This window comes from Triticum urartu, chromosome 5A, assembly GCF_056163025.1.
Source record: "Triticum urartu cultivar PI428250 chromosome 5A, HENAU_Tu73, whole genome shotgun sequence".
Classification (NCBI taxonomy): Eukaryota; Viridiplantae; Streptophyta; class Magnoliopsida; order Poales; family Poaceae; genus Triticum; species Triticum urartu.
Window position 1 is genome coordinate 374089777 of NC_141877.1, and position 72089 is coordinate 374161865.

General features: G+C 45.5%; 2 protein-coding genes across 2 annotated transcripts; both read left to right on the plus strand.

Annotated features, from left to right (window-relative positions):
• The first annotated feature begins 11811 nt into the window (after positions 1–11811).
• Positions 11812–24934, plus strand: LOC125509065 (polycomb group protein EMF2B). The gene is made up of 22 exons (XM_048673943.2): positions 11812–12026; positions 12116–12240; positions 12815–12983; positions 13098–13153; positions 14908–15022; positions 15108–15264; positions 15339–15416; positions 16204–16340; positions 17328–17387; positions 17540–17664; positions 18830–18894; positions 19889–19941; positions 20205–20258; positions 20346–20405; positions 21625–21671; positions 21745–21893; positions 22185–22311; positions 22410–22458; positions 23348–23431; positions 23584–23663; positions 24211–24300; positions 24512–24934. Exons 2-22 carry the CDS (start codon positions 12206–12208, stop codon positions 24636–24638), a joined length of 1917 nt encoding a protein of 638 aa, XP_048529900.2. The 5' UTR covers positions 11812–12026; positions 12116–12205; the 3' UTR covers positions 24639–24934.
• A 10917-nt stretch (positions 24935–35851) lies between these two features.
• On the plus strand, positions 35852–38387 carry LOC125556012 (TPX2 (targeting protein for Xklp2) protein family). Its single transcript, XM_048718815.1, has 7 exons — positions 35852–36007; positions 36563–36640; positions 36879–36983; positions 37095–37181; positions 37269–37328; positions 37409–37503; positions 37876–38387. The coding sequence occupies exons 1-7, from the start codon at positions 35963–35965 to the stop codon at positions 37997–37999; spliced, it is 594 nt and encodes a 197-aa protein (XP_048574772.1). The 5' UTR covers positions 35852–35962; the 3' UTR covers positions 38000–38387.
• The last annotated feature ends 33702 nt before the right edge of the window (positions 38388–72089 follow it).

Genomic DNA, 72089 nt, shown 5'->3' on the forward strand with positions numbered 1-72089 from the left:
AAGGTAGTAGCAGCGCGTTTTATCTAAACCGCTACAGCTAGTGAAGGTAGTAGCATCGCGTTTTATCTAAACCGCTACAGCTAGTGAAGGTAGTAGTAGCGCATTTTGTCTAAACGCGCTACTGCTACGTCCACTTAACCCAAAATTCTCACTCTCCCTGCTTCATCCCGCCTCTTTTCCCCCCAAATCCCCACTCTCTCTTCCCCTGTCGCACCGCCGCGCCCCGGCGCTCGCCCCGACCCCGGCCGGCGCTCGCCCCCGACCCGGCCCTCGCCCCCGACCCCGGCGCGCTCGCCCCCGACCCGTCGGCCCTCGCCTCCCTCCTCTGCTTCCTCCCCTCCCAACCTCGGCCGTCGTCAGGCCTGCCTCCTCGCCCCTGCACCCTCTGTAAACCCCCCCTCTCTCTTTACTAGCTAGGGTTCTTCGGTTAATTTACTTAGATATTAGTTAGGGCAGTATGTTAATTAGGTTATCTATTTAGTTATGAACTTAGCTAGGTTTTAAAATAGGACAGAAATTTAGGGTTAAGCAATTGTAGTTAAAAGAAAAGGCAGCATTTAAGCAATTGTCCAAATCAACATCCCTTGTTAAAGCAAATTTAGGTAGGCTAAATTTATATGCAAATTTGAACTGGACATGTGATATGTGGATATGTCATGTTTGGAATTTGAACATGTCATTTGGACATGTGATGTTTTGGTTCAATTTTGGTAAATGATCCGAGTGGCCTATATTACGTCGGAATGTTGATTCATTTTCGTTCCGGTGAATTTCAGGCGCTTGATATGTCCATTTTTTAGCAAAGGTCATGCCGAAATTTGCCGTGAATAAAGGCATGATTTGTGCTACATAGTTGGCATATTGAGTGCTGGCACATAGATTTCTTTTTTATGTCATTTCTCATTTAGTCATACTTTTAGAAATAAACGAGGACACTTAATCATAGGAAACATGTCGAACAACAAAGAAACTGGGCCTTCTGACCAAGATGCAGACGAGATGGATTATGAGGGTGAACAAGAGTTCCTCGACTATTTGACTGCTAAGAAGGTTTGCAGGTCGGCCTCGATGATGGTACTGATGCTGGCATCGACACCGACGGCGCCGGCACCGATGGCGGCGCCGAGACCGGCGGGGAAGGTACCGGCGGGGAAGGTACCGGCGCCGATGCCGATGCCGCTACCGAAAATAGGAAGCATAAGAAGCAGAGGATACGAAAACCTAACAAACTAGGGATTGGACGACTTGTGATCACAATGATGGCACCTAGCAAGTTTGAGCCATTAGAGCCGGAAGAACCTCGCAAGTGCTATGGGAACCAATTAGGATGCATCCTACGGGAATGCATGAGCATCAACGATGATGACTTAAGGAGTAAAGAACATTTGACGCAGTTGCTCCTAACGAAGTTGCACAAGAGATTCAAGTTCCCCGACCGGGATGATAACATAGAACAACCGTGGGATGATCCTAAGATGAAAAAGATTAACAATCACGCCATGGGCATGTTTAGCAATGATTTGGCCTCCTGGAAAGGGAGGGTGAAACGAGCTATTGAGGCTGACGAACCCCTGTCCAAGATTCTGGAGGAAAATCCAACACTTATGGAAGAGGAGTTCAAAAAGTTTAAGGACACTTGCGCTACCGAGGCAGCCAAGGCTAAGGCTGCGAAATTCAAGAGCCTTCAGCAAAGGAACACGGGGAAGCATCGCCTCGGAAGCCATGGCTACCTCGGTAAAAGGCCCATATGGGATAAGGAGGACGCGGAACGTGAAGCCGTGGGTCTCCCAGACCCCTTCGCGAAGTTCACCAACCCCTTGGAGCGTGACTTCATCAGGGCCCGCTACAAGTGGGACAAGGAGAAAAAGGTTTTTTACATGGACCAGGTCACGAGGAAATTGATTAGACTACTAGAGAAGCATCACCAGCTTGCAGCCGAAAGCCCTACTTCTTCGACGAGGCCCAAGTGGGACACCCCTCTCAACCGGGCCTTGAACGAACTTAAGGGACTCCCTTTGGGCCAGCGGCCGCAATATGGTCGTGTGCACGGCGCTGGAAACGGCGCCACGTGGAAGGTGTTTTACAACGAGGGCTCGGAGGCCAAGAAGCAGAAAAAGAAGTTTAGTCAGGCAGACATCGACGCAAAGGTAAAGCTTGCGGTCGAGAAAAAAGCAGCTGAGGACGCGGAAAAAACAGCCGAGGAGAAAAATGAGTTGCTACAGCAGGCAGTCAATGCAGCTATAACTGCCTGTAGAAATGATTTCGCTACTAACTTGGTTCCAGCTATCATCAACTGGACGAAGGAAAATCCAGACAAGACGGTACATGATTTCCCGATGCCCGGTTTCGTCGGGAGCAACTCCATGAACAACAACAACACCGCACCATCACTTGCTCACGCAACCGGGCCTCCTCTCGCGGTCGCTCCCGCTCATAGCAGCCCGTCCTTAGTCTCTGGCGCGCTAGGTGGGCCTTCGTCTTTGGCTGAGCTCGACGCCGTCACGGTAATTACATGTCGCACCAACATATATATATATATATAATATTCCATTTTCGTTGCCTTTCGGATGTTTTACGCCACAGACATATGTGTTTGCAGGGTGAAGAAACCCCGTGCACCATACTCTACTTGATCAAAGGCCAGAAGGTGGACGTGGGAAAGGGGATGATAATGAACCCCATGCAACCCACGTTCCACAACCAGCCGATCCCCGCTGGGCACTTCAGGGTTAGCTTGTCCAGTGTGAAATCGGGGCACGAGCATTTGCCTCCTCCGGTATATCCCATGGGAGAGGACGACGAGACCCCGCCACGGATTGGAAACTGCAAGGGTTGGGTGCTGCTATGGCCGAAGAATCTTATTCGTCTGGAGCCGGCCGAGAGCACACCAATAACCACACATCAACAAGCATGTGCGGAGACCACCACCCCTCCTACGCAATTACCAGCTCCTGTAGTGCCGAGTGAGAGCGACGGACGACGTGATGAAGGGGGTGCAATAGTACTGGCTAATGTAATTAGTCCTGTAGAACAGAGAATGGATGATGAGACAGAGGTCGACCCTATGGGTTTCCTCAATACAAACGCGTATGACTGTGACATAGATATGATGATTCAACCATATGACGAATCGGGCTATCAGCATGCTAATGAGGATATGGATGATATGCCCGGGCAGGAAGGTCGTTGGAAGGATTGCAAAAAAGTCTCTCTTCATGAATTCCTCACAGGACACGCCTGAAGATGTCGCCTCAACACAGGCTCAACTAGCCGGGGGTCGTACAGTGCTTAGCCCGGGAACCCTGGGGCAGGGGTTAAGGAAGGGTCTGGAAGGTGTGCCTAAGAAAAAGGAGAGGAAGAGATTGGGGAAGATAACTGCCTCCAAACAAGCCAGAGCACAAAGCAGCCAGACGATGCATTCTGAAGAGCGTGTACCCGTGAAAGGTGCGGCCATGTTCCATCTCACGGGTGAGCCGATGCTACCGCCGAAACCGCTGGAGGCACTATCAGGGGATCTCAGGAGACTGCACGACCATGTGCTGTCGACTGAGAAAAGCCTACTAGCGGAGGTGTTCTTCCTGCGGTTTGACCATATCTTTGAGATGTTTCTGACAAGGCGGCTCGATTTTACAATCGTCCGCCTTTTTGCGCTACATATGAGCTCTGTCATGAAGAGTGAAGAAGTCTCGCAAATCTGTGTGGCGGATCTGTACTACATGCACGAGTCTTTCTTGAGTCTCAGCGACTTTGAGCGTGAAACTGCTAGGGAGTACCTCCAAAACTTCATGGTACAGAATAAGGACCGGGAAATTGTCCTCGTGCCTTATCATCCAAAGTAAGTCAATTCCGAACAACCCTTTCGTACATTTCAATCATTCCTTCTCTCTCATATGGGGAATAATTTGAGGTGTCTTTTCCCCGCAGCAACGGGCGCGCCGTCCTTATCGTTCTTTGCCCGCAAGTCTCCCACGCCGTGTATTTTGACCCTTCCAGAGACTACGAGAAAAAAGACTACACCCACATAATGAATATTCTAGATGATGCTCTCCAAGGCTTCATCATTAGAGGTGGCCACATGCAGATTAGGAAACAAAGGAACAAGAAGATGGGTTTCGCGCATAAAACTAACTTCTCCTGCATCCATGTCCCAAAACCAAGCAAGAAGGATGGATTCTACATCGTCCATCTCATGATTCAGTTCAACACGGATCACCAAAAGCTTCGCATGAGAAGCAGAAATGATGATCATATCCACAAGTGGCTAGAATCTCATGGAGAAGCGGATTATAAACTTAGAGATGACTTCTTTCGCATCCAAAGCGACATTGCGATGATCATCATGAAAGAAGTCGTCGATGAGAAGGGGATGTTCCACCACGGCCCTATATCGCGAGCTGACGTCTGAACTCGCATAGGCATGCAACGTCTAGACCTCACGCCGTTCAAGAAGCTAGGGTCCATCCTCGATGATATGGAAGGATGGAACTTCTAGTGATTTATGATGCCGATGATGATGATATGTGTCGGTTGAACTTGTATACTTTTTGTAGCAATGAAACTTTGTGATGTCCATTGTCCCTGCCAAACTTGCGTAACGCTACTTTGTTAGTTTGCGTATGATGACCTGCGTACCTCTAGTTAATTAATTTGCGTACTGTATGTTGCATCTAGTTGCTAACCCTTTCTTTTTCGGTGTTGCTCTAGTATATTTTGTTGCATATATATGATTGTACATCCTATTCATGAACATGCATCTCTAACAGGTACCTAGTTTCTTGATGGCGAGATGAAAGTGCTATGTCGTGTACAAAGGGAAGGTTCTGGGGGTGTACGACGAGTGGCATGAGTGTCAGGCGCAAGTGAATGGGTTCTCGGGCGCCAGCCATGAAGGCTTCAAAAGCAGACAAGAAGGAGAAGCTAGTTACTTGAGGTTCACGCTAGCGCGAGAGAGGACTCGTAACCGCCACCTCATGTTCTGCATAGTTCCGCTCTCACTCATAGTGATAGCTCTTCTTGCGTATACCTTTGTTTAGATGGATGACGTTGTAGTTGCAAGTATTCGAGACTTGCATGTATCGCTATTTTCGAGATGATGACAAGATACCACTTTGTGTTGGATGATGATTATGATGAGACTATTTGTATGTATATGCTATGATTACATTTGTGGTCTCGCAGGCATTTGTATGTGTATTATGATGACATTTGTATGTGCTAAAGATTCTTCAATAAAGCCTGTTCAAATACAAAACAAATATGCCGGAAAAAAACAAAAAACTACTAAAATTAGCAGTAGCGAGTGGAGAAAAGTTAGTAGCAGCGCGGTAGTAGCAGTAGCGCGCACAGGAGAAGCGCGCTATAGCTATTAGCAGTAACGAGCTTCCATTAAGCCCGCTGCTGCTACACTTGTGTAGCAGTAGCGCTGGTGAGCACGTGCTACTGCTACGTGTTAGCTGTAGCGCCTTATTAGTAGCGCCGGTCCCCGCGCTACTGATACACCTAAAACCCGCGCTGCTGCTAGCCTTTTCCCTAGTAGTGTACATTCGACCACGACTCGCTTCTACACCACCTTTCTTACAACTTCGGCAATGTGAAGAATGCACAAGCACACGCCTTCAAGGTGACATCTTTCTTGAGCATGGATATTGCGGATCATACTAGTGTTGCTTGCACCATGAGACTTATTGTTCATCTTGGACCACTTGATCACACACTTGTTAGAGATCTTGCTTCGACTTGTCATTTTCACAATTCCATGCATCATGATATATATGTCTTGTGTGTTGCATCCAATTCTTGGATTACTTGCTCCTATCACATGTTTGGTTGCAACAATGTCGTTTCTTCACATATGTCATGTCCCATTGATTGCTAAATGCCTGCCTTGATTGCCTCACACATGATGCACAATTGCTCTTTCTATTGTGTTGAGTTCCACACTATATTCACTACACCCCATGCACATTATGCTTGGATTGTCTTGGACTTGACCCATGTGTTTAGACACTTCATTTTATTGGTGTTGTGAATGATTCTTATGCCTACCATAGACCTTTCATTGAGCAATTTGTGAATGCTTACTATGAACTTGAGGTAGATGCTTCTTCTCTTGTCACACATATTTGCATCACTACCTCACATTCACATGCTTGTCCCCATGATTTCTTTGCTTGTGCTAGATTGATATGCTTACATGCCACATCACAATCCTTTGTCACACCATATGATTTGCATGATGACGACACTTGTTTGGTGAATCACCTCTTGAATGCTTGGTTTTGCAATAACACTAACCACATTTATTTTCCCAAGTGTTTGTTGTCCTTGCTCATTTTGAAGGAATCACTAGACGGTGCGACATTGGAGAGTGCCCACTCCAAGCTTGAAGATGATGACTACTTGGTGAACGTCCGCTTCTACACGGCGAAGCCATCTCTTTCCCATGGTGATTTGGTTTCGATCCAAGGTCGGATCTTTCCCAAGGGGGAGGGGATGATGCGGAGCATCCTATGGACATCACCATGTCAAGAGTCCATTCGGCAAGCGACACATGTGACATCTACTTCACATACACAAAGGTGAATCATCTCCTTTACGCGTGTTCACTTGACCCCTTCGAGGATGGTATACTACTTGACACTCCTCTCGTGTGCATACATAGGTATTGTCGGAACACCATGGACGAGGAGGAGGAGGGCGAGCACAAGTGTACAACTACACCATCCGCGAGAGAAGCATGGAAGAGAAGGAAGAAGAGGATCCGCCTAGTCCAGGACGAGCGGTACTACCGCCCACACCAAGCGGTACTACCGCTGAAGGCCCACAAGCCGTACTACCGGCCAACTTCCGCGCTACTGCCGCTCAACCCGACAAACTCCTGTGGTCGAGCGGCACAAGTTCGGTACTACCGCCCGTACAAGTGGTACTACCACTGAAGCGGTACTACCGCCCGAGGGACCGGTACTACCGCCCTGCCTGTGCGCAGCCGGGCCGTTGGCCTTGTATCTCCCTCCCACTTACCCCTTCGTGGCTTAGACTATATATAGACCACCCCACCTCCTTTCTAGGGTTAGCAAAGTAGTAGCTCATTTATAGATAGAGCTTTGCTCATCCATTACGGATCTACTCCGCGAGAGAGACCGCGACCCCTCTTCGGAGAAGATCCACCTTGGATTCAAGACCCCCTCTTGGGTGGCCCCTTCAAGACCTCCTCATAGAGATGAACCTTACCTTGTATCTTTCCCTTTGTTGTTCATGTACCTTGTGGATCTTGTGTGTTTGATTGTCTAGTGGATGTGTGATTGGACTTGTTCTTGAGTGTTTCCCCTTGTGATTTCTCTTCGTTCTTCCCCGTGTTCTTCGTGTTCTTCATGGGATCCGATCCTTTCGTGAAAGATCGGCCCCTAGGGTTCCTACCCTACATCAGCATGTGTGCATCATATATTTAAGCCTCCCCCAAGCTTGAGCGATCCTTTCTCCTTCAGAGGCTGATCACGATGAACCAAATGCATAGGATTAAATTTCTGGTGAAATTCCAATTTCAAACGTTTGCAATCCCATGTTCCAGTATCATCCAATAGCCTATACCGTGTCAATGCATTTCCTTCCAAAGATAAAGGGAACACCCTTCTTCTTAACTCCATCCTCAGATAAACTTGCAAGCTTAAACAATCTACAAATTTCATCCACATAGATTAAGTGCATTAGGATGTACTATTCCATCTCCTGCATAAGGATTAGCTAGCAGTTTCTCCAACATACCTGAAGGAATCTCATAATAAATATTTTTAGTAGGTTCAATAGGTTGAGGGGAAACTCTTATTGCTTTCGGTCGAGGTGAAGATACCCCGAACAAACCCCTCAAAGGATGATTTTGCATAGTGACAAGTGACAGTAAATTTCAACACGTAATAAAAATGTTTCCTTACCAAATTCCACCTACCAAATGCGCTTCACTCTCCGGCAACGACGCCAGAAAAGAGTCTTGATGACCCACAAGTATAGGGTATCATTCGTAGTCATTTTGATAAGTAACAGTGTCTAACCCAACGAGGAGCGGAAGGAAATGATAAGCGGTTTTCAGCAAGGTATTCTCTGCAAGTACTGAAAGTAGCGGTAACAAATAGTTTTGTAGCAAGATAATTCGTAACGAATAACAAGTAGCAATAGTAACAAAGGTGCAACACAGTGGGCCCAATCCTTTTTATAGCAAAGGACAAGTTGGAACGTTCTCTTATAATAAGCAAAACGTTCTCGATGACACAAGGGGATTATCGTCTAGTCACTTTCATCATGTTTAGTTGATTCATGTTCGCTACTTTGGTAATTTGATATGTGGGTGGATCGGTGCTTGGGTGTTGTTCTTATTTGAACATGTAACCCACTTATGATTACCCACTCTCGCAAGCATCCACAACTATGAAATAAGAATTAAGATAAATCTAACCATAGTATGAAACATATGGATCCAAATCAGCCCCTTACGGAATAACACATAAACTAGGATTTAAGCTTCTATCACTCTAGCAACCCATCATCTACTTATTACTCCACAATGCCTTCCCTTAGGCCCAAGTATGGTGAAGTTACATGTAGTCGACGTTCACATGACACCACTAAAGGAAGCAAGAACATACATATCATCACAATATCGAATGAATACCAACTTCACATGATTACTTATAACAAGACTTCTCCCATGTCCTCGAGAACAAAAGTAACTACTCACAAATCATATTCATGTTCAAGATCAGAGGTGTATTGAATATGTTTGAGGATCTGGACATTTAATCTTCCACCAAATAAACCAAATAGCATCAGCTACAAGATGTAATCAACACTACTAGCAACCCACAGGTGCCAATCTGAGGTTTTGGGACAAAGATTGAATACAAGAGATGAACTAGGGTTTGAGATGAGATGGTGCTGGTGAGATGAAGATGGGTCCTCCCACGATGAGAGGATCGTTGGTGATGCCGATGGCTTCGATTTCCCCCTCACGGAGGGAAGTATCCCCAGGGGAATCGCTCCGCCGGAGGACAAAAATGCTCCTGCCCAAGTTCTGCCTCGAGATAGCGACGCTTCTTCCCGAACGTCGTTCTCTTAATTTTTTTTAGGGCAAATGACTTCATATAGCAAAAAGAGGGGGCCAGAGGCAACTGTGGGCCCCACAAGGCATTAGGGCGCGCCCAGGGGTGGCTGTGCCTTGTTGCCTTATGGGCAACTGGTGGCCCCCCTCTGTTATTTCTTTGTTCCAGTATTTTTCATATATTCAATAAAAAATCCTCGTGAAGTTTCTGGTCATTTGGAGCTCCCTAGAATAGGTATCTTTGCTTTGGCTTTTTAATTAGGTCCAGAATTCCAGCTGCTGATAATTTCCCTCTTCGTGTAAATCTTGCAAATTAAGAGAGAAAAGGCATTAGGTGTGTCATAACATGAAATAATGGCCAAAAACATTATAAACACCAGTAGGAAAACATAATGCAAAATGGACGTATCAAAGACTCTTATTCTTTTTTAAGTGATCAAAGATCACATTGACTCCATATGTATGCAAAAGGGGATGAGGTTGAGAAGATGAGTTCTTTGCTCAAGTGTTTAAAGATCAAACTCCAAAAGCCTCAGACAATTTCCCAAGTCCCACTATATCAAACCCTAAAGTTACCCTAGACTCACCGAACCAATACACATAGGAGTCACCGAGCTATTCTAATATAGCCGTTGTCCTAAACCCTAGTTTCATCGGTCTCACCAAAGAGCACTTTCCAACCTTCTGTATCCGTCTGTAATTCAATCAGAGTTTTCAAATGAATTCACTCAGGGCCATCGAATTGCTTAGATAAGCATCTCTTGGAGCCATCGATCAGTTTCACCCGTTGTGACCGAACGATCCAAAGTTCATACCTTTTGTACACATCGGTCTAACAGAGTCATTTGAGCCGGTCTCACTAATGTGTGCAAAAGTGTTTTAACGGTCAGATTTTTGGTCCTACCTATATATACCCCCACACACTCTGCCATTGTCTCTCGAAGCAAATGCCACTCATATCCATTTTGAGAGAGAGCTCCCACTCCCTGTGCTGATTTCAAAGGGATTCCACTCCAACCATTGATCCTTTGATTTCTAGTCACCTCATTGCTTTCCACCCAAGCCTCTCCTACCAAAAGTCAAAATACGTGAGAGAGTGTTTGGGCGTCGAGGAGATTATCTTTTGAAGCACAAGAGCAAGGAGTTCATCATCAACTACATCATCTATTACATTTTGAAGAGTGGTGCCTCCCAGATTGGTAGGTGTGCTTGAGAGTCTCCAAATCTCGTGGAGAAACCAGGAAGTTTGTGAGGTCTTGGAGATCGCCTACTTCATGAAGATCTACCCGAGCGAGGCTAGTCCTTCGTGCTCATAAGCCATGGTGGGATATAAAAAGTTGCGTCTTCGTGGACCCTTTGTGGGTGCGAGGCATCTGTGGACCCGATTCCTCCATAGAATCTCGCAACCGCAATTCTTGTGATCTTGTATCCTTGATTGAAGTCTCCATCAACGTGGACGTACGATATCACCATCTATCGGAACCACGAGCCAAAATCTTTTGTCAACATAGCGTTTGCGAATCTCCTAAACTCTACTCCTTACTTACCTGCACGTGTATGTTTTTTATATTCCGCTGCCCATACTCTAGATATGCACGTGTAGGGTGTGCTTATACTACTCTAGCCTTTGCCAAAATCTTCCTAAATGTTAAACATGTTAAAATTGCTCATTGGCTCTGGTCGAACGTGGACTGGTTGGAGTAGAGTGTTCCATGGGGCACTATTGGCGAAATCAAGAAAAACCCCAGGGGATAGGAAGATGCACGATGAAAACTCTTCTCTTTATCCTCCAAGCCGTCATAGGCCCATCCCCTCATCGATGTGTGCCATGCTGGCCTCGACCCTTAACGCTTCTCGGCCAGTGATGGAATGTGGAACGGGCGGTGCAACGACACCTTTGCGAGAAAGTCGCCCACGTGTGTGGATCTTGCCACCTATAGATGCTGTCACATCTCCTCTTCACGTGGCGGTGGATGAAAGACAAGGCAATGTGGACCGATAGGAGGGAAAAACGAACACGAAACCATTATGGGATGACCAAAAGGCTATACAGATAGATGAAGCAAATCAAAAGGTATAGTTAACGCACACGACACATCCACTACCATCTTACATTAATGGTGGCAAAAGAAGGAAGTAAATGCATGAACTAGGAGCCCCATCACTATGGATACAACGCTGCTAGCAGATGATGCGGTTCGGTGCGGAAACACCGCCGTGGGCGCTTATCGGGCCGGGAGAATCTTAGAAGCGGTCACAGGGCTGTGTCACTTTGCGGCTATGTGGTGTGAGGCCCACGACGTGTTGGACCGGTTCGCTATAGGGCCTCTGGATCAGTTTGTGGAGTAACGACGATGATAAGTTGGACCAGTCAGCTAACGTCTAATGTGAAATGATGCGAACAAGGAAAGAAACCCTTGCGGAAAAGCAGATGCTTCTGGTACGCTCACGATTACGATCGGACGGCTCAAAGTCTCGCATCGACGTGGAGGCTCGGAAAAGCGGAACCTTCGGATGCGTTCACGATTGTGATCGGATGGCTCAAAACCTCGAATCGACGTGGAGGTTCGGAAAAGCAAATGCTTCCGATATGTTCACGATTATGATCGGACGGCTCAAAACCTCGAATCGATGTGGAGGTTCGGAAAAGCAAATGCTTCCGATATGTTCACGATTATGATCGGACGGCTCAAAGTCTCGAATCGACGCGGAGGCTGGGAGGTAGTTGATAAATTAAAGAGGAAAAGGGAAAACTAATTTCTTCTTCATCTGGTTGCTCCCTTCCGGCCCAATGCGGCTCTAAATCTCTCTCCGCCGCCGCGCCGTCGCCGACGCCTCACGACCGGAACGTCGCCGCCACTGACGCGCCTCGACGCCGCCGCCATCGCCGTCCCTGCTCTCTCCACCCCGTCCGCGAGCTTCGACATCGGTCTTTGAGGTACGACCGCGATTTCTGTCATCCAGTGATTATTATCACTCAAATCGAACCCTAACTAATTTTAACCTGCACAAATTTCTGGTGTGCAGGCGCGCCACCTAGACCAGTCCCCGCCGGTTGATGCCCCTTGTTAAATCCGCCCGTCCGCGACCCTGAGGAGCTCGGCGGCAGCGAGGAGGATGCCTGGCCTACCTTTACCTGCCCGGGACGCAGCGTACGCCTCTCCCCCCTAACCTATTTTACTGTTGCTGTGCTTATGCTATACTCGTGCTACTTGTTACTTGAGCTGTGTCGAATTTGCCTGGTCATGTCTGTGTGGGCAATGCAGGAGAATTTTTTTTTAGTACAATGTTAGAATCGCAGTTGGATACTGCACTGTGGTCTCTGTGTGTGTAGGATGCTTTGTGGGATAGTGAAGTTCTTTTCACTGTAAGTGGCTACTTCCAAGAATTAATGTGTGAGTATATTCAGAGCTTACCTTGTTGCATTTGGAAATTAATAAATGAGTATTGTCTATTGACTCATCCCTGGTTGGTAACCTATGTCGGCTGGTTGCACCTGGAAACTAGTAAATGGCCATTTTTATTTCTAAGAATTAATCACTGGAAATCTGTGTGGCCCACCTTGGTTGTATCCAGATTCTGAGAAGTAGCTTAGTTGTTCTGTAACTGTTCAGCTGCTTTGCAGATATGCACTCATGTATATATGGTAGATGGTTTTCTTGATCTTAATAGTGAGATGAGATGAATGTATCTTCTTCTTTTGATGTTGGTGCTGCATACATGCAGGGACGCTGGGTGTGAATTCAGTTACCCTCAGTCTGCAGACCAGATGCGCCAGCAACAGCTTAGAGCTCGATTATCTCCAGATGAGCAGCTTGCTGCTGAAGAAAGTTTCGCGTTGTACTGCAAGCCAGTTGAGCTATACAATATCATTCAGCGGCGGGCCATTAGAAATGTAAGTTCCATCTTAACTTTGCAGCTTCATTTGACATGAATCACATGTGTTTATCACATAACCATCATGTGCAAGTGATTTGAGATACCAATGATCTCTCACTGACTTTTGCAGCCCGCTTTTCTGCAAAGATGCCTTCATTACAAGATACATGCAAGCCGAAAAAAGAGGTACACACTTTGACTCTACTGCAGAACATGCTGACACTCAGAATTGTTGTGATCCAAATCCAATATGTCGAGAAAAAGAAAGGACTGTCCTGTTTCAAAACGTATTTTCTTTTTTACATAGCGGACACTTCACTATTTTTTATTTGCGAATTGCAGAGACTTCACTATTATGTAGTTTGCTGATTCCTTTAGCTGTCTTGGAACGGCGTACATAAGGTTGTTATGATTAGAGTTGAATTAAATTGGAAATGCTTTGAACATAGTAGTAGTATCAAACCGTAGATCCTACTCCACCCAATAATTTGAAGAACGTAGCAGGATTTTTTCATTATTCTTAATGCTTATTTATTAGTCATTTGGAAACTAATTGGATTGATAATTTCCCTTCCGAATGCCATTGCCTAGGTTGGCTATGCAACAGTTAGCACATACATGATCATAAAAAGTAGGAGAGAAATGCATCAGATGTCGATAAACTTGGCAAGTGGAAACACTTAGGCACGCCGCCTTGCGAATCATGCATCTGCCTCCCTTAATTTGGCAAAGCGGATCAATTTTAGTCCAATCGAGCCGGGGTATGGCAGGCAAAAGAACGGCATGCTGGTGGTGACATGGCATGACTGGGATCTTGCCAGGGGTTTTCCTACATGCGGTACACATGAGTGAGGCGCTCTGTGTTGGGGTTAGGATATTTTTCCAGATAGGTCATGTCGGAGGGGTCACACACTCACGCACAGTGTGATCCTAGCATGAGCATTACATTAGACCCATCTTCTAAAGTACAATTAAAGCACAAATTTGTGGTTATGTGTTTCTAGCACAATTGTTACATAGTAATAGTTTAATTCCTGGTCAAATGTTTGTTCTACTGAAACTTAGTACGCCTGGTATTTGAAACAGAGGTGGTACTATATATTGTATTACACATTTGGTACATTTGTGATCTATGGAACTTTAGTGTGTGTACTATACACATGATGTTTATTCAAGTATGGCTCTTGGTATTCGCAAAAAAAGTATGGTTCTTCGTAGAGCAAAGTGTACTTTAGTTTACAGTGTGCCTGGGCTTTAACAATTCGCTAGCTTTTCTCATGGCTCTCGACAAATTCGTCCGCCCAACAGCTCGAGACCACCACCGTCCCGCTCTGGTGAGCCGTCAAGAGAGTTTTGATAGTCGCCTGTGATGGCAAGCACTACTCCTAGGCCCGCCTCAGCTCTCTGTGTAGGAATCTGAGAGCGATGGTGGCCTCAGGCTCCGTTCGAGATTCTCAGCGGCTTGTGCCTCCTCCCGCCGGAGAATGACTGCGGCCTGCCGCTGTGGCCCTGGGTGGTGCTCCTCCACAGATCGAGGGGGTGAGATGTGAGGGTGCGAGAGACATGGCAGTGAGACGAGCTCATTTTATTTGTATTTTTATCGCTAATAGACGAGGAACCATGTGATTCCACCGATTTGGAGGAATCTGTTGGTTTGGCATCGGAGGGGTATATCCACTTGTGGGGAATCAGTCTGTTCCAGTTTCTTCTCAAACCAAACACAAGAACCAGTGCCAGGTGCAGAACCAACCTGTGACATTCCATCCCATGCCCCAAACCAAACACACCCTAGTAGAAGCTGAAACGGTAGCTTGGCCAAACAAGGCCCAAGTGATTAAGTTCTCAGGTGTAATGTCTGTTAAACTATGTACTAACCACTTTTGGATTTTATTGTCTATTCATCGTGCAAATGCTGATCAATGTTTGTGCTATGGATGTAGGATTCAGATAACGGTATCACTATCTCGAGGTACAAATACCGAGTTGCCAGAACAGAATATCTTTCCTCTTTATGTTCTGTTGGCTACACCTACCAGTAATATTTCGCTTGAAGGGGTAAGTCTGCCTATTTTTTAGTTCCACACATGCAACATTTTGTACCAAATGATCTCTTATCTCATTAATGCATAATGTTTTGCAGCATTCTCCAATATATCGATTCAGTCGGGCTTGTTTGCTTACGGCTTTTAGTGAATTTGGTAATAAAGGTCGCACCAAAGCTACGTTCATAATTCCAGACATCAAGAATTTATCAACCTCCCGAGCTTGCAACCTTAACATTATCCTTATCAGCTGCGGTATGATGTGCTTCATATGTGATGTTTATGGTTTTACATTTCTTCACCACAATCACATTTGGTTCCCTTTTTAGTTTCGGAAGGGCAAGTTGGGGAAAATCGTGGTGAACATAACTGCTCTGTGGACCATGTGGAAGGCTCTGCTCTCCAAAGTAAGCTTGTGGTTGTTATTTTGTGAAAAAAATACTTAGTTACTAGAATAAGCGCATGCTTACCGTTGTTTAACACAGTATGTTAAAACTTAGCAAGTAAGACATTTAGATAGCCACACAAAAATGTGTGCCACACAAAATGTGTGGCACACAAAATGTGTGCCACACAGGTTGAGCTACCACTAGCCAGTTACTGTTGCTTATCATGTGGTGGAAGATATAATTGTATTCTCAAATGCCCAATTCTTGACAAGAATGAAGACCAGTGATCAAACTATGTTTATCTCCCAGTATGCTAAGCTAGTTCACGCTCAATATTCTTGGCCAAACCAATCCAACCCTTGCAACCACCTATCTCACAGCTAACAGCAACTTACCAGACCTTCTCTTGCATGGAAGATCAGTATTACAGTCGTTGGAAATAAAAAATAGTTAACAAACATTCCTTTAATCCATGGATAACTACTTAACAAAGTGTAGGTGAGCAAGATCTGGCTATGTTTACGGACTTTACTGTGGTTAGGAGAATCAAATGAAAAGTATCCTTAAACATTGCATTATCGGTTTTTGACAAGGGGCTACTAGGCCATGTATGCCATTAGTTTAGATTATTTTATCTCCTTTTAGGGTATAGTTATTGTCAGTCACCCATACTGGCTAGTATAGCTAGCACATGTGCCTTCTGAAATAAAGTGTAAAGAATACATTGAATCTCAGAAACCACTTATGATTTGTAGTGTTGTTGAGTGCAGTTATTTACTATCATCTATGTGATGCATTTTGTCAGAGCTTGAAGGGAAATGTTTCTGGGGTAAAATACCAATTGATCTACTTGGTTCGTCTTTGGAGAACTGTGTAACTTTAAATTTGGGACATACAGTGGAGTTGGCTTCTGCAGTTAGTATGAGCCCAAGTTTCTTAGAGGTATGCCAATTCAACTTGCTCATGGTTTTAAGCTTTAATGTTCCTATTGTATGCACTGCAAATTTTCTGTAGTATTTAACCATAGGATGGACGAAGCAAAATCCTTTTGCAGCACCTGAAGCATGTTTCAACTACATAAATTACCTTAGCCACCTGTACGTTAAATTTTGACGATCTACCCCATGTACCTTCTGCTATCTAGAAGGCTGTAGTGCTTGCAATTAATTAGCACATCCCATTACAGAAGTTCAGATGGAAAATCGTCAAATTAGTAGTGCAATTTGCATCAAGATAACTGAACATATTATAAGATGAACATTAACAGTAAAGGTTGAAATTGTAGTTTATGGATATTCCAGTGATTCTGCAAATGTGTTCCATTCAGTTCTTTCTCAGGATCCGCTATCTTTTTTGTTTTTAATAGAAAATTGTTAAATCAAGAGAGATAATATGCAGTGTAGTGGCAACTACTTGCCAATCTTAGGGGTTGTTTGGTTCCCAGTCACAACTTGCCACGCTTAACCATAGGCAAGCCACAGTTTTTTGAGGTACATACTTGTTTTTCGCCACACTTATAGCTACCTATATGGCCTATGTGTCATAGACACAAATCTTTTGCACAACTTGCCATGCTTAACCATAGGCAAGCCACAGTTTTTTGAGGTACATACTCTTTTTTTGCCACACACTTAACTACCTATATGGCCCATGTGTCATAGACACAATCTTTTGCACAACTTGCCACGCTTAACCATAGGCAAGCCACAGTTTTTTGAGGTACATACCCGTTTTTACCACACACTTAACTACATATATGGCCCATGTGTCATAGACACAATCTTTTGCCACACTTGTGGCTTTAATTTTGTTAGCCACTCTTTTGCGGTAAGCCACACATTGCTTAAGCAAAATTAGCCTTGAACCAAAGATGCCCGTACTTGACTCTATATGTTGACCTACTTGCCTTTCCTTTTGTTATATATGCAGCCGAAATTTATGGAGCAGGACAGTTGCTTGACATTTTGCTCTCATAAGGTTGATGCTACGGTAAGTTTATCCCTGTTACTTTATTTTTTATCTAATAATTGTTTCCGCATTTAAGTGGGTAAGTATTTTTTATATAGGATGTCAGCACCTTACTGCAGTATGTTCTGTTATTTACTTCCGTAGCTTCTCTGAGATTTGTATTATTGTTGCAGGGTTCATATCAACTCCAAGTAGGCATATCTGCTCAAGAAGCTGGTGCAAAAGACATGTCTGAATCTCCATATAGTAGTTACTCATACAGTGGTGTCCCACCTTCTTCATTACCACATATCATAAGGTAACACTACTACATGTATATGCATATCTATAGCTCTATTTATCGTAATAGAGTCGTGAGTAACTGCATTCGCTTGCTTGGAGAGCTTAGCTCGAAGATATCTATTTTGAGTTTTTGACAGGGTTTAGTAGATGGCCACTGTTTTGCAGTCAGCGCAGCTGAGCTTGCTGCCTGCTGAAAACATTTTATGTGTGTGTGGGTGGCATGTACCAAATGTGGCAAAACCAACATGGACAGGCTGTTAAATGTTCTGTTTCATAGTTGAGGGTGAAAACTGGACGTCTGTGACAGTTGAGCGGGCTAAGATGGACCTGTTCATTGTTAGGTGTTGTTTTAGAATGCACGGAGTCTATCTTTTAAATTGGCTGCTAATATACACAAATATATACTGATTTGTCATGTTCAAATAATAGTTCTAGATTTTCCATAGAAAATACCTTCAGATCATTATACTACTTTTAGTTGCTTTCCTGAAATATAGTTGAAGAAAGTGATGGCATTGGTCATAGGGACATAATGCAAAATGAAATGAACATATTGCAAACACAAAGAAGTTCTCAGCGCCACACAATAGATAGCGCAGTGGGGGGCGATTGGCAGGCGAGCGGCAAAGGTGGCAGATATCGAGAGGGAAGTGGGCATGTGTGCGTGGGGAGAAGAGGGGGGAAATATGTCACCTTGAGAGAAGAGGACGCAGAGTGAGTGCACACAAGAGAAATCAGAGAAGGGATTAGGATTTCACTTACAATTAAGGTAGGAGGAAAATAAATAAGATGGAGGTTTATTAAGAGGATTATTGTGCAATTAAAGCCGAATCTGAGAAAGTCCAACTAAAATTCTGAATCATTCGGTGAAAGTTGGATGGATGGTTCAAATTGTGTGGATTCCACAAACATGTATTGGTACCTTCTATATAGATTTAGATGTCTGAAAGGGCAGGTAAAGGAATGGAGTCAGTATATCAAATTTCTGTTAGTGCCTAGTGGTGGGGTTTTGGCTACCGGCTCAGGTTTGTTGTGCTCTTGTGTGACCTTAGCCTAACCGAAGCACTTGTTGTCTGGCCAGGTCTTAGTGTGACACTTTGCTTTTACTTTCATCTCTACAAATGCATTTGCGTTTCAATATGACCAATTGAGCAGATATAATTTTTTTGTTTTCCACACAGGTTGAGAGCTGGTAATGTGCTTTTCAACTTCAAGTACTACAACAATACTATGCAAAAGACTGAAGGTTATCCCTTACACAAACATTTGGGTTCATGTGTTTTTTCAGTTCCACACTTCCACTCACACTTGTTTGTATCATGTATTTGACATTTTTTCTAGGTGTTCTACATTTTCTCCTTATACCTGACTGTGAAAAGTAATGAACTAGATATGTTAAATATCTGAATAAATGATCCACCAGCATTGAACTATTAAAAGATATTCTGCTAAGACCCTTTCTTGGTACACATGTTGGAATAATAGCTACTTCTGTTTGATGGTGGTAATCTTATTTACTTTGTCACACTAATTGTGGTGCCATAGCTAGTAACCTAGTGGAGAACTTTACGCTGTTACGCTTTAGGTTAGCATATGATCCTGGAACTAAAGCTGGCGAGCTAAGTTCGGTAATGGTAAGTATAATGGTTTTAATGTACTGATATGTTTTTAACTTAAGAAATGGCTTATAAATTTCTCTCTGAATTAATTATGAATTATGCATTTTTTTGTTCTGAAAATCAAGTTCCGTGTCATTACCACAAACGCAAAAGTCAGATATGCTCCGTTAAAAAAGATGCAATTACTGAAAATGCTGGTGCATAAGACAGAAAGCACACACCTCATATGATCTGTAGCGCTTCAGAATGATAGTGTAACATTGAAATTGGAAGAATAGATTTTACGAATGTGTAAAGCATGGGAGACCAAAGTATCTTAATAATCATAAAAGGAGTGCTATGTGCTGTATTTGGTGGCGTAGTTTAAGGTATATGTTTGCCCATGAACTGATGTACGTATTGCTGATTGAGTGCCGTATAGCTCCAGCCGTGTTTTTTAGTCCTTTGTTGTGAATGCTGATCATGACAAAGATCCAGTGTTAGATTCGAGCAATTACCTATGTTCACTTTACGCCACTTATTGACATTTGTTGGTAAAAAGCCCGAATAATTCTGGTTGGTTCGTGATTCTTTGCTCTTCTTGTTTTCTTTTTGTTTCTTATATTGGTCTTTTCTTACCAGTCACTGAAGATTTTGCTTGCCCCTTCTGCTTGGTAAAATGTGGAAGCTACAAGGTAAAGTTTGATGCAAAGTTCCATTTGCACTGTATTTATTCAAATGTCACTTTGCTGCTATTGGCTGGTGGATCATTTCACCTGCTACAGTTAGGTAAAACCAAATATTTTATTCTCACTGCACCACTAATGTCTAGATGTTCTTTGTGATGAAATTTGGATTGTGTTTGCTTTCTGCACGACCTTTCTATTTTTTTTGGGAACAATCTTTGTGCCCACTTTCTCAGGGCAAATCTCTAATGTTGTGATCCTGGTGGTACTAGGGTTTGGGGTGTCACTTGAACTCATCACATGACCTATTCCACTTTGAGTTTTGGGTTGGTAAACCTCCGAAATTTCCATCACTAAATCTTATTTGCTTGTTGTCATACTTTGATCGTAATTTGTTCATTATGCTCAAACAGATATCTGAAGAATGCCAGGCTGTTAATGTTAGTCTGAAGACTGATGTCTGGAGAACTGAGGTAAATCAGAGATCTAGAACTTCCAAGTTAGCTGTTTGAACCGAGTGTTCTAAGTTTAGCATGTTATATGGCTTGATTTCATGGAATGGATTTTGTAGGAGAGTATTATCTCGTGAGTGTGAGGTTCGTGTTTGAAGGGGAGCCTTGGTGCAGTGGTAAAGCTGCTGCCTTGTGACCATGAGGTCACGGGTTCCGAGTCCTGGAAACAGCCTCTTGCAGAAATGTAGGGAAAGGCTGCGAACAATAGACCCAAAGTGGTCGGAACACTTCCCTGGACCCTGCGCAAGCAGGAGCTACATGCACCGGGCTGCCCTTTAGTGTGAGGTTGGTTTTTGGGGTACTGTTTGTGGGTTTGGCTAGGTCTTGGGCTGGAAGCGCTAGGCGCAGCTGCGCAAGGATAGGAGAGAGGGTGAGGCAGAGAGCAGGAAAGACTTGTTTTCCTTAGCTCTTTGTTTGACTTGACTCAGTAGATTACAATTTACATCTCGCGGTTTTATGCAGTATCCACTCATCCTATCTATAGCACCCCTAATGGAGCACCATTCATTTAGATAATCCTTGAATCTAGGATTCCTAACGAGTACAACTAATTTGAATAAAACTCTAGGATTCCTAACAAGTACAACTAATTTGAATAAAACTGGTTAATCCTGACTAACCGAGGGACTAACCGAACCAAACAATTAGCTTGGGTGGACTCATTGAATCAGTATGACTTGGGGTACAACTAATTTGAATAAAAAGGGTTAATCCTGACTAATCGAGGGACTAACCGCACCAAACAATTAGCTTGGGTGGATTGACTGAATCAATATGACTTGGGCCTGAGTCGTGTAAGTCCGACTCTAGCACCGAGACCGGCTGTGGTGTATCCGTCTTGTGACCTTTGCTGGTGCTCCATTGATAAGCGATAGCTTATTCCCCACATAACAAGAATATCCCTTGGTTTTCTGCTAATTAAATTCTCAGTTTTGTTCTTAGCTTTTCATCCTACTTTCTTGTATGCAAAGGCCATGAGCTGCACATATTATGCCTCTTGGTGATGATCAACCCATGCTTTCTGCAAAATTCTTTGACGAATGTGCAGGATACCTCGCAGAATCTGCTTTGCATAAGTTTTACGTGCTTGGCATAGTAAATCCATGGATCGTTAGTAATTGATTTGAATTGAAGCATTTTGTTTCTAATATTTGGAACTAATAATCCCAATTATTTTCAGCTTGTGGCTGAGGGAGTTGATCCAAGACATCAAACATTTTCCTACTCGTAAGCTATTCATCACTTTCCAAGGTGTTACTGCTGTGTTCTCTGTTTGATTTTCCAAACTGTGTTGCATCAGCTCAAGGTTTAAGAAGCGTAGAAGGTTGGGAATGTTGGGAACCACAGCTGAGAAAATAAGCCATGTACATCCACATATCATGGATTCAGATTCACCTGAAGACGCCCAGGCAGTGTCTGAAGACGACTTTGTGCAGAGGGAGGAAGATGGTACATTCTTATCTTGTGATTTCCTTTTCCTTTTTTCTTAGTCAACCAAATATTTTTCTTGACTTACTCATACAGTTTGGCAAACGAGTAAAATTTCCGGTGAATTTGGATTTTTGGTAAATTTAGAATGAGCTAGTTCTTTTTTGTTTCATGCACATGGAATTTCAGCATTGAGAAGTTCTGCATGCTGTTTTGAATATAACACACCTGAAACATTTTGATCCTTACCTTAGGTGAAGATTTATTTCTTACACGTGCTCATATCCCATTTCCGTTGTCTAAAATTTCCAGATATTTCTGCACCACGTGCTTCTGTTGATCCTGCTCAATCATTACATGGTAGCAATCTTTCACCACCCACAGTACTACAGTTTGGGAAGACAAGGAAACTATCTGCGGAGCGAGCTGATCCCAGAAAGTAGCCCTTCTGTTTACATTGCCGGTATCACATTATGCATTGTAAGATTTAAAATGTTAAGTTAAACTAACTGTTTTATTTTGTATACTGTCTGGCAGCCGGCAACTCCTGCAGAAACGCCAGTTTTTCCATTCTCACAGGGCACAGGTGTGTGGAAAATAAAAACCCTCTCATTGTATTGTTCTATGTTCTTTAAACTTTATTGTTCTATTTCTGTTGCCTGTTTGCATAGTTGATAGTTCCATAATTCTTGTATAGCCTTAGGATTTTGTATCCACATTTTGTTTTCTGGGTGCCTGGTCTTTAGTTATTTTCTACGGGGGAATAATCAGTGCAACCTCTAACTTAGCATTTGAATTTGATGCTGATTTATAGTCGAGGTCTAAAATGTTACTCCCTCCATCCTTTGAAGAGTGTACTTCCAACATTGTTGGAAAGTCAAACATTTATATGTTTGACTGTATTTATACAGTAATACACCAATATTTATGTCATGAAATCAGTAGCATTAGATTCATAATAAATTATGTTTTCATCATATACCTATTTATTTTCACAAACATTGATATATTTTTGCACAAACCCGGTCAAACTTTGAGATAGTTTGACCCTCCAACAAAGTTGGAAGTACACTCTTTAAAGGACGGAGGGAGTAGGTTATTTCTCCTCAGAGGTTGGTGTGCAGTAATACTCTTCTCCATTCATGATTAGCTTCTCTTGAAATAAAATATGGTGATCTGGAAGAGCTTGCGTGTTTATTTTACACAAATACCAGACTGCCAGTCTTGCTAGCGTAATGTCTGGTTTGAGTGTCAGACTATATGGTTGCACTTGGCTGTACGCCAGTCTTCGTTGTCTTGCTTTTAATGCAGATGCTCATCCTTTGGTTATTGCACTGCCCATAATTATTTTTGTTTATTGGATTTTAAGTATTATATACTATTTATTTGGTATTATGACTTTGGACTTTGGATTATCTACAGTTTATTTCTACATTTGAAATCTAACTTGACTGCATTTACTACGTTTCTTGTAGCCAATGGCACTGGAACAAGTTTTCTCGGACCGTGATAGTGAAGATGAAGTTGATGATGACATCGCCGATTTTGAAGATAAACGGGTCAGATACAATCATATTTTTTTCATCCTCTTTGTTCAGAAACATAAAATTTATATTCATGCTGTTGCCTACACATGAGCTCAAGTCAGTCTCCGTCTAAAAATTTATTTCTACTATTCCCCCTTTTAAGTTATTACATTTCTGTGTTGCAGATGCTTGAGGATTTTGTTGACGTCACAGACGATGAGAAACTTATTATGCATATGTGGAACTCATTTGTTCGGAAACAAAGGTCAGGACTATTTTTGCGTTCTTCCTGAATTGGAAATCTCTTTTTATGATTTTAGTTGTTGTGAAATTTTGGATATGAAAATTCTTCAAGTACCAAGTCCTCATCATTTTATATTGTTTTAAAAGGTGTTTTCTGATGCGTTAAGCTGGGGGTGTTTCCAGTGAGAAGGGGGTACCATTTTGTCTTCGTCTTGCACAGAATGCTTTGTTCTTCAGTCATTCTCATTTTGATGATTGTCGGAAGGCTGTTTGTTCCGTGTTGGGCATGGGTTATTTCTATATGCTTCTTTTTTGAACTTTTTCATATGACATGATACTCCATTGAAAGTTTTCATTCCGTTTTTTCTGTTGTTGCCTTCAGAACAAAATATGTTCGTTTGAGTTTGATTCGACTATGTGTATCCATCATATATGATATTTTTTCCTGCAGAGGATATCACAACTTTGTTTTGACAAGTTGTGTTCATCCTGTGTGGTACAAATTTTGGTCTAGTGATACCCACGGAACCCTCCATGTCCGTTTCTCTTACTGAATTGCTAAATTACAGGGTGCTAGCTGATGGTCATATTCCTTGGGCCTGCGAGGCATTCTCCCGGCTTCATGGAAAACATCTTGTACAGAATCCTCCTCTACTATGGTGAGTTGCTGAGCTATAGTTCTATCGATGTCAACTACTCCCTCTGTCCCGTAATATAAGTGTTTTTGACACTACACTACACTAGTGTCGAGAACACTCTTATATGTTGGGACGGAGTGAGTAGTATCTGCTTGTGGTCATCTGTAACGCCTAGCAAGGCACCTTTTTGTTTGGTGTTTATTTGACTTGCAATTTCTCGCTGGGTGAACAGGAGCTGGCGTTTCCTTATGATTAAACTCTGGAACCACAGTCTATTAGATGCCCGCGCCATGAATGTCTGCGGCACAATTCTTCAAGGCTACCAAAATGAAAGCGGCTCGGACCCCAAGAAAATGTGAGTCGAGCATAGTGCGCTCATTATAATTTAAATCAAGTGGGTGTTTGGAGGAGGCCTTAGGAGCAGGTTAAAGAGAGGGGAAAGCTGCACCTGAGGCCATGGAGGACTATTCTCGATTCTATTTATCGATCGGTTGTGTTGAAGCAGCAGTGATCCGGATGAGATGTGTTTACATGGACTGTTGTTGTTCGTCGTGTTCTGTTCCATGGATAAGCGCCTTTAGTGTCGCAGAACTTGTCGTATGGTCTGCAAACTTGAATCAGTGTTCCTTGTTGCAATAAAACCTATCTAAACTTATACCTTGCGTAAGCGTGTGCAAAATTATCATGCCGTTTAGACTAGCACGGCAAGGTCCTGACTTGGTGTCATAGAACAATACTTTAGTTTGGAAACATCATGATTATCAGGACGGGGGACGAGAAGTAGTACCATTACACACATCTATAAGAGCATCTCCATCCAACCAAGGCCCTCAAATCCTCCTCATATGTCTGAGCAGACAGCCCGGACGGGAAAGAGAGGAAAAAGAAGCCTAACCAACCGAGATTCCCAAAACCTTCCCCTTTGTTCGAACACAGCTCATTTTTTTTTTGAGGGAAACACAGTTCATATGTGAGGAGGAAATGGGGGTGTCCGAATGTGAATGTGACCATATTAGCCCGTACATCAGATCCGGCCCAACCTGTATCACACACACACACACTCTCTCTCATATGCATGTGTACAAACGGTTCTACAAAAATGCATGTGTGTAAACATTCGCAAACCCCCAAACGAAATCAATATGTTGGGAGGAAATGTGTCCGACACTCTGAATGTATCCGTGTGCATATAGAGGTAGGTGTCAAAATTCGGTAAGTTGGATTGGAGATGCTCTAAGACTAGTCATAGTGGAAGTAACATAAGTAGTAGTATACATGTCGCATAAGTAAAAAAGATGATGTGTTATGTAATTAAAGAGGAGAGAGACAAATGAAGTAACATAATATGTTACCATTACATAACTTTTTCAATGCAAAATGAGTCTACAAAGCAATAAATGTATACGACACTTTTTATTATGAAGGCAATAACATAGAGTAGGAACATATGTATGTTATTAGTCTAAGTTACTCCCCGCTATCAAAGTTCTGTAGATGTTCGAGGAAGATAAACTAAGAGCCAACGAGGGTCTTGCTTTCCCCTCGCAGATCTAGATGATAGATGCTCAAGAACGAGGCACCCATCATTTTTTGACGGAACATCGTCAGAGGGCCAGGTGCTTTGGCTTTGCATTATAGAAGAAGAGAGTTGATCCGATTTATGAGGGAAACCGAATCGAAAACCTAAGAGTGGCCCAGTTTATGAGGAAAATCAGACTGAAAAACCGCACACGCAACGAACCCTTGTCGACCACACGACCCAAGGCAACATTGCAACAAACACACACCCCCGACTCCGGAGCCGCCGCTCTGACCCCCCCCCCCCCCCAAGCGAGCCACAACGTCGCACGGTTCAGGCGCCTCGTAGCCCTTGCTACACGAGACGACCGCCCGCAGACCACGAACGCTATACCAAACATTCGGGGCCGCCGCCCCGACTTCCGGCCAGACCGACCCCACAGATCGCGTCGACCGAGCCGACAAACTGGCCACCCTCGCGGCACCAGGTCGCCGCCCATGCCAAGCAAAGCAGCGGACCCACCCCATAGGACCGCCGTTGCATGACCGTCCGAGGCCGCCGCCTCGGCATACATCCACCGTCCGGAGCCGCCGCTCCGGCATCCACCGTCTCGGCATACCACCAGAAGCACAAAAGCCACAAGCGCCAACCGGACCTCGTCTCCAAAGATGGCGCCTCCAAGAAGGATAAACGACGTCCAAGAAGACGCCGCCGCCATCCGATCCAGCAAACTAAATCTGGGTTTTCACCCGAAAGATGAGGTTCCTTTGGTTGGAGGCGGGTCGGGGCTCCCCGACAACACCATCAAGATGGAAACGGTGCAATAGAGCGCCGCCGTCGCCGGCACCGATCGAGTCGGGCAGAAACTTTCGTCCAGAGCCCCAGGACAACCACCATCACCGTATTGCCGCGAGGACAGCCCACCGCCCCGCAACCCTTACACATCCAGGGAGACACCACCCTCACCGGAAGCACCAGCGGCCATGCCACACAACACCGGCCCGGAGCCGCCGCCAACAGCCATGACCACATCTCCACTGCTCGCACGGCCGGAGCTGGCAGAGCATACACCCCTCCGGAGGCCAGGGACCGCTCCCCACGACCGCCGCAGCACATCCACCTACGCGGCGCCGCCGTGCCGCCATCTAGGAGTTGCAGCACGCTGCCACCACCGCAGCTCAACCAGCCAGACTTGCAGCTGCCGGAGCCACACGCCTGGGCAGCCCCATCGACGGATCCAGCCTCCTGGCGCCAGATCCGCGGAGGCCGACCCAGCACCGCCCCACACGACCCACAGGGAGGGAGGAGAGGAGAGAACGGCACCGCCACCATGCTCGGGGCCGCCGCCCCGGCTTGCCTGCGCCGGTGAGACGCCGCCGCCGCCAGTCGCCTCGCGTCGTCCAGGGCCGCCGCTACGCGTCTCGCGAGGAGAAGTCCCCGCCGCCGCCGAACGCCGAGCGGGCTTTGCCCGTCGGATTCACTTGGCGGCGGCTAGGTTTCGCCCGTGCTGCCCCCCTGGGAGCGACGCGAGCGAGTGACTGAGGCACCCATCATCATCGTCGTATTATTGGTTGTACGTATCTAGATGTGTTTCAGTGCTTATCGCTGCTTTATATATAAAGCAACGATCAACATCACTCGATACAAACGCACGCCCTCATAACACACACACCCCCACCCAAAATAGGATACATAGGCGCTGAGTGCGGCAACACCATCCCTAGCACTACAAGAGCAGCCGGGGGTTGCAGCCATGAACACCCTACCGTGAAGAAGTGAAGCTGCATATGAAGAACCATGGGCTCCAAGGCGGCGCCTTTAGGAAGGGGACGACACCGGAGTGCCGCCACCGCCTGATCCGAGGATCAGAGTTTTTCCTGGAGCAACACGACGGGCAATGAGAGCTGCACCGACGCCTTTAAGAAGGGAACGAGCTTCCCCGCCGCCGGTCCGTCTGAACATGGAGCAGTTTTTCACCCCAGTCCACCACTCACCGCCACCGAACGCCACACCCCAGTTACCACGACGCCAACACGGCCGTGGCAACTGGGCAGCACCAAGCCACATGCTCTGCTCATAAGCACTGCAGACCCATCACTAGGGCCGCCGCCCCGGCATTCAAGACCTTGACACCGCCTTACCCGAGACCGGCCGCTACCCCAACCAAAGATACGAGCGAAAATGACCCGCCTTTCGCACCCCTAGGTTGCCCCTAGTGCCGAGACCCAATAGGCCGGCCAAAACAGGCCTCCATCGACCTGTCCTGAGGCACCGGGCGCGAGACGAGCATGGTCCTGCCGCCGGGCGTGAGACAAGCATGGTCCTACCGCCGGGTGCGAGACAAGCTCGGTCCTGCTGCCGGGCGCGAGACAAGCTCAGTCCTGCCGCCGGGCACGAGACGAGCTTGGTCCTGCTGTCGGGTGCGAGACGAGTGATGGAACACAGTTGGGGGAGGGCCAACCATCACGAAGATAGCAGCCGGATGCCAAGGAGATAGACCGAAGGTTGAACCGGGCCGCCTACAAATGAGCCGACGCCGGAAATCCAGCCGCTGCCGCAGCCGACACGCCGAGCCGTCGCGGCGAATGGAAGCTGACACCAGAGCGCCTCGCCGCCGACGCCCACAGCCATAGCAGCTGCCACGCCGGGCCAGTGTCCCAACTCGCGCCACCCACTGAAAAATGCCAGATCCGTCCGGCACGTACCACCACCACCACCACCAACCTACGCTACCCAATGTCGCCCGCCTACCTCCACCAGCCACCACTGCCACCGGAGCTACTGCGGCAGCCGGTCTGCGCTGCCCACGGCCCGCGCCGCCACCTTGAGCCAGGAGGCCAGATCTGGCCGGGGGCCTGCCCTCGCCCACCCTCCTGAGACGGACGCAGCACACCGCCCCCCAGAGACCTAGCCGGGCCTCTGGCCACCGCCCGCGCCGCGCCCCGAGCCAGATCTGGTCGGACCTATCCAAGGAACAGGGCGCACGCACCCGCCCGAGCAGTCTCCTCGAAGCCGCTGCACCACGGCCAACAACAGTCTGCCACCACGCCAGCGTTCGCCGCACGCGCCATCGACCTGCGCGCCGGAAGGCCCCGCGCCAGCACACCGCCCCTGCACGAGAAGCTGTCCCGCGCCAGCCGCGCCCCGAGCGAAGTGGAGCCAGTTCCTCGCCGCCACCTACGCCGACCGGGCTTTGTCCAGCGGCGGCGGCGGGTAAGGGAGGCTGGGAGGAGAGAGGACGTTGGCGGTGCTCTAGGGTTTGCCCCCGGTCGCCTGCGGGGACAACGTGGGGGGAGGAGTCCTATTGCTCACTTTGTTGTTCATTGGGCCAGTTTTCCAGCTCCAAATACATCCGTTTGAATGCCAACTAATATTAAACGGAGGTAGTTAGAATATAATGCCGGACGAAAGCCTTCATTATTACAACAGCACTCAGAATCACGTAGCAATACGCTAGAATTAACATATACGGAGTATATGAAGTTTTTTTTAGGGAGAAAACATATATATGAAGTTAACGACGAGACACGACAATAATTAAACCATGGACAAGTTGCCTTAGTGTTGCCAGTTCTTGCAAGTACCAGCCTCAAGTATCTAGACGTTGACATAGCTACCCGCGGCAAAAAAAGGAGACCAGATGACACAGCTACGAGCTATCTCATTGCATTGCTTGCATTCCATGCAAACGTACACCTCCATAGCCGACAATCGACGAAGCTTCCTCCTAGCCACCGGTCTTGGCCGCACTAGCTAGCCACACGGCGATGCCCGACAAGTAACCTAACCATGCCATCATCTATCCATACATCCATGCATAACCAACCACAGAGAGCGAGAGAAGGAAGAAGTTTCAGTCCCACCTTAAACAAATTATATTGTTGCTTAGCACTAGCGGCGTAGAAATATAAGCACTATATTTATATGGTGGCAGCCTTCTTACGGCATTTGGAAAACTGTTATCTAACGAATTGATGCCAACACTTTTGCCGTTAGGTGTGACAGAGCTAGGGTCCGTGAGGTACTTACTGCTCACTGCTTGTGTTTGAAGCCAAAATATTAAGGCCAGGACCTATCATATATCATTACTTAAATTGGGAGAAGCGACATGTGTATTCCTCTTATTTGCTCTCAAACGGGCGGTGAAACCTGAGAATGACTGATGGCCAGCATGCCCAAGCTAACAGATTTGCTTTCCTTGTTTTCTTTCAGCTGTTTTTTTTTTCTTTGTGAAAGTGAAACCAAATCTTTCCTACTTACAAAATTTTGAGTTGGTGGTGAGTACACTTCTCCCACTTCACTTTTAGTTGCCTGCGTGACCACAGCTTTTGCATGATGTACGTGTGTACACACTCTGGTCATCCCGTCTCTAAATTATGCATCGAACTATTATGTGGTTGTTATCTCTAAATTCATGTATCAAACCACTGCTTGTTTGTTGCATATAACTGGTTGTCAAGCCAAAGCTAATCAGTGTACTCACTTGTCAAATTTACATCCTTGTTTTTTTTCATTATAGTTTTGTAGCAACGGACAAATTTCTCTTAATATTGCATAAATGATTCTAAATACTCCACTATTGATATATAAAAAGATGGCGTGGTACGTGGCCACCAGCGTACCCAACTGGAAGTTCTACGTAGCAGTGGTTCCCATGGCAGTGCTCAGGGATTGCATTAGGCACGCGCGGAGGAGAGAAGGCAAGAAGAAGCTCTGGGCTCTGCGAAATTGAGAACAGAAGAATGAAGGAAAGGTGTTGCTTCATCGAAGGGGGTAATGTGTGTATAAATCCACCTGCCGCACAAAAGCCAATGATCAATCGCATCACCATCCGTACTTTCGCGCGGTTACCCCCCGCAGGGTATGTCACATGACAAGGTTCATAAACGACTAAAATGACCACAAGGGAAGCAACGACTCTCTCTCTCTCGTAATAGGCTTTCACATCGCTTTATAGATAAAGCAAACATCCATACAACCAAGTTCGAAGAACCAAAAAAAATAAGACGGCTGGGCAACAACACAATCATGCCCAAAAACCATAAAAGAAATAGAAAAAAGCCACCGAGTGGCAGACTAGCAGGCTAGCTAGGGAAGCAACGATTCCACGAGTCCAAATGCCAACAAGCAAGTCGCCTAACGACTTCAGCAGGGCAAACGATTTAGCAACACACCTGCGACCTCATTACAAATATTGACAGAGATAGCTTGTCAAGGGGAAGTGGTTCCATCGTATTTTCATGTCACACATACCATATTTGGGTCGTATTTTCCTACATATGTGCGGTATTGGGGGGGGGGGGGGGGCATGCATGTGCAGCCGACTTCCTCCGACAAGCCACCCCCCTTGAACTCAAAGAAGTTCGGCGACTAAAGGCAGGAAGAGTCAACGGCATGCAAGGCAATATGACCAAGATGAAGGATGACGACCACCGACATATATACACCCTTATATAAAGGCATTCGAGAAACTCCAAGGGCATATTCGATTTGGGTGCTCCGCGCAAATCGTCCACATGGAACTCAACGGGCTGACATCCAACTCGCCAATACCATCATTGTACTCATCCATTGTAACATCGTCTCGATATAATCCTATATAAGGAATAGTGGTGTTGTTACTCCACTAGTGAGGGCCTGAATCTAGGTAAAATATGTGCCCCGTGTCCATCTAGTAACATGAGGCTACTGTCGAGAAGGTCCATGGTGCATGTGGGTCAAGTATGCTAGCTGGTTTAGCGGACTTGGTTTTTGGTAACCTGAGCAATAAGTTGGAACTGTTCGCCCGTTTATCATTGACACCCTAGTTACCTCTTGGCTGTAAAATAATTAGTATGTTGATTTTTGTACCAAATAATATCCCTTTCTATCTCCTCAAATCTTCTTGAGACTTCATATTCCAGTGTTCTTTGTGTTAAATGTTTTTGTGTCGTAGCCGCTCACGGTGCTCCTCCTCGCCCCCTTGTTCTAGCAGGATATGTTTTTTCCAGGGACTTCTTTTAGTTGCATTTGTTTGTGTATAATATGTGGTGGTACATATTCTGTACGATATATATTTGCATGGGGTTGCTAGTAGGCATAAAGGAATCTCTTCACCAAACCAATCCATGGACTTTCTCACACATATTCGGAAGGTTGTCAGCATCATTGCTGGCTTTCTGATCAAGAATCATTGCCAAGGAGGCCCCAATATATTATCATCACTATCCTAAAAGGTCCAAAAAATGATTCTCCTAAAATAAGACAATATTGTTATTTACCTTTGGTTTGGATAATATATATGGATAAATATCACAACTCAAAGAATAGTACACATTTGTACATAAAATCATATTAAGTGCCTTTGATTTTTGAGAAGTTAAAGTGTGGTGATCTGTAGTACGTGTATACCAGTATTTTTGAGAAGTTGAAGTGTGGTTAGCAAGATCACAATTCACACGGTATATACATGTACGTTTTTTCCTTGTCAATGCACGAGAAGACACGGATAAACAATTCGTGGTTGTTACTTCGTCATAACGAACTGACACCTACTACAAGCGGGCACGGTACGCTTTATTCGTCGTTCGTACGATCGATTTCGTACCCAAGATACCACTCGAAGAAAGAGGAGCGCAGTGCATGCAGTGGCCGGAAATAAAATATGCATGCATGCGTGATGCGGCCGGAAGGAGCGAAAACCCGCGCACGCTCATGACGCCGATGCGGCAGCTGCTCCATGCATCCAAAACCTTGAAACATAAGGTGCTGAAATAACGGAAAACGTGTGTGACGCACGAGTGCCGGAACAGTGTCTCGCTTAATTTGGCTCTCACGCATCAACTATATATGCCGTCGATACATTTTATATAAATTTGGCCAAACGTGAATAAGTTTAACTTAAAACAAACCTAGAACTTCAAGCATTTTGGAACATAGGAAATACTTGGTTATGGTGTCGATGTCGATCGTCAATTTGCCGACAAACCAAATATAATAGAACACCAAGCAAGGAAGGGCCAGAACGGAAGATTTGAAAGCATACGTGCAAACCGATTGACGCCATCATGACATTCGTTGCGGTGCCCTTGTATCTGGCTCGGGGCTTCGTGCAAATCGACTGGCGCATCATGCCGCTCGCTGCGGCACCCTGAGGGCTTCATGCAAATCAAGCGATGCATAAAAAATTCACAAAAATAAAGCAACGACCACATCGGCGCCATAGCTTTCTTCTTCCTCCCGTCGGTGCTACTGCCGGTCCATTCCATCTCCGATGGCCTTTGGGTCATGAAAATACGGAGGATCTCGTGGCTCCCAACCGGCGGGACAGACCCGTTCTTGTTCTTGTTAGGTTCAGTATCTTGGTTGGGGCTGTATGGCAACGACGATATCCCTTAGTAGAAATAATGTCTTTCACGTTCTATCCCCGTCCCGATGTTGCGTCTAGCGTAGTCGGAGGACGTGTGAAGGTGTGCCTCCATCGGATCTTGCGGGATTCGGTTGATGCTGGTCTTCGGTGGATCTGTTTGGATCCGATCTTCATTTGTATTGGTTTGCCTGTTTATAGGTTTGATGCTTTCAATCTATGACTTTTTTTTAATTGGCGATGATTGATGCTCGGGTGCTCTGGTCCTACGGGGTCTTAACACGACGACTTCCTGACTGTCTAATACAATAAGATTTGTTTGGCTCCAGGGAGAGATGGGCGATGACGGCACACGATGACTGTCTAATGCTTGTAGCCATCGCTAGGTGGTCCACGGACCTAGTTGCAATTTTTATTATCTCTGATTCTTTGTACTATCATGATTGAAGATGAATAGATTGAAAGTTTTTCACGTAAACTTTCTTTTATAACGCGAGGTGAAAGACTCTTTGGATAGAGATTATTTTCGTGGACAGCTCAATCAGCACCTCGCTTGGAATTAACGAACAAATTGAACCAGCACCTAAAAAGCGCGCCGCGACAGATGATTCGCACCAAAGGCACCAGCGAAAACGAGTGTTGCACCGTTGCAGCAGCGCATGCAGTACGTCACGTTTGCGTTTCGGTTGCATGCATGCCGCATAAAGAACGTGTGAGATATTGAATTGAATGTTAAAAGCAGTGGTGCGCGCGTCGGCTGCCTGATCGACATCCGTCCGTCGTCCGTCACACATGTTTTTTCTCTCAAGAGAGAGAGAGAGAGAGAGAGAGAGAGAGAAAGCAATATTCGTCATCATACCTTGGAACATAAGGAATCGATCGATCAATCGGCCTGAAAATAACGAAATCGAGCGCGACGTAGATTGATGCAAGATGGCCGGATACGCATGCAACACGATCGCCGTTCCGTTAGCCTTTCAATTCATGCATATATATGCTGAAATCTCCCACTTTATTATTTTTAGAATAGAACTGGATATATATAGCTAGGCCTAGGCTTACAGAGTAAAATGAACTGCTGCTGGCCCGCATGTCAGCGAGACAGATACATATAAAATGCATATAAGTTTATTGTGCCACAATCTCTGCTGGGCTCGGATGGGCTTGAACCATTGACCTACGGTACATCGGACCGTCGCTCTAACCAACTGAGCTACGAGAGCTTGGCAATAACTACTATTTATTAATTATTATTAAATATAAAACAATTATATTATATTAAATAATAAAAATATAATGGTCTGGGAAGGGCTTGAACCTTCGACCTACGGTACATCGGACCGTCGCTCTAACCAACTGAGGTACGAGACATCACCAACTAGTATTATTTATTAATTATTAAGTATAAAACAATTATTGGGTTAGCCAAGAGAAACAAAGGTTAGCAGTAGTTGAACGGAATTTAATGAAGAACACGGTCCAACTTGGGCTACGGCCGATCAGCTAAGATGAGAACAAAAACTAACCGGTTCAAGAGCATACATGGCGAGCCTTGATCTACACAACTGCATGGAGTAATATCAGACAAATTAAGTTTTCTTCGGCCAATTTTTACATTGCTATCCATATCCGACATAAATATAACTATTTGTAAATTCGACGTAAAATCCTACTCTCTCTGTAAACTAATATAAGAGCATTTAGATTACTACTTTAATGATCTAAAAGCTCTTATGTTAGTTTACAGACGGAGTAATAAATTAACAACGCGTTAAAAGAAACCATGGATGCAAATTAAAGTAAGTTATTCTACGTACAACCTAATTATGTGCGAAATATGAAGCTATACTGCCTAAGCACCAAATTAGAACCAGCTAGCTGGAGGTAGCAAAACAGAGCATGCATGTAGTGTAGGACTAACTAAGCCAGTTACTTGATCACTACGCATAGTAATGCTGTGCCGCAGGTAGCATAGCTGCCATAAAGATAAAATGCATGCAGAAAATAGCACACATCTAGAATGTCGTGAATATGCCAAAAAGATGAGACACAACAATCATGGCTACGCGTGCAAACAGGATGAGTCTGTTGCCTAGGCAACGTTAAGGTTGTTGCAAGTGTCAGCCTCAAGCCAGGAGCCAGTTAACCTGGCAAGCTAGCAACCTCACAGAATGCCTGCCTCTATCCATGGCTTCTTCAAGCTCGCTTCCTCGATACACCCCCGAAGAATCTGCGATGAGATGTGCCGCGACCACGAGTGCGTGCGACGAGAAGTTTCAGTCCCATGCATAACCAACCCCAGAGAGTGAGAGATGGAGGTTTCAGTCCCACCTCAAATAAAGCAGCCGGAGAAGTTTGTTAGCCTGGTTCCCTTGGCTGATGGCTATGGCTCAACCCATGGTTGGTAGCCAGTGACAAGACACTCTCACACAGACACACACACACAGTCATACATGCACACTGCTGATGATATATGATATATGCTGAAAGCGTGTACTGGGTGATTTGGACGTGGGCTTAGAGGCCTCTTGAAGGAACCCTGAATGGAATGGAATAGATGGCTGGTGAAGTGGCACACTATCTAGCTAAGCTAAGCTAAGCTATGCTTGAAACCTACCACCATATCCCACTTGTCTCTTAGCTAGCTAGAAAGAAAGAGGTGTGTTGCGCATGCATTCGTGGTGCTGGGCTAGCTAAGCTCTATAAAATGGTGCAACTATTGGTTGCCTAAGCCATCCACCATTGTGTTCCAGCTTGCATTCGGCACATCGTAGTGTTCGTGTTAGAGAGACAGAGAGAGAGACAGAGAGAGCTCATCCATGGCTAGAGAGATGGAGAAGGCAAGGAAGGCCACCTCCCCTAAGGTTAGTTAGGAAATAACAATGCATGCAAGCAGCATCCTATTGCCTCTGCTGTTCTAGCTAAGCTAGGGTTCATCAGCTGGGACTTGGTTTCTGGCCCTTAGACGTGCATTGATCATGGAAACATTTGGCTGTCATTTGCAGAGCATTTTGGTTCTAGCATATGGGTGAAAGCTAGCTTAAGATCGACTTCGCCTTGAACATGCAAATTCTTCCACTAGTTGTAGTTATTAATAAGTATATTGCATGTCTAGCTTGATCTTTTCTAGTTACACGTACGTCATTTTGTATACATGTCAGTTACTTTCAAGTTAGTTAAAGGCTTTCCAAGCAAGCCCCTGGCGATATTGGGTTAGCTTGGATTTCATTTTCCCTACTTTTTCTATAACTGTCCAAGTGGTCAAGGCAAGCTACGCTTTGCTTGTCGGCTTGCACATATTTATGGTGTGTCACTCACGGTTTAAAAAAAATACTTATCTTATACTTTTCTTAATCTGAACTTTTATTGGAGTTAATTTGTTATGCTTGATTTTAAAAGTTGTTATTTGTTTCCTGCAGACCTCATCAACTAGTTCAGGTCCAAAAAGCCCAGCAAGGAGTGGAGGGTCCCCTCCTCATAAGAAGAACGTCACCGAGGTAATAAATTTGTAGGAATGTAGCGCATCTCTTCTTTTCTTTTTTGACAGTGACATCTCTTTAGTACGTACACTAAAGAGATGGGACTGAGAACTTTTAGGGGTGCAACATCTCATTTCATCTAACCAGCTAGGGTCTTTCCCTATGAAAGCATTTTCATAGGGGTACTTTTATGATTTCTATATAAATTACGATTCCAAATATGTTTAAGCTAATTATCTCAGTACGTCCTTTTCAGGCACGACCAAAAAATGAGCAGCAGAACTTCCGTAAAGGCGGTCAAGACTCGGCAACTCATGATGAGAGCAAACGCCGTTCACCAACTTCACAAACCTCACCCAAGGTTCATTTCAAGCTTTTACAGAGATAATTAATTAAACCAAACAGATGTAGCACAAATTGGTTAAAAGATGCAGACGAGTGGCCTGAAAGTTTCATATGAATTTTGCATCAGAGATCGACAAAACACGAGCAGCCACTGAGCTACTGCAGGCTTCACACCGAGGAGCGGGCAATAAGGCGAGCTGGTTACAATTACCAGGTTATAGAGATGCACATTCACTTTGCCATAACAATGATCCTTATATACCTCTACTTTGAGAAACTAATAAGCTTGAGAAACTTACAGATTGCAAGCAAGATAAATACAGAGGAAATTATTCGGAGATTTGAGGACAAGTTATCGCAGGTGAATAACACATTTCGGAGGCATATATGTTTTGTCTATTTGGTTGGGTCATATAATAAACAGGTTTCTTTTACCAATAGGTGATGGAGGAGCGTGAGATCAAGATGATGAGGAAGGAGATGGTTCCAAAGGCCCAACTTATGCCAGCATTTGACAAGCCATTCCACCCACAAAGGCAATTATCACACACATAACTGATCATATCATTAACCTGTCCCGCTGATATTGTTGAGCAAACTTATCATTAATCAATCGGCTAATAAGTGGGTCACTCGATCTAACACTAGGTGTGGAACAGAATGTGGACATTAATGAAGGAACAAAACATAGCATATACTTAAAGAAAACTAGTGGATGGATATACATATGCTAGCTTTAATTTGTTTTTTTTGGTACGTAGTAGTACACAAAGTGGGGGGCTAGTAGTTAACAAGCAGTTAGCGATATGATTGATTAATTCAGTGCTAGAGTATATATTCAAGGAACAAAGATGGACATACATGGAATATGGTGATTGAATGAAATTGTGACGTTGACGTGCGTGCAGGTCGAGGAGGCCCCTCACCGTCCCCAAGGAGCCGAGCTTCCTGAGGCTCAAGTGCTGCATCGGCGGCGAGTTCCACCGCCACTTCTGCTACAACTCCGGCGGCGGCGCCAAGGCCGTCAACTGATGATGCGAGACCGATCGATCGACCGTACGTGAAGGGAAGAACTGTATTTTTGCCGCTCCGTCAGTTGATGTGCATGCTGCCGTGTCATGCACCCATGCATTGCATGCATGCACGCACGCGTAGTCGTACGTAGTGCCAATATTCAAGCGCTTGCTTTGCGCCCGATCGTTTTCACGCCACGTACATAGCCAATAGTGCTTCCTTTTTATATCTCTTCTTTTCTTGATTTCTCTTGCTTTGTTCCTTTGAATTTCGGCACTAAAGACTAGGAGGATAAAGAAAGGCTCGATGGGTCATCAGGATGTAATGCATGCATGCATGCTGGCTTTACGTATGTGTGTCTCTCGATCTGGTGTTGCTAATGATAAAAGCTCCGCATTTGCAACCATGAGTGTCGTCGTTTTGCTTTGCTCCATCTCCATCCAGGAGCAGTGAAGAACCATGTATGCATGCTTACCTCGTTTGATATCCATGTGTGTGTGTTCTCTGAGAGGCATACATGTACACTTCCAGGTCGCTGTCACGGAGGAAATTCAACTCTTGACTCAGATCTGAAACTAAAAGCAGTCATTTGGACCTGAATTTCAACCCAGGCATGCTCGATTGCCCCATGCATGCGTATATGCTTTCCACGGAATTGGATCGAAGTGGGCTGGGATTTTCTTTCTATCGTTTATAGCGCCATATTGTATTTCGTGCTTGCTCGCCGACAAGCTGACGCAAGCGTAAGCTCACCAGAAAAATATTTTAAGATGGATATTGGCTAGCGAAAGGCAGGGGAGTACAGTTTACTTAGTGGAAGCATGCATGCATGTCGACGCATGCAACTTGAACAAATGACTCTAACTAATAGTAATGCCCGGATGGGACGCATACGTGAAAGATGGAGGGACTGGATATGGATGATTAGGTAGGCTTGTGATGGACGCATGCACGCACATCCCTTTCAGGGTAAAAGCTCCATTTTATTCCAAAATGTATGTATCCGAGGCTTGACAACGACGCCATGCACAAAGGGTATGAACACCAGTCTCTCTCTTTCTCTCTCTCTGGTACCGTCCATGGGCTAGTTGGGCCGGACAAGCCCAAATTCCTACTGGACCGGCCCGTTGGCAGAATCTAGTAGCACTTGTTGCTAAAAAAGGCAGCGGTGCGGGGGCACCGTAGCGTTTCACTGTATCGGGACAGGTTGCTCTAGCGAGGCGAGTACTGCAGCGCGTGGTTTACTGTAGTAGTCATTCAAAAATCTGCAACCACATTTTGGAAAAAGTGAACATTTTTTGAAAACACAAATTTTATTCAGTTTGTGACCACTCTAATGGAAAAGTGAACAATTTGTACACATCTTGACATTTTTTTGGAAAATACTGTTCTTTTTAATTTCAACCATTTCTTCAAAATGGTGAACAATTTTCAAATTCTAAACAATTTCTGAAAAAAGTGGAAATTTTTATGAAAATTTCATATTAAAAAAATGAAGAAATTTGAAAAACATGAACAATATTTTGAGACTCTGATTTTTTTGGTTTAAAAATAGTTTTGAAATTTTCAACATTTTTTTGAAGATTCTAATCTTTGAAAAGAATCCATTTTTAAAAAATGTGGACAAAATTTTGAAAATTCAAACTTTATGGTTTTGATTTTTTTTAAAACTTATGAATTATGAAAGAAAGAAAAAGAAGAGAAAAATATAAAACCAAAAGAAAACCAGTAGGAAAACAACAGGAAAAACCTAGTAAAAGCTGAACAAAATCTTTTGGAAGGTTTCTAAAACCGGACTATTTGTGCTACCGTTAAATGGGTGGACCCAATCTGCACGGCCGGTCGCTTGCGCCTGTGTGTTGGATCGACAGTTCAACGCAGCATGTATCTAATAGGAAATACGTCGGAAGAAAACAGGAAAGACAACATCAAATTGGTGCACTGATTTCATTTACCTAAATGATAACGCCCACACGTGTAAAATGTTTGCATTTTGCCCACACGATACATGTTGATTCTATTTTGCACGAATTCCAAAAGAGTCTGTTAGATTTTCAGTGCCACGCATCATCGTATGTGTGGGCGTTGAAGTGTTCGCCCAAACAATCCGCAAACATGTGGTTGCTAGCTGCGCCGTGTGGGCGAACTAGTTTTTGCCCACACAGTCACTGCGCAGCCAGTTTTCTAGGGTTTTTCCACACTGGTTTTTTCACACTAGTTTCTGCCCACACAGTCACCGTGCAGCCAGAAATATCGGGCGACCACCCCAACTAACGATGATAGTTCCTATATGAGCCGGCCTAGTTTTTTCCACACTGGTTTTGGGAACAATCTAGAAGGTCACATCGGTATTTTATCGGGCAGATTTCTCTAGGGTTTTCCAGGTTGTATTTTTTTGTTTTTTCCTTTTTGTTTTTTGTTTTAATTTTAATTTCGTTATTTTTCATTTTTATATTTTATCAAATTTGTGAACTTTTCTCATATTTTTGATTTTTTTGAATTCGCGTATATTTTGTTTAAACTCTTGAAATTCTTAAAAATCCATGAACCTTTCTAAAATTCATGAACATTTTTTAAATTGGCGTGCATTTTTTGAAATTCTTGAACTTCTTTCAATTCCATAATTTTTTTCGTATTCATGAACTTTTGAAAGTTGCAATTTTTTTTTAATTTGTGAATCTTTTTCAAAACGATTAATTTTCTTTAAATGTGTGAAGTTTTTTTCTTGTGAATTTGCGTCTTTTCCAATTTCATGAACTTTTTTGGAGAAGTCAACCGTTAACTGTCGAACAACCAAATGGTGAAGAGTCAAACAGTCAACTCATCAACCTATCCAACCTTGTTTTTAGAATCAACATGTCAAACTGAGTGAGTCAGGAATTCGCATGTTGGGCCGGCCCACGTGAGGAGGTGCATGAGCGCCACTTGGGCAGCTTGGCACTTAAGGCGCCAAACATGAGCTCTTGAGGATGCTTGGGAGGTGTTCCATATGGTGGGCCAGCTCCATGGGCTAGGGGGCCACACTGTTCATGCAGGCCTCTCGCTGGAGTAGGAGGCCCGTCGGAGACTAACTAATGTGCCTTGGAGGACAAGTTGCGAACCCCTACAACCAACCATGCATAACTCGGTTGGGATCCTTGTAACCCTAGGTCTCATAATCCTTTATAAGGTGAGACCAAGGGATAGCTTAATGAGCGACCACGCCTTTTCCCCTTTGAAGTGGAGGTCAACCATCTCCTAAAATAACATCTGAGGAACCAATGACCTGTGATAAACTTTAGTAACCATCTTCAGTTGCACTAACCACATTGTCATCATACCAAAAAAACAATTTAGGAACAAATGCACTTTCACATGCCAATTCCGAAACTTAGTGTCACAGCCCTAAAATATTTGAGTGTAAATAGTTCCATCAGTGAGCATCATGCATCATATTAAATTCAAGAAATTTGAATTGAGGAATGTTCAAAGCCTCAGAAATTATTTTCATAAGAGCAAAGAACCTTAAAATTTCATTCAATGAACCCAAAATGCCCTTCATCAATGTTTGGTAATTTTGGCAAGGCATTGTGTCCAAACCAAAAATAGTGAACACTTTTATGCAATATTTTGGGCACTGGATTTAAATCATTATTGTATTTGCACTTGAAATTATATTCATAATATGTAGAATATATTTCCAAAAGCCCTGAAATATTTTATGTGCATTTGTAAATGTCCAATGTGCAACATAAAAATATCCAGAGGAATTGTTGGCATTGGCTTGAAATCATTTGATTTTCAAACAATGGCAAAATAATTAAGTCAAAATAGAAAAACAGAAATAGAAAACAGAGAGAGAGAGAGACTCACCTGGCACCCTACTGTGCGGCCCAGCACTGTAGCTGCCTGTCCCAGCCCACCACAACGTCCTCCAGTCATCTTCCTCTTCAGGCCATCAGGCAGAGCGCGTGCGCGCGCGCACGCGCGCGCGCGCGCACACACACACGTGCGCCACACCACCAGCAGCCTGCCTGCCTCACCGACGCCGCGGAGCGTCGCATTGCCGTCTCGATCGAGCTGACCCCATGACTCTCCCCCTCGCCCTCTCCCTCGCCGATCTTCGCCATGGCCGAAGCGCCCGCGAGCTCACAACCGTGAACCCCGTGGCCACTGCGATCCCCATGCTGCCCCTGAGCTCCACAACAACTTCCCCGACTTCTTCGCCGAGCCATGCATTGTCGGGCGCCCTGCTTCGCCGTCAATGCCGTCATCTTCAACCTTCGGCCTCGGAGATCACCGGCAATGCCACGTCGCCATCCGGCCTCTCCCGAGTGCTGAGCTGCTCAACGATCTCCCTATGAGATTCCACTCTGATCCCTTCTCTTCCTCGCGTGGATTGCACGTCGTAGCCGTCATGTTAACTGAGCCCGAGACTTCACCGCCGCCGGCCATGGTGCCACCATGGCTACTGACGCCATAGCTCGCGTCTGAGCACGCCCTCGTGCTCGCGCTGCTCCGAGGAGCCGAACGCACCCAACAACTCAGCCGTAGTCGTCGTTGCCCATGGCTCCGACCACCGCCTTGCTCGCCGCAGTTGCCGCTACCGGCCACTGATAACCCACAAGTATAGGGGATCGCAACAGTTTTCGAGGGTAGAGTATTCAACCCAAATTTATTGATTCAACACAAGGGGAGCCAAAGAATATTCTCAAGTATTAGCAGCGGAGTTGTCAATTCAACCACACCTGGAAAACTTAATATCTGCAGCAAAGTATTTAGTGGCAAGGTAATATGATAGTAGCGGTAACGGTATCAGTTTTGTAGCAAGCGTAATAGTGGCAACGGAAAATTAACTAAGCAAAGATCAATACGTGAAAAGCTCGTAGGCATTGGACCAGTGATGGATAATTATGTTGGATGTGATTCCTCATGCAACAGTTATAACATAGGGTGACACAGAACTAGCTCCAGTTCATCAATGTAATGTAGGCATGTATTCCGAATATAGTCATACGTGCTTATGGAAAAGAACTTGCATGACATCTTTGGTCATACCCTCCTGTGGAAGCGGGGCCCTATTGGAAACTAAGGGATATTAAGGCCTCCTTTTAATAGAGTACCAGACCAAACACTACAAAAAAAATACACTTCCGTGATGATACGTGTTTGTCATAGTAGGTCGCTTTTTTTGTCATGCATGTACATCCATGACAAATTTATGACAGAATCAAGATAGTCATACCTGTGCTGTCGTAGAAGTGTTCCATGACATTACCAAAATTATCATCACGGAAGTGTCCACTTCCATGACGATAAATCACGCGTCACAGAAATGCTTTCGTCAAGGGTGACCGACACGTGGCATCCACCGTAACGGAACGCCATTAAGCTATTGGGTCAGGTTTTGGATCCGATAACCCGTTAACAGCCCCGACCAATGGGGATTTTCCACGTGTAAAATCATCATTGGCTAGAGGAAACACGTGTCAACTCGTCAGTGGGTCAGATAGGCGCCTATGATATGTCGACACGTGTCACGGCCCAACAGTGGCCCATTTAGCTTACAAAGCCGGCCCATTTGACTTGGTCAAAAGTTAACGGGCTGGCCCATGAAAAGCCTGTTAATGGTCTCTTCGCAAATAGCCCATTTTACGGCCCGTTAACTCACGACCCGTTAGGCCCTAAAGGAAATCGGCCCAACAACGTCATGTGGGCCGTCGAATATAATACCAGCCCATTTCACTTTGGGCCCATGTATGGCCCACGACGTCTTTCGACCCATATGAGGCCTTCGTATCTTTCGGCCCATTATAGGCCCACGGTGACTCTAGCCCATAATGAACAATAATTTTCTTTATACCCGTTAACGGCCCGTGATTTACATGGGCCGTTTCCAGCCCGTGTTAGCTTTCGGCCTATTGACGGCCCATACGTTCTTGGGCTCCTTTTCGGCCCTCGATTACTTCCGGCCCGTTACTGGTCTATTCCCCTAATGGGCCAAATTCGGCCCATGACAAGAGTCGGCTCGTTACTGGCCTGTTCCACTAATGGGCCAAATTCGGCCCATGGCAAGAGTCGGCCCGTTACTAGCATGTTACCATAATGGGCCAAATTCGGCCCATGGTAAGAGTCGGCCCATTTCTGGCCTGTTAACCCGTTGCGCCGTTTCTGGCCCGTCCTATATTCTGGCCCATTAACGACCCGTTATGCCTGTGACAGAATTAAGCCTTTGCTGTCCTACGGCCTGTTAACGGCCTGTTACCGTGCTGGGCCGATACCAATTACGCCCGATTATGACCCATGTAGACCCATTTATCCGACGACCCGAGGCCCACCGATTACAGGCCCATTTATCGACGGCCCGTAGGAGACCCATGGGTCCTACGGCCCGTATATGGCCCATGGTAGTTGCGGCCACTAGCAAACCAGGGAAAAAGAAGACTAGGAAATAAATAAGGCCGAAACTAACGCTAGGCTATTAAGGCGATTGCACAGATTACATCCACTCGACATCAAAGATAGGGAACACCCTACACTATACAAAAATGGCTTGCTGTTTTTTTTCAGGCGGTGGCTGCACGTTAAGAATAAATTTTGTATCGCACCAAAACAAATTACAACTATATAACAAAAGGAAGGTTGGCATAAAACTTAACAGTCTAGCAGATAAATGCACCACCAGAAGTTCAGAAGCTCAGTTCATTTGACCTGACTGTTACGTTTTCATGCTGTATTGTCCGATGGAGCACCATAACCCTCGCCTTCATTTCCCCTAGGCTCCTGAACAACATAGCAAATGTCTGATAGTCTGGTTTCAAAACCATGCATATCTTGACGACATTGAGCAATGTTTCTCCTTGTTTCACAAAGGGTCTCTGTTAGGGAATGGACTTGTGTCTGGAGCGCAGATACAACATTGCTTTGAGCTTGCATATCTTGATCATGAGGCAGTTTGGACGATATTGCCTTAACAACCAACCCAGTATTATGCAGGAACGTGCTTTTGGCACTGTTAGTGGACAGGTACTGACCCACTGCAGCAAGAGCTGACATTGCGGTTATAGTTGCCTCGCCACCTTCAGAAGGTGGAGGTTCCACCATTTTTTCCATAGCTCGCTGAAAAGCTTTTACATTAGTAGTACCAGAACATAAGATATTAAGGAGGCAGCAAAACCAAACAAAATAGCTTTGGTCTATATACAGAACTTATTCTGGTGAACCCATGTAAAATATTAGTTGTATTTTATTGCAAAGTACATAATAAAACCAGGTTCCAAACATATGACCATGTACCGTCGCTAATGTATCGTCTATTTCTTCACATTGTATTGAGGGCTAAGGATAAAGAGACGAAGTTTATAATACGGTAAGCATAGTATGACGTCATTCATATCACAAAACAACTGAGAACAGACAAATAGGCAATTGTAACGTTGTGTGGGCAAGTCCGGCACGGAACTAGATTACGGGTCAAGATCAAAGGAACATCACTCCTCTCTTTTAAACCTTGTAAGGTGCAATGATACGCTAAGACAATTGTGTATAAAATTGAAAAGAGTAATAGACATTGGCTGCAAACCATGCAGTTCAAGGCACAAGTCAGAGTAAGTAGTAGTTAAAAGGCATGAGGATTAAGGACTTACAACAACGGCTTTGACTGGTGTAGTCATGCCCTTCTTCTTGATGGTGTGACAGTCCTTGAAGATTTCCACAAAATTTGGTTCAGGTACTTTTTGGTCCTTGCGGGCTTTCCTCTGCATTTGGAATAAGTCAATATAGATCTGATAATATGGTACATCGAAAAGAGTGAAACAACAGCTAATTATAAGAGCCTCACAGTGTGCAATATAGCTACGAGATCCTGTCGTCTGTTGGAATTTCACTTTCATACGGTTGGCCTTGTTCTTTGAACAGTTCACCTACAAGAAGATATATTTGTGTGGCACATGCGTAAATAGGACTTAAACATGTGATCTGATGACATATATATAATGTACCTGATACTTCGGATCAGACCAGTGTTTAATGAGGCCTCTCCAGTCTTCATCAGATATATTTTCCACTAGAGATGTTTGGGTAAGTTCACTGTTAGCCTTGCCTTCAAAGTGAGTTTTCCTCAAGTTATACCGATACTGTCGCAGAGCAGACTTGAAAACATGGGTGCAAGCTTGTCTGGTTGCATCATCTTGGCTATCCAACTTGAACCTCATCTGTTGAAAATTATGGGAGTCTCATTATCAGCAACCTAGAAAGTATTGGACAGAGCAAGATGATATTACTAGTTTCCATACATAACCATACTTACAGATAAATGGTCGAGGAAGATGTTGAACTGGGTTTCGTCTTTGTCATTTCTGTACCGAATCCATGTTGGGAGGATACGTACATTACACCTAACAGCAACCGCTGCCTCTGATACTAACTTGGCTGACTCTGTAGCATCACGTGGCCTTTTTAAACCTGCCTCAAAATGGATCTCCATTCTTCCTCCTCTAGATTTAGTTAACATATCGAGCATTATCCCTGATGTTTGTTTCCTCTTGCGCCTAGGTGCTAGTCCAACAACAAACATAGGAAGTGTTAGTGTACATCAAACTGTGAGACTACATATAAAGAAGCATGCAACTGTAACTTGACTCCAGCAACTACCTTCTTGTTGTTGAAGTTCACAAGGTTCATCTGATATTGCCAACTCATCTTGTGTCAAGAGTGCTTGGGAAGTAGTGTCAGGTGGCAAGGGAGCTTCGGAACGTGCTGCTAGCTCAGTTGACGCACGAGTACGTCGTGCAGCTGGTAGTACTGTGGTAGGTGTTGCAAGAACTAGGGCTGTCTCTGCTTGTTTGGTGATAGCTATTTGTTTCTGTTTGTCTTTTTTTGTAACTCGTGTAGCATTGGATGCCGTGTTTGTAGAATTTTCTGCTGGACTTTGACCTTCTATTGCACCATCAGTACCAGCAGAATCTGTAGGATTCATCCGCTTCTCATTCCCTGCCATTCTGTGTTTCTTCCTCTTTCTCGGTGCCATTTTAAGTCAAGCCGACAAGAAAAACGAATAACAATTTAGCTCTTCAGAACAAATTGATGCGTGATGCAGACGAACTGAACTTTGATGTTAGACAACCACATGATAGGAGGATGTAATATGTATGAAAAACATGACGGAAGAGATAACCAGAACTATGATGTGTAAACTAAGAAGAAGACATTTCACCAAATTAGAAGCAATGCAATGGAAGGTAGACACCATATGAAAGATGCTACAAATATCGCTCTGCCAAGTTAACAGTGTCTCATCATAAATGGCGTTTAAACAAATGTGAAGCAGTACAAGAAATAAATCATATGCAAGATGAAAACAACATCACACTACCATGTTAGAGGTCTCTGGTCATTAGTGCCATTGCATATTCACAGCATTGCATATTCACAGCTTATGATGTGTAAACTAAGGAGAAGGCATTTCAACAAATTAGAAGCAATGAAAGCTAGACACCATATGAAAGATGCAACGAATATCACTCTACCAAGTTAAAACTGTCTCGTCATAAGTGCCATTTCAACAAATTAGTAATACAAGCTAGAAAAGAATGTGAGATGTAACCTATATCACACTCCAAAGTCAAACGTGTCTTATGATAAGTGATTGTTGCAGGTTACACAACAGTAGTAATTTGATGTAAGAACATGGTGTGATAGACAGATATTGTATGTTCTAGAAACAGGAACACGTGTCTTATTCAAGTATAATGTGTAAAGTAAGCAGATGGAATTCAACAAAATTAGAAGCAATACAAGCTAGACATCACACATAACATGCAACCACATATAACAGTGCCAAGTTAGAGGGAGCACCGGTGATGCTGCACTAGGGGAGACGTGCTCATCATAAACACAGCTTTGTTGAGTGTCTATGCATGTGTTGTCTTGGAAATCATCTTGGGGGTGTGGAGGAGTAGAAACTGTAGAGGCCCTCCGTTCGGAAGGAGCACCTTTATCCGCTGCCTTGCTAACTTCCTTCCGCTTTATTGATTTTGAATTGTCAAGTAAAACCGACAAGAAAAAGCAATAAAATTCTCTCTTCAGAACTTATTCATGCATGATACTGACAATCACTACTTTGATGTAAGGCAAACACATGATACCAGGATGGAATATGTACGAAAAACAGGACGGCATGGCATGTTCACAACTATTTGTGTAAACTAAGCAGAAACCATTCTAGCAAATAAGAAGCAATGCAAGCTAGACACCACATGAAAGATGCAACCAATATGACTCTGCCAAGTTAAAAGCGTCCCATCATAAATGGAATTTCAACAAATTAGAAGCAGCACATGCTATAAATCATATGAAAGATGCAACTAATATCGCACTGCATATACTAAAGGTGTCTCGTCATGTTGATTGATGCGGGATATAAAAAAAACAATACTTTTATGTAAGGACATGCTTAATAGACAGATGTACTATGTACTAAATACGGGAAGACATGTCACATTAACAGGTATAATGTATAAGCTAAGCAGACTAGCACATGAAGTTTAACCAGATTGGAAGAATTACAATCTAGACACCATATGCAACATGCAACCACATATCACGCTCTCAAGTTAGAGCAAGCACCTGCGATGCTAGTGTAGGGGAAATGCTGTAATCAACTATAGAGCTACGTTCACTATCTTCATCTAGCATTTCTGTTTCTTGAGAATCATGTCGGGAGGCTGACGCTGCATTCTTTAAATGAGGAGTAGTCCCCTTGCCTGCCTGCCTCGTCATAAGTGATTGATGAGGGATACACAAGAACATTAGTTTGATGTAAGAACATGGTTAATACACAGATGTACTAGTATGTACCAAAAACAGAAAGGCATGTCATATTCAAAGGTATAATGTGTAAGCTAAGCAGATGCAATTTAACCAAATTGGAAGCAATACAAGCTAGACATCCGGCTGGAGTGGTGATCATGATCATCTAGGACCTGAGAGCCTGGTGGGAGGCGGGCTGCTTCGCCACCATCGCAACTTTTTAGTTGGCTTCCAGGTGATGCCTATCTTTGCTGGGCTTGTCACTGGCTCGGCCAGTGCCCTGACTAGCTATTTGTCTTCTGGTGCTCATGGGATGGTGGTTCATGTAAAAAAATATCTTTCCTTATCTTACCGACTTCGGCCTTTCGAATACAAGCTAGACACCATATGGAACATGCAACCATATATGACACCGTGAAGTTAAAGCAAGCACCTAGGATGGTGGTTCATTGCGAGCGAGGTCATCAACTCCAGAGCTACGTTCCTCGTCTCCATCTGCTGACACTACACCCTTTAAAGCTTTGAAACGTGTCTTGCCTAGCCGCACACCAAACTGGAGCGACTTCTCTCTTTTCTTTTTGGCTTCTCTCATGGCAGCAGAGTCTGAAATACCCTTGCATAAAAACACAACAGTGAGAGTAAGGGTGAAGTGTGTGCAGAACTAGTGCACTGTAAAAGTTAGCAGGTGGCTGGAAAATAAATGACAAGAGACATATGATAGCTCTACAACATTGCATGGCAAACAAAATTAGATTCTACTCTGTATGATTTTGTAATATACGAGCACAGAAAATGCAGGTACTCCTCCAGCACACCACCACATGTGGTCATATCTAAGATAATAGTCGACTAAAAAATAGGTCAGTCGATTTTTTTAATGAACCGTTCGATCTATAAGGAACGGGTAGATGACCTTTGTCTACCTCCCGCCAGTCACTGTTGACGATCTTTCTCGAACCGCTAGCGACCACTGGCCCAGACCCCTGCCTCCGCCGCCCCTCCCTCCCATCGACCTCACACCACCGCCGTGCTTGGCAGCGCCCCCAGGCCATCCCTTTAATCCCGGCCGACCTCCAGATCGGGCGCCAGTAGCTATAGGCCGCACACGCCCCTAAGATAAACACCAAGGCGCTGCTTCCCCGGCGTAATAGGCGTACTAGCGCCTGTTACGCCGGGGAATGCTTCCGTTAATTGGGAATCAAGTGGCCAAAAATTGAAATTCAGGGGGGCGACGGACCTCTAGCTAAGGTGAAATAGTATATGAGGAGAAACCTTGTGCATCACGAGTTACTAGGAACATCTAGTATCAAGAAGAAGCGTCAACTAGTGTCTTCTGTGGGATGAGTACCGTGCAAGCAGAGACGTAAGATTTTCATGAATAAGGGAAGAGGAGTACCTTTTTCGGTTGCCGGTGTGGTCACCTCCACAAGTCGTGCCGATCTTCTTCTTTTTACCGGGGAAATCGATGTTCTGGAGGGTGCATGCTTGGACGAACCCATGGCAAAATTGTTGACTATGTTGCCGTGGCCGTATGTCGACGGAGGGGAAGCAAATCCGAGGCGGCGAAGGACGGCGTAGCAGGAACAGCTCCGGTGCGGTGGAGGGTGGCGAAGTTGGAGCGGCAGCAGTGAGGCGCAGGATGTCGTGGTTGAACTGGCTCGGGTATGGACGGCTCGGCCTCGGCTTCAACTACTAGTCGTGGAGGGCGTTGCGGTTGAGGTTGTGGTGGACGACGACGTCGGGGTATCGGCTCTGGCGTGATGGAGGAGGGCGGCGGTTGATGGGTGGGATGGGGTGGCGGACGGAGGACGTCGGGGTTTCGCGGTTGGTGGAGAGGTAGTTTTGGCGCCCACGGAGTACGAATGGGGAATCGGACGGGTGGGGGGAACCATGTTTCGGTCTGGGACGCGCTTGTTTTTGGCTTTTTTGAACAGAAGATGGGATGCGCTTGTTTGAAATTTGGGGAAAGTACAAACTTTGCCCCCCTCTTAAATTTCGGACCTACTGCGGGTCGGGGGTAGGATGGTAATCCCAGGTGTCCCAAATAGTGGGCGGGAGCGATTTCGGCCGCGCGCATGTGTGCTTAGGCGACCATTGTGTATGAATGTTTTTCGGATGCGGTTGCATGGCGTCTAGATGAAGCTACAAACCTACCCCGGTTTAGACCTTTGGACGTCGGGCCGGTAGGTTTCACGGGTCGGAGTTATTAGAAAAGTAATTTCCTTGTACTACCAAACATTGGTCTCACGCGGTTTCGGGCGAGTAGAGGCTCTTTTGGCGCTTCGTTCGAAATTTTGAAACACAAGCATTCACGTTTAGAGTACTCTTGAACTAAGAGGATTGACCTAAATATACAACGTTATATTTGACCTTGTATGTTTGAAAACCTCATTAAATTATCCGCTTCTTTTTGAAATTTTGACACTTGAAAATCCTATAACTACGATTATTTTGGAATGGAGGAGCTAAATTTGAATCTATTTTGTACATGACTACATATGCTATTATGTACAAAATCAGAGCAAAGATTGGTGCCCCCATAATTTAGGTATGATTTACAAATGCCAGGATATCAAATTCAAATAACTGAATGGACTTCATGTTGAATTCAATTTTTTTAAACTACCTTAAGTTGAATTCAAATGTATGCTAGTTCATAGGTAGTAGCTATTTATAATGTCCATTGTGCAACTTTCGTATGTATAATGTGCTTTACACACACAACATGAACTATACTCACGTTTATACTCGATTGCTAAAGCGATGCATTGTCTGGAGTTCAAAATACTAACTATGTGGATCAATTGTGTCGAATAATAACATAGACATGCTCAAATTCGATAGAATCTAGATGTCTGATGGATCAATGACTGCTCCTTACGCGAATTGCAAATATCATGATCCCATCCTAATATTTGGATACAATTTATATCTTTAATCAATGTGTAGAGCAGTCTTTTATGTGTAGTTTCACTATCCATCGGTGGTCTCTCACATATGCTCACACACTCTCTCCTGAGGTGTCTTTCTCACACACATGCTCTAGATATAACCCTCCCTCCCTCTCGTAACCATTTACAACTATTTTCACTAACCTTTATCACAAGCACTCTTCCTCTCGCAAACATACACACGCACAATCCTCATCGACCCTTTCTATATACATGGACCTGCCTACGTGTCTCATGTATGCACATTATCTTTACGCCTGTCTCTCACGCATTGTCTCACACCTCTCTTCCTAATCGACGAGTATGATTCTAGCAGAGCATTCTGTAGGATGCCCCTTAAAGTTAGGTTGGATGAATAGTAATATCAGAGATAAAGGGGTTACCTTAGTCCGAGAACCTAGGGTTACAAATCCTAGCCGGCTTTGTCAGTGGACACAGAGTCCTTCACAATTCTGCTATCTTTGTCTTGTACGACTAGTCATCCATGGGTCTTCCTAAATGCATCACGGGCCGACCAATGTGGCGCAGGACGGAACATAACGAAGGGCCTCACCTCGACCCACCGGACCTCACGCGGTGACACACCCTCTGCCCCCATGTCTCATTATCTTCTCACACCCACACATACCAACACAAACACCACACACACAGAAAATTTCTCCTAGTGCCTCTATTCCCTCCCCCCTTGCATATACACACTCAAGGGAATGGAATCTCTTGTCGTGACGTCATATTCATCTCTCTCTCTCTCTAGACCACTCTCATTTCTCATGCTATCTCTCCCACGCCCCCCGTCGGCCCCTCTATCCATGCCTCTCTCGAATACGTAATACACACACATACCTCTCTAGGCCCCGCCAAATGCATCAACTACACATTCACACATGTTACATCACGTACCCCATTGATCTAAAAAGCCCTCTCTTCACGTTTATTTCGCATACAACATTCCTTTTGAATAAAGTGTGGCCAAAAAATTATTTTAGAGTTTCTACATATATACAACATTACAAAGTTATATGGAGGAGTACAAACGCTAATTTGCATTGCATGGTGCCCACAATGATATTTATTCCGCACTGTGAATTTGTATATTTTTATACTATATACAAAGTTAGTCATAATAAAGAGAAACGAAGAGCATCTCTCTCTCCATTGCATACCCCCTGTGCACCCCTTTCACGTATGCACACAAAACTATCTCTAGGTCCTCTAAAAGTAAGCCCCCAGAAAATTCATGCATGTTTCATCTTTCTCTCGCGATATATGCAATGACGATCATTGTATTTGAAGAGAAAGCATGATACGTACATTGGACTTCAGAATCCAGTCATTACGGTCACCATTTACGTTTAGTGGTTATTATGCAGTCATGGGCTCACCATACAACTCTGTATTTGCTCATGACATGACTAATTGACCAGTTAAACGCTCCACGTGGCACCTCTAGTGTTGCATCACATTATCTCACTACCATCGTGCCCACCTGTAGACTTGTATCTACTCTACATCTACACTCTTATAAAATACATAAAGTACACTCTTTAAAAAACAGAGTTGGTGATGATGGTGTGCCTGCCATCCTGCAATATAGGCCGTCCGATTTATATCTAACGGATAGGAAAGAAACTATGGCAATTTTGCAAAAAGGTACCCACACCTCTCCACATTTGCAAATAAGGCCTTCCCTCGTTCATCCTTTTCTCTCACAAGATAAACAAGTCATACAAATGCATCTTGATGTTACATGCAACGCACGGGCATCTTGCTAGTAAGAATGAAAACAAACGACAAAAAGTATTTGGACGGTGGTTTGAAGTCATGACCGTGGGCACAACGGACAAGTGTTGGAAATATGCCCTAGAGGCAATAATAAAAGGATTATTATTATATTTCCTTGTTCATGATAATTGCCTTTATTCATGCTATAATTGTGTTATCCGGAAATCGTAATACATGTGTGAATAATAGACACCAACATGTCCCTAGTAAGCCTCTAGTTGACTAGCTCGTTGATCAATAGATAGTCATGGTTTCCTGACTATGGGCATTGGATGTCATTGATAACGAGATCACATCATTAGGAGAATGATGTGATGGACAAGACCCAATCCTAAACATAGCATAAGATCGTATAGTTCGTTTGCTAGAGTTTTCCAATGTCAAGTATCTTTTCCTTAGACCGTGAGATCGTGTAACTCCCGGATACCGTAGGAGTGCTTTGGGTGTGCCAAACGTCACAACGTAACTGGGTGACTATAAAGGTATACTACGGGTATCTCCGAAAGTGTCTATTGGGTTGACACGGATCAAGACTGGGATTTGTCACTCCATATGACGGAGAGGTATCACTGGGCCCACTCGGTAATGCATCATCAGAATGAGCTCAAAGTGACCAAGTGTCTGGTCACGGGATCATGCATTACGGTACGAGTAAAGTGACTTGCCGGTAACGAGATTGAACGAGCTATTGGGATACCGACGATCGAATCTCGGGCAAGTAACATACCGATTGACGAAGGGAATTGTATACGGGATTGATTGAATCCTCGACATCGTGGTTCATCCGATGAGATCATCGAGGAGCATGTGGGAGCCAACATGGGTATCCAGATCCTGCTGTTGGTTATTGACCGGAGAGCGATCTCGGTCATGTCTACACGTCTCCCGAACCCGCAGGGTCTACACACTTAAGGTTCGGTGACGCTAGGGTTGTAGGGATATGTATATGCAGTAACCCGAATGTTGTTCGGAGTCCCGGATGAGATCCCGGACGTCACGAGGAGTTCTGGAATGGTCCGGAGGTAAAGAATTATATATAGGAAGTACTATTTCGGGCATCGGGACAAGTTTCGGGGTCACCGGTATTGTACCGGGACCACCGGAAGGGTCCCGGGGGTCCACCGGGTGGGGCCACCTGCCCCGGGGGGCCACATGGGCTGTAGGGGGTGCGCCTTGGCCTATATGGGCCAAGGGCACCAGCCCCAAGAGGCCCATGGGCCTAGGGTTCAAGAAGGGAAGAGTCCCAAAGGGGGAAGGCACCTCCTAGGTGCCTTGGGGAGGAGGGATTCCTCCCCTTGGCCGCACCCCCCTAGGAGATTGGATCTCCTAGGGACGGCGCCCCCCTTGGCCCTCCTATATATAGTGGGGATATGGAGGACTTCTTACCCCACGCCTTTGGTGCCTCCCTCTCCCTCTCTAACACCTCCTCCTCCTCCATAGTGCTTGGCGAAGCCCTGCCGGAGTACTGCAGCTCCATCACCACCACGCCGTCGTGCTGCTGCTGGATCCATCTTCCTCAACCTCTCCTTCCCCCTTGCTGGATCAAGAAGGAGGAGACGTTACGCTGACCGTACGTGTGTTGAACACGGAGGTGCCGTCCGTTCGGCGCTAGGATCTCCGGTGATTCGGATCACGTCGAGTCCGACTCCCTCATCCCCGTTCTTTGAATGCTTCCACTCGCGATCTACAAGGTACGTAGATGCATCCAATCACTCGTTGCTAGATGAACTCATAGATGGATCTTGGTTAAACCGTAGGAAATTTTTTTGTTTTCTGCAACATTCCCCAACAGTGGTATCAGAGCTAGGTCTATGCGTAGTTCTCTTGCACGAGTAGAACACAATTTTTTGTGGGCATTGATATTGTCAACTTTCTTGCCGCTACTAGTCTTATCTTGCTTCAACGGTATTGTGGGATGAAGCAGCCCGGACCAACCTTACACGTACGCTTACGTGAGACCGGTTCCACCGACTAACATGCACTAGTTGCATAAGGTGGCTGGCGGGTGTCTGTCTCTCCCACTTTAGTTGGAGCGGATTCGATGAAAAGGGTCCTTATGAAGGGTAAATAGAAGTTGACAAACCACGTTGTGGCTTTCACGTAGGTAAGAAAACGTTCTTGCTAGAACCCTACTTCAGCCACGTAAAACTTGCAACAACAATTAGAGGACGTCTAACTTGTTTTTGCAGCAAGTGCTTTGTGATATGATATGGCCAAAGTTGTGATGAATGATGAATGATATATATATGTGATGTATGAGATGTTCATGCTATTGTAATAGGAATCACGACTTGCATGTCGATGAGTATGACAACCGGCAGGAGCCATAGGAGTTGTCTTTATTTTTTGTATGACCTGCGTGTCATTGAGAAACGCCATGTAAATTACTTTACTTTATTGCTAAACGCGTTAGCCATAGTAGTAGAAGTAATAGTTGGTGAGCAACTTCATGGAGACACGATGATGGAGATCATGATGATGGAGATCATGGTGTCATGCCGGTGACAAGATGATCATGGAGCCCCAAGATGGAGATCGAAGGAGCTATGTGATATTGGCCATATCATGTCACTTTTATTATTTGATTGCATGTGATGTTTATCATATTTATGCATCTTGTTTACTTAGAACGACGGTAGTAAATAAGATGATCCCTCATAATAATTTCAAGAAAGTGTTCCCCCTAACTGTGCACCGTTGCGACAGTTCGTTGTTTCGAAGCACCACGTAATGATCGGGTGTTAGATTCTAACGTTCACATACAACGGGTGTAAGCCAGATTTACACATGCAAACACTTAGGTTGACTTGACGAGCCTAGCATGTACAGACATGGCCTCGGAACACAGAAGACCGAAAGGTCGAGCATGAGTCGTATAGAAGATATGATCAACATGAAGATGTTCACCGATGTTGACTAGTCCGTCTCACGTGATGATCGGACACGGCCTAGTTAACTCGGATCATGTTATACTTAGATTACTGGAGGGATGTCTATCTAAGTGGGAGTTCATTGAATAATTTGATTAGATGAACTTAATTATCATGAACTTAGTCTAAAATTTTTACAATATGTCTTGTAGATCAAATGGCCAACGTAGTCCTCAACTTCAACGCGTTCCTAGAGAAAACCAAGCTGAAAGACGATGGCAGCAACTACACGGACTGGGTCCGGAACCTGAGGATCATCCTCATAGCTGCCAAGAAAGATTATGTCCTACAAGCACCGCTAGGTGACGCACCTGTTCTCCCTGCAGAACAAGACGTTATGAACGCTTGGCAGACACGTACCGATGACTACTCCCTCATTCAGTGCGGCATGCTTTACAGCTTAGAGCCGGGGCTCCAAAAGCGTTTTGAGAGACACGGAGCATATGAGATGTTCGAAGAGCTGAAAATGGTTTTCCAAGCTCATGCCCGGGTCGAGAGATATCAAGTCTCCGACAAGTTCTTCAGCTGTAAGATGGAGGAAAACAGTTCTGTCAGTGAGCACATACTCACTATGTCTGGGTTGCATAACCGCTTGACTCAGCTGGGAGTTAATCTCCCGGATGACGCGGTCATTGACAGAATCCTTCAGTCGCTTCCACCGAGCTACAAGAGCTTTGTGATGAACTTCAATATGCAGGGGATGGAAAAGACCATTCCTGAAGTATTTGCAATGCTGAAATCAGCAGAGGTAGAAGTCAAAAAGGAACATCAAGTGTTGATGGTGAATAAAACCACTAAGTTCAAGAAGGGAAAGGGAAAGAAAGCTTTCAAGAAGGACGGCAAGGGAGTTGCCACGCCCGGCAAGCAAGCTGCCGGGAAGAAGCCAAAGAATGGACCCAAGCCCGAGACTGAGTGCTTTTATTGCAAGGAAAGTGGTCACTGGAAGCGGAACTGCCCCAAATACTTAGCGGACAAGAAGGCCGGCAAAACGAAAGGTATATGTGATATACATGTAATTGATGTGTACCTTACCAGTACTCGTAGTAGCTCCTGGGTATTTGATACTGGTGCGGTTGCTCACATTTGTAACTCAAAACAGGAGCCGCGGAATAAGCGGAGACTGGCGAAGGACGAGGTGATGATGCGCGTCGGGAATGGTTCCAAGGTCAATGTGATCGCCATCGGCACGCTACCTCTACATTTACCTTCGGGATTAGTTTTAAACCTTAATAATTGTTATTTAGTGCCAGCTTTGAGCATGAACATTGTATTAGGATCTCGTTTAATTCGAGATGGCTACTCATTTAAATCTGAGAATAATGGTTGTTCTATTTATATGAGAGATATGTTTTATGGTCATGCTCCGATGGTGAATGGTTTATTCTTAATGAATCTCGAGCGTAATGCTACACATGTTCATAGTGTGAGTACCAAAAGATGTAAGATTGATAATGATAGTCCCACATACTTGTGGCACTGCCGCCTTGGTCACATAGGTGTCAAACGCATGAAGAAGCTCCATGATGATGGACTTTTAGAGTCTCTTGATTACGAATCATTTGACACGTGCGAACCATGCCTCATGGGTAAAATGACCAAGACTCCATTCTCAGGAACAATGGAGCGAGCAAACAACTTATTGGAAATCATACATACTGATGTGTGCGGTCCAATGAGTGTTGAGGCTCGCGGTGGCTATCATTATGTTCTCACCCTCACTGATGACTTGAGTAGATATGGGTATATCTACTTAATGAAACACAAGTCTGAAACCTTTGAAAAGTTCAAGGAATTTCAGAGTGAGGTTGAGAATCAACGTGACAGGAAAATCAAGTTCCTGCGATCAGATCGTGGAGGAGAATACTTGAGGCATGAGTTTGGCACACACTTAAGAAAATGTGGAATAGTTTCACAGCTCACGCCGCCTGGAACACCTCAGCGTAATGGTGTGTCCGAACGTCGTAATCGCACTCTATTAGATATGGTGCGATCTATGATGTCTCTTCCCGATTTACCGCTATCTTTTTGGGGCTATGCTTTAGAGACTGTCGCATTCACTTTAAATAGGGCTCCGTCGAAATCCGTTGAGACGACACCGTATGAATTATGGTTTGGGAAGAAACCTAAGCTGTCGTTTCTAAAAGTTTGGGGATGCGATGCTTATGTCAAGAAACTTCAACCTGAAAAGCTCGAACCCAAGTCGGAAAAATGCGTCTTCATAGGATACCCTAAAGAAACTATTGAGTATACCTTCTACCTCAGATCCGAAGGCAAGATCTTTGTTGCCAAGAATGGGTCCTTTCTAGAGAAAGAGTTTCTCTCGAAAGAAGTAAGTGGGAGGAAAGTAGAACTTGATGAAGTATTATCTCTTGAACCGGAAAATGGCGCAACTCAAGAAAATGTTCCTGAGGTGCCTGCACCGACTAGAGAGGAAGTTAATGATGATGATCAAGATACTTCTGATCAAGCTCCTACTGAAATTCGAAGGTCCACAAGGACACGTTCCGCACCAGAGTGGTACGGCAACCCTGTCTTGGGAATCATGTTGTTAGACAACGGTGAACCTTCGAACTATGAAGAAGCGATGGCGGGCCCGGATTCTGACAAATGGCTAGAAGCCATGAAATCCGAGATAGGATCCATGTATGAAAACGAAGTATGAACTTTAACTGACTTGCCCGTTGAGCGGCGAGCCATAGAAAATAAATGGATCTTTAAGAAGAAGACAGACGCGAATGGTAATGTGACCATCTATAAAGCTCGGCTTGTCGCTAAGGGTTATCGACAAGTTCAAGGGGTTGACTACGATGAGACTTTCTCACCGGTAGCGAAGCTGAAGTCCGTCTGAATCATGTTAGCAATTGCCTCATTCTACGATTATGAGATATGGCAAATGGACGTCAAAACGGCGTTCCTTAATGGTTTCCTTAAGGAAGAATTGTATATGATGCAGCCGGAAGGTTTTGTCGATCCTAAGAATGCTAACAAGGTGTGCAAGCTCCAACGCTCGATTTATGGGCTGGTGCAAGCATCTCGGAGTTGGAACATTCTCTTTGATGAGATGATCAAAGTGTTTGGGTTTACACAGACTTATGGAGAAGCCTGCGTTTACAGGAAAGTGAGTGGGAGCTCTGTAGCATTTCTCATATTATATGTAGATGACATACTTTTGATGGGAAATGATATAGAATTCTTGGACAGCATTAAGGCCTACTTGAATAAGAGTTTTTCAATGAAGGACCTTGGAGAAGCTGCTTATATATTAGGCATCAAGATCTATAGAGACAGATCAAGACGCCTCATAGGTCTTTCACAAAGCACATACCTTGATAAGATATTGAAGAAGTTCAATATGGATCAGTCTAAGAAGGGGTTCTTGCCTATGTTGCAAGGTGTGAAATTGAGCTCAGCTCAATGTTCGACCATGGCAGAAGATATAGAAGAGATGAGTGTCATCCCCTATGCCTCAGCCATAGGTTCTATTATGTATGCCATGCTGTGTACCAGACCTGATGTAAACCTTGCCGTAAGTTTGGTAGGTAGGTACCAAAGTAATCCCGGCAAGGAACACTGGACAGCGGTCAATAATATCCTGAAGTACCTGAAAAGGATTAAGGAAATGTTTCTCGTCTATGGAGGTGACGAAGAGCTTGTCGTAAAGGGTTACGTCGACGCTAGCTTCGACACAGATCTGGATGACTCAAAGTCACAAACCGGATACGTGTATATTTTGAATGGTGGGGCAGTAAGCTGGTGCAGTTGCAAGCAGAGCGTCATGGCGGGATCTACATGTGAAGCGGAGTACATGGCAGCCTCGGAGGCAGCGCATGAAGCAATTTGGGTGAAGGAGTTCATCACCGACCTAGGAGTCATACCCAATGCGTCGGGGCCGATCAAGCTCTTCTGTGACAACACTGGAGCTATTGCACTTGCCAAGGAGCCCAGGTTTCATAAGAATACAAGGCACATCAAGCGTCGCTTCAACTCCATTCGTGAAAATGTTCAAGATGGAGACATAGATATTTGTAAAGTACATACGGACCTGAATGTAGCAGATCCGTTGACTAAACCTCTCCCTAGAGCAAAACATGATCAACACCAGAATTCCATGGGTGTTCGATTCATCACAATGTAACTAGATTATTGACTCTAGTGCAAGTGGGAGACTGTTGGAAATATGCCCTAGAGGCAATAATAAAAGGATTATTATTATATTTCCTTGTTCATGATAATTGCCTTTATTCATGCTATAATTGTGTTATCCGGAAATCGTAATACATGTGTGAATAATAGACACCAACATGTCCCTAGTAAGCCTCTAGTTGACTAGCTCGTTGATCAATAGATAGTCATGGTTTCCTGACTATGGGCATTGGATGTCATTGATAACGAGATCACATCATTAGGAGAATGATGTGATGGACAAGACCCAATCCTAAACATAGCATAAGATCGTATAGTTCGTTTGCTAGAGTTTTCCAATGTCAAGTATCTTTTCCTTAGACCGTGAGATCGTGTAACTCCCGGATACCGTAGGAGTGCTTTGGGTGTGCCAAACGTCACAACGTAACTGGGTGACTATAAAGGTATACTACGGGTATCTCCAAAAGTGTCTATTGGGTTGACACGGATCAAGACTGGGATTTGTCACTCCGTATGACGGAGAGGTATCACTGGGCCCACTCGGTAATGCATCATCAGAATGAGCTCAAAGTGACCAAGTGTCTGGTCACGGGATCATGCATTACGGTACGAGCAAAGTGACTTGCCGGTAACGAGATTGAACGAGGTATTGGGATACCGACGATCGAATCTCGGGCAAGTAACATACCGATTGACGAAGGGAATTGTATACGGGATTGATTGAATCCTCGACATCGTGGTTCATCCGATGAGATCATCGAGGAGCATGTGGGAGCCAACATGGGTATCCAGATCCCGCTGTTGGTTATTGACCGGAGAGCGATCTCGGTCATGTCTACATGTCTCCTGAACCCGTAGGGTCTACACACTTAAGGTTCGGTGACGCTAGGGTTGTAGGGATATGTATATGCAGTAACCCGAATGTTGTTCGGAGTCCGGGATGAGATCCCGGACGTCACGAGGAGTTCTGGAATGGTCCGGAGGTAAAGAATTATATATAGGAAGTACTATTTCGGGCATCGGGACAAGTTTCGGGGTCACCGGTATTGTACCGGGACCACCGGAAGGGTCCCGGGGGTCCACCGGGTGGGGCCACCTGCCCCGGGGGGCCACATGGGCTGTAGGGGGTGCGCCTTGGCCTATATGGGCCAAGGGCACCAGCCCCAAGAGGCCCATGCGCCTAGGGTTCAAGAAGGGAAGAGTCCCAAAGGGTGAAGGCACCTCCTAGGTGCCTTGGGGAGGAGGGATTCCTCCCCTTGGCCGCACCCCCTAGGAGATTGGATCTCCTAGGGCCGGCGCCCCCCCTTGGCCCTCCTATATATAGTGGGGAGATGGAGGAATTCTTACCCCACGCCTTTGGTGCCTCCCTCTCCCTCTCCAACACCTCCTCCTCCTCCATAGTGCTTGGCGAAGCCCTGCCGGAGTACTGCAGCTCCATCACCACCACGCCATCGTGCTGCTGCTGGATCCATCTTCCTCAACCTCTCCTTCCCCCTTGCTGGATCAAGAAGGAGGAGACGTTACACTGACCGTACGTGTGTTGAATGCGGAGGTGCCGTCCGTTCGGCTCTAGGATCTCCGGTGATTCGGATCACGCCGAGTCCGACTCCCTCATCCCCGTTCTTTGAACGCTTCCGCTCGCGATCTACAAGGTACGTAGATGCATCCAATCACTCGTTGCTAGATGAACTCATAGATGGATCTTGGTGAAACCGTAGGAATTTTTTTTGTTTTCTGCAACATTCCCCAACAACAAGGTGGCCTTGTATTGGTATGCTGAGCCGTCTGTTTTAACACACAGGAGCTAGTGTGGTGATTATACACACACGCACGCATGCACACGAACTGCATCCATGCAACACTCACACAAACACACGCACCCATGCACGCACGCAACACTCACACGTACAGACGCAGCCACGCACGCACACAACACTCACACGCACGCACGCAACACTCACACACACACAAGCACGCATGCATGCACACACCAGTACACCACACGACCAACACACACTCTCACGCTCATGTGCTCAACCTACACGTGCATGCGCACACATCAGGCCCTGACAGACACATACACAACCAGGTGATTCCCGCGCACGGGTTGGAGCCTTGTCACGCCTGCGTAAATTTGTGTTTATCTGACCTTTTGCCTATGCGAACTGATAGGTGGGACCCACAACGAACGTGGTCAATTTAACTAGTCAACATGGCGCCACACAAACTATTTGGCCGGTCAACAGAGTGCAATCCGATGCTGAGTTGTGAGCAAGTGACCATATAATCACCGCAAAACGTATATAGTGACCGTAATCAGCTTATTCTGAAGTTCGGTGACCGTATTATGCTTTTTCTCCGTAGGCCCTCCAAAACTACATCTCTACACGTTCTCGCATGTTACATCTAACAACTATGCAATACATCACTACTACTACACTCTAACACAATAAATCATATGTATTTTTAGTTTTACCAGATATCATATTGTTACTTATAATTATTCAGTTTGCATACATTAAAATTGCTTTTGAAATGTATGGCCAATATCATCTACCGCGCCGGAAAAATCCCGCCCTTTCCTGTTTAATCGGGTTTGTATCGATGGATCGTGCGAAACAACAAAACTATAGTACTATATAGTACAAGTGACAGTTCACTGGGCCATCGTGTCGTCTACTCCTCCGTCGTAAGAGTGGAGCGCTCGCTTTCATAAATCTTCTAGTCCCTTTCGCCGACATGTGGGACATCAAGCTACCGGGTCCATGTGCCATACTGGAATACAGTGCAGAGCAGCCAGGGTGAAGCACCCCAGTCATGGCGCCGGCGTAGTAATGAGCAATGAGGCGTCAAATCACAAAGCTGCACCTTTCCCGCAGTTAAGTTGGAGGGACGAAGCAACCATCATTTCACTCGTTGCTGAATCCGCTTCTCCCTCATCTTCTTCAACTTAACCATGTGTTGCTTCTGCCGTTGTTCTGCCTCATGTGGGACGCGGATCCGCTTGGTAAAGCACTGACACGTGGGACCGCATGTTAGCAAACCGCCAGGACAACGTCCTCCGAAAATAAGAAGTCTAATCCTAGACTTACAAAGGGCTACGTAGCTGCTACGTATACTTTCCATCTAATCTATATATGCCCCCCTGATTTTTAGGTGGGGTGGGCCTAATCCTCTCCTTTAATCCAATCAAATAGTCCCACATCACATCAGTTCGTAACTTTACGTAAACCATTACGTGGATGTAGCATTGCTCAAATAAGAAACCTCCCCCGCCATCCGCGCGGCAAAATCACCTCCTTTTTACTAATCTTGATTCTATAATTTTTTAGATCAATATAATTGAGATTTGTATAGATAGCACACAGGAGCAAAACCAAGTGGTACGGTTAAGGGCATCGACAATGTGTAGCCAAATGTGAAAATAGCTTTTGGCATCATGGGAACCATTGTGGACGGTGTTGCCAAAGCCAAAAAGATGGAACCGAAGCTCCCTGATTGATTGATTGAAGGAATAGAAAAATGCAACATCTCTCCTCTTTCTCCCATGCTTGGATGCATGTAGTACAGTATAGAGCACAGAGTCTACTCCCCTGTCCCTTCTATCACAAATCACAAAGCAGTGAGGCGTCAAATCACAAAAGCACGGACGAAGCAACCATCATTTCACTCTTCGGTGACTCCGCTTCTCAATCGTCTTCTTCGAGAAGCCATCTCACCGCATTAGTTACTCCTAGTAGTACTAGTAAAGGATTTCCTGGATGCAAATAAGGCGGTTGTCTCGGCTTGCAGGCGGCACTTGCGAACGACTTACCGTGGTCTCCCTCAATGGTGTTCTCCGTCGAACGCACTTCGCCAAACCACCAAAAAAATAATATCGTTGACGTCACCGCAATGGGGAACGAAGTCAAATATAGTTACTACCTCCATTTTTTGTACACAAGGCCAGTATATCAAAATTACAATTTGCAAAGGGCCACTAACACTAATCGAGGCAAAATTGATGGGGTTAGCAATCAAGGACATTAATATCCCCTGCATGCATGCGGAAGTGAGAAGGTTGGTTTGCATGGCGCTGCATTAATCAAGCGATGAGGAGTGAGATGGTTAGCTCTTTGGTCTTTGGAGAAAAAAATACGCATTAATTTACACGTGAAACGAGGATTTGTATCGATTAAATCCCGTGAAGGAAAACCCACCCTTTCTTTTTTAACACTAGTACTCCTAGTACGTACGTACTTATCCTGTTTGGGTCTAGGCCTTGCATTGCCAAACTTCGCCACACATTTTTGCCAAGCTTGCCTAAAGTTTTCAAAATGAGAAGGAGGTCCACTTGCGCACGGCTATCGCGGTCGCACTGCACCCTCACACGGTCGCTCCTGCACGCTGTGGTCGCATCGCACCCTCACACAGTCGCTCCTGCACGCCGCAAACCCAACCAAGGGAACGCACCCTCACTGACACGTGCTGTCGCATGTGAACACACCAAACTCAGCCATCCTATTGCTGACACATAATTTTCGTTTCATAGAGTATGTTTATCCAACCGCATGTTGGGGAGTATCCGTACGGCCCGTGCAATGGTCTGTTGGGGAAGAAGAAGAGGTGAGGAAGAAGGAAAGAAGGGTTAGGAGACGTAGGATATTCATCCAACCGCCTGAAATGGTAGACTGACCCAAGTCAGGCGACTTGCATAACAAATATATGTTTTTACACAGCAAAAGATGCATAAAAACAACAACATAAAGAAAAACTATCACTGCTCGTGGAAAGAGACGACCTCGTCGTCTTTGGCTGCCGGCGCGAACCAGCCGTCGCTGCCGACGTGTGTCTTCGCACCGTGGTTGTCCTTGGCCTCCAGCTACTCGTTCAAGCGGAGCGTGCGGGCGCTCTGCACGGACGAGAGACAGCCCGGTTCAAGTCAAGGACGTCCGGTTCTGCCTGTAGGAGGGCCTCGATGGCAGCGTCATCCGCGCGCTCCGCGTCGAGTCGAGCCTCCGCCGCCTGGTTCAAGTCCAGGATGTCCGGTTCCGCCTGCAGGAGGGCGTCGATGAGAGCGGCATCCGCGCGCTCTGCGTCGAGTCAAGCCTCTGCCGCCCGGTTCAAGTCCAGGACATCCGGTTCCACCTGCAGGAGGGCCTCGATGGCAGCGGCATCCGCGCGCTCCGCCTCAAGTTGAGCCTCCGCCGCCCGGTTCACATCCACGACATCCAGTTCTGCCTGCAGGAGAGCCTCGATGGCAGCGGCATGCGCGCGCCCCACGTTGAGTTGAGCCTCTGCCTCTTGGTCCTCCTTTAGTATCGCCATGTTGAACCGCTGGTCCGCCTGCACCATGGGGGACTCGGACGCCGGCACGAAGTCGACGTCCATCGTCTCATACCCATCGAGGGCCTTCTGCGCCGCGACCTCCGCCATGAACATTGGACCGGCTTCCTCCTCCTCGTAGCTTGGCTCCAGAGAACTCGGGGATTGGCCCGCCGCAAAGCGAGCTTGGGAACGGAGGTCTGTGGCGCCGACCACCGCCGCGATTTCTGCGCGGCGCTTCGGCGTCAACATCTTGTAGTAAGTGATCTTGCGGCGCACCATGGCTTTCCGGCGAACTAGGGGACGCTTGATGCGGGCTAGGGGATCGAAAGGTGGGGGAATGGGCTGGAGATTTGGTGTGGTTTTAGGGTAGTGGCTGGCGTAGGCCGGGCAGCGAAGGTTCTGGTGTGAATAGTGGTTCCGGTGACGACCGGTCAATCGGCTTTGACTGCACATCACTCTTGTCGCATTCGCGTTGCAGCCCGGCACGCTGGACCCTCCACGTCGCTCACCGAATGGAACGCGCTTTGTCTTGCGTTTTCGCTCGCTTGTGGGACCGCAGTTGAGAGCAAACCGATGTCCCTCCCCCTCCCCCGCTCGCGTCATTTATTATACCACCACTCCCTCCGTTTTATGCGGAGTAAATAAAAACAGAGGGAGTATACTACGGATGAGGATCCCCTGATGTGGCCGAACCCATTGAGTAACTGACATGCAGGGCCTAGCAAGCATGGGGTCCGCTAGTAAGTGACCGAAAGGGAGGGTAAGGCAGGGATACCTACGTCAGAGGATCCACTTCCACTATACTACTTTGACCAAATGTTAGAGTAATAGTATATGACATGCAACTTACACAAATGTTAGAGTAATAATATATGACATGCAACTTACACAAAGCATACTGGGTCTAATGCATTTTTCGAGGCTAACTTTGACCAAATCTTAGAGTAATCATATATGACATGCAACTTACACAAAGCATACGGTCAAATTCGTATGTGAAAGGAGTTTCCAATGATATAATTTTCACATTATACATCTCATGTACTATTAATCTTGTCAATAGTCAAATTGGAAACCATCTCAAGTACAAATCTAGGAGTACGTACGAATCTAACAATATTGATTGGGCGTTGTTGAATGTTGATACCTTTTTGATCAAAGTAGATATACTTTGACTACACATAAAACTTATATGTAAACTAGAAAGGATAGGAGGGAGTATATTGTATGTTCAAAAACGAAACGAACATTGAATACCCTTTATATATGATTTGCAGATGCTATGATCACAGGTTCAAAATTTTGAATCTGCCTTAGGTATCACGTGCCCCCACTCGTTCCCTCTCGATTTCATCTCGGGGTCCGGAGATCTATTGAAAGAGGACTAGGGTGGGTACATGCGAATGATACTCGGCGGAATGTTCAAATGAGGCATGCGGGAGGATGGACTCGATTGGAGGGCGACATGATCGATGGAGAAGAGGGTTGGAGAGGAATGAGAAATAAGCAAATGCCACATGATCATACTTGAACGACTCAAATAAACAATAAGTTGTCTCACTTGGCCTACATAGTGAAAGGCCTAATGCGCAACGCGGAGCACTGACGCTCGAATATGGCCGGGAAAATAGGGAAACAGACATGTGGGGCACACCCGTCGGGACGACGTAGGGCAGACTAGTCCAATGTAGGAGCTGGCCCACGACTTCCTCGCAACCGACAACCGTTCATGTGGGTCATTGGGGCCAACAATGGGGCGCAGCTCCAGCACCGCCTCTGGACACGACGACCGCGGTGAGCGACACGCTCATATCGTCGCTAGACACGGTCAGTTTCAGTTTGTCGAGGGTGGCGTTAGTGTTGTGGCACGACCAATGGTATGTTTGGTTTGTGCCCAAGGTTGCCCCATCAAAGCATTGGGTAGCCAAAATTTTGGTTGAGGTATTGGTTGCCCATGATTTGGCCGACATTGGCAAGAAAAATGAACTTGAGTTGGCTAGAGTTCATTGGCATGCCAAAGAAATGGCAACCATCCAAACAAAGACCAATCTTTGGGTCATGACCAAAATTTTGGCTGAGGTATTGGTTGGCCATGATTTGGCCGACATTGGCAAGAAAAATGAACTAGAGTTGGCTAGAGTTCATTGGCATGCCAATAAAATGGCAACCATCCAAACAAAGACCAATCTTTTGGTCATGACCAAAATTTTGGCAAGGTGCACTTTGGCCACAATCCAAACACACCCCAATACCCGGCTCGTCGAGGATGCATGGGGCGCTGTGACGTGTCCGCGGAGTGGTGTAGCGCGGCCAACTGCATCCTCTGGACCTAAGACCATGCCGGGTCGTCTTGCTTTTTCAATGACATGCGGGGATCGCATGTGAGCAAAGGGCATCTCCAACGTTGCCACGACCGCAGCTGACTACCCTGGCACACCAAAACCCTCGTCCCTCGCGCCGTCGCGTGGTGCGTTCACAGCCGGTGCCATCTTCCCGCATTCATGCCGTCCGTTCGTATGTCGTCATTAAGAGGCTCGGTGCCTGCGGAACCAACTCCGGCGACTTAATGACGCACCCGGATGCTTGGCCTCACCAGAATGCGCTACTTAAAGCGGCAACGCCCAGCTAACCTCCACACCATAGCGCGTCGTCCTCCTACCTGGAACCACATCCGCCATGACCGCAAGCGCGAATGCTCTGCGGGAGAGCTTGTCTTCAGGGATGGAGCTCGAGGTCGCCGCCCTCGCTCAAGTCACCGCACAAGCGGTGGCCACGCTGGCGGCCGACGATGGGAGCACCGTCAGCCACGCGTCCTACTTGCCGCCGTCCAATGTCCGGCACCGCCGAGGTCGGGGACTCCTCCGAGGATGAGTAGGGCATGGGAGGCGGCAGGGCATGGTGTGCCAACTGGCCGGTCCGTCTCCCGTGTTCTACTTTTCCTTGCCGGAGACCACACCTTCACTTCATGGGTCTTGAACTCCTCCCCCGTACATGGAGATCACAGATGGAGGACGTCAGTCGCCGCCATAGAATAGGTTTAGGGTCGGGTTTCTTTTATTTTTTTTGTCCTATAAAAGTTTGAAATGTAATGAAAATCTGCCATGTTTGCATTAATCTCGGCCGGTGTATATGAACTTTCACAATAATATACATATTGTAGGAGTACTAGCAAGATGCCCGTGCGTTGCATGGAAGATCAAGATCTTGTGGGAGAAAAGGATGAACGCGGGAAAGCCTTATCTACAAATGTGGAGAGGAGTGCGGGTAAATTGTCATAGTTTCCTTTCTATCCGTTAGATATAGATCGGACGACCTATATTGCAGGATCGGACACATCTTTCTACATCTACGGGAACCTATGAAAGGGTTAACGTAAATTGCCTCTCTCTCTCCTCCCCTGATTTTCATGGTGGTGGGCCCCTCCCTCCCCCCAATCTATAATCAACAGCTCACACGTTTCACATTACGTTAATTACGTAACTGGGATTACGTAGGTGTAGCATTACTCGTCCTAAAAAACCCAACTAAGCCAACCTCCCAGCATATCGCGCGGGAAAAGACCCGGCCATGCCATTTTAGTCGGGATTACCGGATTACTAGTAGTAGTATCGATGGATTGCGCGAAGCAATAGATTTTTTTGAGGGGGCGAGGCACCTAGTTTAAAAGGAAAAAATGCGGTACACTCACAACACTCCCATCGCGGTCGCATTGCACCCCACACACGCTCGGTCCTGCACACGGCTCACGCAAACGGAACGCGCTTCGGCTTGCCTCTTCACTGACATGTGGGACTGCACTTGGAGAAACCGACCATGCGCCAAACTCCCCCCGCCCACCGCGCGAAAATCCTCCCCCCCCACACCCAAAGATTCCCCCCAAATCCGATTCAACCGCCCTTCGGCCAACTAGCCAATAATATTCCCCAAACCCCCCTCCCCCTGTCACCCTCCACTCCATTCGCTCCGCCAAAGCTGCCCTCCCCGCCGCACCGATACGTTGGCGCCGCGGTTAGGCGATCCTCTCGCTCCCACAGTACGCTCTCGTAGACTGCCGTCCTCTAGCCACGCCGCCACCTTTGGCTACGTTCTTGTGGAGGCGCACGACGGTCAGCGCCGCCATCGCTGGCGACGTTCGTGTGGAGACGCACGGCGGTCAGCTTCTCCCATGGTACGCGCATTCTAGACTGAGGCCCCGTTCATGTAGGTGTAGCGCTGAATGTTAGCTGATAGACGCTGTTAATCTCACTGTTTGCCGAAGTAGTTTACTGTCAATATGCTCTGCTTAAGAAGCTTCCTTGCCCTGTTCTGCACTCAATCTGCTTAGCTGAGATGGCATGCCAAGGCCAATCAGTTGCTAAAATATCTTGCCATATATTTATTGTGACGTAGATTGCCATGGTCTAGTAGCCAATCTGTTAGTTGAAATAGCTCTACACCGTTTTATACTCGATCTTTGTTGCTGCGATGGCCTTCGATAGTTTGATGGCTGTGTGCTCGGCCTCATTGACTGCTAAAACAGCCTGCCATAATTTGGCACTCAAATCTGTTTGCTGAATTAGCTTTACATATATTTCGTTACTTAGATCTGCTTGTCCAAATATCTTGCCATAGCTTTAGACATCGACCTGGGTATTTTTTTCTGGACTTCATAAAAAAGCATATATGTTTTTCCTGTAATATCTAGTAGAAGAACTAATTTGTATGTCTAACAGATGGACATGACTTGGATAACTTCTGCTCGAAGATTCTGAACTTTATCAAGGGGGTTGAAAACTTCATGAACTTTATTAGAGCTGAGTACGGTGGTCAGAAATCAGATGTGCTCTGCCCGTGTAGCATTTGTATGAATTTAGTTACAAGACCCCAGTCAACTGTGCAAAATCATCTACACTTGTATGGGATGTCGGTCACATATACTAGGTGGGTTCATCATGGTGAAGCTGTGAACGTCAATGTTATTGACTACGTGGAAGCAGCAGATCACCATCTTGATCTGCCTGATGCTCAGGTGGAAGAGGAGGAGGTGGTGGTGGAGGAGTCAGTGAGTTTGACCAACATTGAAACAATGCTACGAAATGCTCGTGCATTCCATGAACTTTCACCTGCAGAAGAAAAACGGTGGGCCCGCATGTTGGAACAATGCAACGTTGCTGTCACCCCAAGAAATAAGCTGTCAGTATTCTCAGCTATGGTCACCTTTCTTCAGGTGAAGACATCTGAGCGGATGACCAACAAATCATTCGATGCGATGTTGGCTTCTTTTCGGAATCTTTCCCAGATGCATCTGAGCTGCCACACACCTACAGTAAAATGAAGAATTTCCTTCGTGCAGTTGGAATTGGATATGATATGATCCATGTTTGTAAGAATAATTGTGTTCTGTTCCGGAAGGATTATGCCAACTTAAGTGAATGCCCAAAATTCAAATCATCAAGATGGAAAGATGGCGATGTTGTGAAGAGGGTTCCTCATAATGTTCTGAGACATCTTCCAATTACACCAAGATTGCAGAGGTTGTTTCATGATGCTGAAACAAGAGAGGATGTACTGTGGCATTCTAGGAACCAGGAGTATAAAGATCAGAATGTAATGAGCCATCCATCTCATGGTAGTGAGTGGAAAAGCTTCAATGATAAACACAAAGAGTTTGTTGCTGACCCGAGAAACATTAGAATTGGCTTAGCTTCAGATGGATTTAACCCATTTGGCCACCATAGCGCCACATATAGCATGTGGCCAGTGCTTGTTATCCCTTACAACAAGCCTCCAAATGTCTGCACCAAAGAATCAAACTACATGATGGCCTTGCTCATCCCAGGTCCAAAAAGTCCTGGAAAGGATTTTGATTTGTTCATGGAGCCTCTTGTGGAGGAACTTCAACAACTATGGAAGGGTGTTCTCACTCGAGACCTATATAGCAGCCCACCAGCTGATTTTTTTCTGCGTGCTGTTATAATTTGGTGCATCCATGATTATCCGGCTTTGGGCACTATGTCAGGGCGAACGACACATGGTTACAATGCATGTGTTCGCTGTGACAGGAATCCGCTGTCATACGCAATACTTAGCAAGATCTGTTACATTGGACACCGCCATTTCCTTGCCAAGGACAAGCCGCATCCTAGAAAATACCGAAGACATGTGTTCAATGCAAAGCATGAAAACCATGATGCGCCAAAGAGACTCACCGCCAATGAGTTGCAAGTG

Coding starts and splice junctions, on each gene's coding strand:
- LOC125509065 (XM_048673943.2), top strand. CDS start 12,206: ATGCCTGGCCTACCTTTACCTGCCCGGGACGCAGC. Junction 19,942..20,204: donor TAAAATGTGGAAGCTACAAG/GTAAAGTTTGAT, acceptor TGGTGGTACTAG/GGTTTGGGGTGTCACTTGAA. Junction 20,259..20,345: donor TATTCCACTTTGAGTTTTGG/GTTGGTAAACCT, acceptor ATGCTCAAACAG/ATATCTGAAGAATGCCAGGC.
- LOC125556012 (XM_048718815.1), top strand. CDS start 35,963: ATGGCTAGAGAGATGGAGAAGGCAAGGAAGGCCACCTCCCCTAAG. Junction 36,008..36,562: donor GGAAGGCCACCTCCCCTAAG/GTTAGTTAGGAA, acceptor TGTTTCCTGCAG/ACCTCATCAACTAGTTCAGG. Junction 36,984..37,094: donor CTTCACAAACCTCACCCAAG/GTTCATTTCAAG, acceptor ATTTTGCATCAG/AGATCGACAAAACACGAGCA.